Here is a 72,089-nt window from a genome sequence, read left to right on the forward strand (position 1 = left end):
TTGTAACATCCCAAAAATTTCAAACTTTTACACATGCATTGCATCCACGAGCATCATGCCACAATTGCATATTTGAATTCAAATTTGAATCTCAAAAAGGCTTTAAAAGATGTTATTTTAATTTAAACCCTAGGATTTCACCCATTTGAGCTTTGGATCTTCAAACCAATAGGGGTTTATTTATAAAAGGGGTTTATTGCATATATAAACTATCCCATAACTTTTGGATAATTATTTGGAGTTGAAATACTATTTTATTTAAATAGTTATATAGCCCTACAGGCATTTATAGGGCAAATGTATTTTTGCGCATTCTCTTTTGAAGGGAAACTACTCCCAAAAGTTGTATCACGATATAACATGTTTTTACAAATTTTCTGGAATTTATTTGTACCAACTTGGAGTTCAAAATCAAAAGATACCAAAGAAATAAGAAAAACAGAAAAGAAAAAAGGCTAAAAGAGAAAAAAAGGGCAAATGGACCGGCCCGGCTGTTTTGGGCCGAACCGGCCCAGTCCCGCGCGTGCCGCCCAGCCCGCTCCCCTGCAAGCCGCCGCCCGGCCCAGCGCGCCACGCGGAGTCACCGACAGCTGGGCCTCTCCTGTCGGGTTGTCTCCTACCTTGGGCAAGCGCCCGCGGATCGCGCCGCTCGTCCCGCCCGTGTCCGCCTCCGCCATCACCGGATTCCCGTCGATTCCGCGATCCCCGCAGCCGCCGGAGCACGCCCCTATAAAGCCTGGCTTTCCCTCTCTCTTTTCCCCCTCTTTCCCCTCTCTATTGCGCCCCCAGGCTCAAGAAATTTCTCGCCGGAGAAGCCCACGGCCGCCGCCGCCGCTCCGGTGAGGCTTACGCGCCGCCGGACCCCGCATCTTCCTCCTCTCCTCCGTGCGCACCAAGTGACGCGACCCATTTTGATTTTGGTTGCCCGAAGCAACCGCGCCGTCGCCGCCGGCCGCCGCCCGACCCCGTCCTTGGCGCCGCCCCGAGCTCCCTTGACCGCGCCGTCCGCCCCGACCCGAGCCTCTGCCCCCGCGGGATGCGCCTCGCCGAGCCACCGCCTCCCCTACTTCCCGAGCCGCCCGAGGACCAGCGCCGCCGCCGCTCAACCGCAGCCGCCGCGTCCTCCTCCAACTCCGGCAGCCCGCGCCGCCGGTAAGCCCCTCCCCTGCTCTCCACCGTTGGATCTAGATCCGACGGCCCAAAAAGAACCCCTAGATCGAACCGGTACGCACCAATCAGGGAGGGACACGTGGCACCAATTATAAATTGAAAATGTAATTTTAATCCCCCGGATTAATCAAATGGCATTTTTGCAAAATAGCCCCTGTAACTTCAAGTGATCATAACTTTTAAACCCTTTGGCCAAATTTGACAGACTTGACCTTTTTGGAAAGCTCTAAACCTGTAGAATCTTTTGGCACTGTCTAATTTCAAATTTGAACTTTTGAACCACAATCAGATTGAAGAATAGAGTTCAATACCATTTAAATTCTAACTAATTATTTAGAAGTCCTTTTTGAATGAAACCAGTGCCCAAAAATTTGTTTTATTATCCTATGCCCAATGGGACAGAGAAATAAATGTTTTGAATTAATTTATTTGACTGATGAAAATAAAACCTTATTTTAGGATCAGTAGATCACCCAAATAAAATAAACCAAGCTCATATCACATGTGTTACATTGCATCATGGCATACATTTTTGGTCGTGACGTGAATTGTGTGTTTATGTATGTGAATGTTTGTTTGTCTCGTATAGTTTTCTCGGAGAGCGAACCTTGCGAGGGTGACGAGTGTTTGAACTGAAACTACTGTGACAAAGGCAAGTTCACTTTGATCATATCCTATTACTGTTTGTTTTTAAACTACTTATGCATTAGAGTTGTTTCTAGAAATGCATTGATAGGACTATTACTCGTACTTATGCTAGCTATGATTGACCTACTAGCTATAGGGTTACCTTTGCCATGAATCCTCCACCAATAGCCGTCGTGATTAGTTTTTTCTTAGACCTGCTATGTTAGTAAACATGGGAGGGAATCTCAATTCACTGTGGAATGATGATGTGGAGTAATTTTGGAAACTTGGAAAAAACAACCCTAATGAACCATCCTGGGTGGCCTGCTTTCAGTATTCGGTTGTCGTGACGTTAGGTCCATTTCTATGGGTCCCTCTGAGTCGAGTTCCAGTGGATTCAGGAATGGATCGTCCATGGACGTCTCTTCCGTGGATTCGGGGAGCGCCTGCGTCACAATGTGGGCTGCCACCCGGGATAACCAGAGACTGGACTAGTTTCCTGTTTAGTAGCTTCCAGTACAACCACAAGCTAAATGCCCTCTGGCTGGATGGAGTAAGAAATGTGAACCCAGATCCGAGGGATTGTACTGAGGTAGTTGTGTAGGTGGGAGCGCGGGTCTCTCATGTGGTATAGGCAAACATGTTCTGAAAATTCTTGAAGTCGATGCCGTTGCTACTCCCCCGGGAGGACAGTAAGGGATTAACACGTCGATTTCTTGTGGAAAATGTGTACAACCTCTCGAGAGTGTCAAACTAAGTACTTAGCCGTGTCCCCGGTTACGGACATTTATGAGCAACTAGATATTGCGGCTGCAAGGAAGGTCTCACTCATTCCGATTTCTTAAATAAAATGAATGGTTTGAACAGGGTAGGGACACTTGATGTTTGTACTCAACGTGTTTTAGGTTAATAGGAGCATGGGTGTTTCTACCCCGTGTCCAATAGTGATAAAACTATTTAATAAAATGATAGGATGATATGTTGATGATTTTATGCAATTAGCCAAAACCCCACCTTGCCAAACACTGCATATACTTGACAGGATCTGTTATAACCCTTTTGTGAACTTGCCAATACATTCAATGTATTGACCCCTAGTGGCTGCAACGTTTAAATGTTGCAGGTGAACCAGGTGAAGAGTGAGGTACGAAGAGTGAGGTACGAATTGTTAGGGCTGCGAGTTTACATTCCAACATGTTTCGATTGTGGAGTTGTTATGGGACTGCTGCATCTACTACTTTCCGCTGCAAGATTTTATCTTCTTCTGAGCTAACCCAAGAGGTTATGCAATATGTAAGTTCTGGATCAATGCGATGTAATATACTTTTGACCTTTGTATCTTGATATTACATCTTGAAACTGTGTGTGCTAGCGAGTCGATCCAGGGACTAGCCCTGTAAGCACAGAGATCTAACCCTAGTAAGTCGGAGGATCGCTTCAGATGGTATCAGAGCATTGTGTTGCCTGTAGGTTCGTGACCCTTAGATTGGAATTAACTTATTAGGTACCTATTTACCAAGCTAAAATTAATTTTGAAAACTCTCATATTCTATCCTCGTCCAGTTCTTTCACTCCCTCGTCCAGTTTTGAAGGTTTTCAAACATCGAAACCAACATACTTAGTCACGGTAGACGTAATTTGTGAGCTGTCACTTTTGGATTTATTGATGGCCACAAATGATAATAGTAAATTATTTTGGATAACAAAAACTTTGTTCGTTTGCTTTTGAAACTCTTTTCTTGTGCTTGGATGCCTGAACTAAGTCATTTGCTTGTTGATCTTACTTGATTGGTGATTGTTGTACTTTAATTGCCTGTTGTTGGGTTAAGCTTCTTTTAGAACCCATCTGTCTACCTTCTCATCTATGCTATCCTAAACAGATGCCTCCAAGACGTACCCCCAGCAACAACAGATCACACACCACCAGCAACAGTGACAACCATGAGGAAGGGAACAACAGTTCAGTTGATGTGCAGACTCTGCTGGCAGCCCAGACTCAATTTTTCTAGTTGATAACCCAGCAGATGACCAACCACCAGAATATTGACCAGAATAACCAACACCCCAACCCACCACCTCAAGTTGATATGCTTACAAGATTTCTGAAGTTGCACCCACCTACTTTCACCACCTCCGCTAAACCCATGGTAGCAGATGACTGGCTGCGTTCAGTGAACAAGAACTTAGTGACTGTGGGCTGCACAGACGCTGAGAAAGTGAGGTTTGCAGCACACTTGTTGGAGGGACCAGCCGCATATTGGTGGGAGAACTACCTGATCACCAACCCGATTGAAGACGTCACTTGGGAGATGTTCCAGGATGCTTTTCGCACCGCCCATATCTCCGCGGGAGTGCTAAGCCTGAGGAAGAAGGAGTTCCACAAACTGAATCAAGGAACCCGCACCGTGATGGAATATATTGAGGAGTTCAACAAGCTGTCTCGCTATGCACCTGATGAAGTCAATACCGATGCCAAGCGCCGTGAGAAGTTTTTCGATGGACTGAACGACGTGCTTTCCTTTCAGCTGGTAGTTTCTTACACCCCCACCTATCAGTCCCTAGTAGACAAGGGCTTTATCTTGGAAGACAAGATAAACCAGATTGAGAGCCGCAAGAGAAGACATCGCCATGGAAGCTTTAACACTGGACCACACCAGAAGCCACGCACCTCTTATGAGGGTAGTGGTAGTTCATCTAGGATCAAACATGGAAGCCACCACCACCACCACATCCATGGAGGGAATGGACACCGACACCGGCACGAGAGCAATGACTGTGGCAGAGGTAACAACAACGAGCAGAACCAGAATGACGACTTCACCCAGTTTAACTTGAGTCAAGTAGAATGCTTTAAGTGCCACAAGATGGGGCACTACTCGAATGATTGCCCGGAGAGGTTCGAGGGAAATGGAGTCAAGCACACCCCGTTCCTGGAGGGTCATGTGAACCAAATCAGTATGGAAGAAATCACAGAGCCGGGCATTGTGATTGGAATGTTCCGCGTGAATTCTTTCCAGGCACTCGTACTCTTTGACACGGGTGCATCACATTCGTTCATATCAAGGATGTTCGTGAATGAGAACAAGATACCTACAAACACCCTAAGAAACCCTTTGAGAGTGAGTTCACCTGGAGGACAAATGGTAGCGACTCAGGGATGCCGCCAGTTACCCCTAGTAATTGGGAAACACAATTTTCCCTCCGACTTTATTGTGTTGTATTCCCGAGGTCTGGACATAATTCTGGGAATGGATTGGATGACCTTATATGAAGGACTGGTAGACTGCGCCAAGAGAATAATTACACTCACGACACCTGAGAAGAAGCGAATCCGCTTCAAATCTACAATGGAACTTAAGAGACCTAAGGTAAATTCTCTTAAGGGGGTTAGCATGGAGGATGTAGCCATAGTGAGGGAATACCCGGATGTTTTCCCCGAGGAGTTACCAGGCATGCCACCAGACCGAGACATGGAGTTTCTCATTGAACTGATGCCTGGAAGTGGACCCATAGACAAGAGACCATATAAGATGGCTGTGGATGAATTGAAGGAATTGAAAAAGCAGCTAGCTGAACAGTTAGCGAAAGGTTTCATCCGCCCTAGTTCATCACCCTGGGGAGCACCTGTCCTGTTTGTAGAAAAGAAGGACAGGTGCCAACGGATGTGCATTGACTATCGTTCACTAAACGAGGTGATGATAAAGAATAAGTATCCCTTGCCCATAATCAATGATCTGTTCGATCAATTGAAGGGAGCTCAAGTGTTCTCAAAGATCGATCTGCGATCAGGGTATTTTCAGTTGAAGATCCGAGAGATGGATATACCCAAGACGGCATTCACCACTAGGTATGGACTATATGAATATACCGTGATGCCATTTGGATTGACCAATGCACCTGCATACTTCATGAACATGATGAACAAGGTGTTCATGGAATTCTTGGACAAGTTTGTCGTAGTATTCATCGATGACATACTAATCTATTCCAAGAGCAAGGAAGAGCATGAGCAGCATCTGCGCATGATTTTGGAGAGGTTGAGGGCACACCAACTGTACGCCAAATTCAGCAAGTGTGAATTTTGGTTGTCAGAAGTCAGTTTCCTTGGACACATAGTGTTAGGAGCTGGAGTAGCCGTTGACCCAGCTAAGGTAGAAGCAGTTACAGAATGGGAGGCACCGAAGAACGTCGGAGAAGTCCGTAGTTTCCTTGGACTTGCTGGTTACTACCGGAGGTTCATTGAGAATTTCTCTAAAATAGAGAAAACCATGACTGAGCTCTTGAAGAAGGAAAAGAAGTTTGCCTGGAACGAGTTATGTGAAGAGAGCTTCCAGGAATTGAAGAAAAGACTAGTGTCTGCACCCATCCTCGTTTTACCTGACCTACAAGAGGATTTTCAAGTTTACTGTGACGCCTCACGTCAAGGTTTGGGAGGAGTGTTGATGCAAGGAGGAAGAGTTGTAGCGTACGCTTCGCGGTAGCTGAAGAGCCACGAAGGCAATTACCCCACTCATGATCTGGAATTAGCATCAGTAATGCATGCCTTGAAAACTTGGAGACACTATCTGATGGGTAAACACTGTGAACTGTTTACTGATCACAAGAGTTTGAAGTACATATTCACTCAGAAGGAGCTGAACCTGAGGTAGAGAAGATGGTTGGAACTGATAAAAGATTATGACCTGAATTTACAATATCATCCAGGCAAGGCTAATGTAGTAGCCGATGCTTTGAGCCGCAAGGGCTATTTGAATGGACTGACAGCAGGAGAATTACCGCCAGCATTGTGCGAACAGTTCAAAGACCTCAGACTGGAGATAGTACCGGAAGGATATCTAGCTACCCTGGAAGTGCAACCCACACTGCTAGATAAGATTAGAGAAGCATAGAAGGATGACTCAGAAATAAAGGAAATAAAAGAGAATATGCTTATCGGAAAGGCCAAAGATTTTCGTAAGGACGACCAGGGTACCATTATGTTCGGAAAACGCATTTGTGTACCGCAGGATCTGGAAATCAGGAAGCTGATTTTACAAGAGGCCCACGACTCACTGTACTCAATCCACCCTGGGAACACGAAGATGTACATGGACCTAAAGGAAACATTTTGGTGGCCCGGATTAAAGCGAGACATCGCAGAGTTCATTGCCTTGTGCGATGTGTGCAGCAGAGTTAAGGCAGAGCACCAGAAGCCAGCAGGATTGCTAAGACCACTGCCAATACCAGAATGGAAATGGGATAAAGTTGGCATGGATTTTATCACCGGTTTGCCAAGGACCAGATCAGAATATGATTCCATTTGGGTAGTAGTCGACCGATTGACAAAGGTTGCCCACTTCATACCGGTAAAGACCACTTACACCAGCGCACAGTTAGCGAAACGCTACATATCTAGAATAGTGTGTTTACACGGAGTACCCAAGGAAATAGTTTCAGACAGAGGTACTCAATTTACCTCAAGATTTTGGGGACAACTACATGAGTCTTTAGGGACGAGACTAGAGTAAGCACAGCTTTTCATCCACAGACTGATGGATAGACCGAGAGAGTAAATCAGATCCTTGAGGATATGTTGAGAGCATGCGCTCTAGATTATGGATCTAGTTGGGATGACAATCTGCCGTATGCAGAATTTTCATACAACAACAGTTTCCAAGCTAGCATAGGAATGTCACCGTTTGAAGCTTTGTATGGAAGGAAGTGCACAACACCATTGTTATGGGATGGTGTAGGAGACCGTAGCCTATTCGGCCCGGATATGATAAAGGACGCCAAAGAAAAGGTTAGACTTATCCGAGACCGGCTGAAAGTAGCTCAGTCAAGGCAGAAAAGCTATGCAGATTCCAAACGTAGGGAGGTTACCTACGAGGCTGAAGATAGAGCGTATCTCAGAGTTTCACCGATACGCGGTGTCAAGAGATTTGGAATCAAAGGAAAGCTAGCACCTCGTTTCATTGGACCTTTCAAGATCCTGTCACGCCAAGGAGAGGTAGCCTACAAATTGGATTTATCGGAAGCACTGTCGAATGTCCACAATGTCTTCCATGTGTCGCGACTGAAGAAGTGTCACCCAGAGATGGCCGACACACCACTGAGGGATACAATATTGCTAGAAGAAGTCCAGCTGCAGAGTGACCTCACCTATGAGGAGAAATGAAGCGATCCCCCCCTTCACCAAGGGTTCGATCTCTGTGCTTACTGTGCTAGTCCCTGGATCGACTCACTAGCACACACAGTTTCATGATGAAATATACAGAAACAAAGGTCAAAGTACTTTATTACATCGCATCATCCAGAATTTAATAGTACTTACAACCTCGCATGACCTCTGGGGCCATCATAAAACAAATACTGTTTCAACATCATAAAACAATATTTCAAAATACTGCAGCGGAAAAGGGTAGAACATAAGGGCCACACTACTCCAAGGTGAGAGCATGTTGGAATGTAAGCACATGACCTATGACAAAACGACGAACCTCACTCATCGTCGGATCCACCTGCATTGTTAATTGCAGCCACTACGTGGTCAATACATTTGAATGTATTGGCAAGCTCACTAGAGTTATAAAGGTTCTACCAAGTACATGCATAGTTTGGCTAGGTGGGGTTTGGCTATTTTGCATAAAAGCATCATTATTCAAATCCTATCATTTTTAGACAAATAGTTTTGAATTCTATTGGACACGGGGTAGAAACACCCATGCTCCTATTAACCTAGGCACATTGAGTAGAAACATCAATGCTCCTACCCAGTTCAAACCATTCATTTTATTAGGAAATTTGAATGAGTGAGACTTTCCTTACAGCTTCAATATCTAGTTGCTCATAATCGTCCGTAACCGGGGACACGGCTAAGTACTTAGTTTGACACTCTCGAGAGGTGGTACACTTTACCCACAAGAAATCGATGTGTTAATCCCTTGCTGTCCTCCAGATGGAGTAGCAACGGCATCGATTACAGGAATTTTCAGAACATATTTCCCCAAAACACCTGAGGGACGCGTTCCAACCTACACTGCTACATACCGATGTCACCTCGGATCCAGGTTCATATTTCTTACATCCATCCTGGCAGAGCCCATAATACCATGTGGTTGTACTGGAAGCTACTAAACAGGAAACTAGTCCAGTCTCTGGTTATCCCGGGTGGCATCCCACATTGTGACGCAGGCGCTCCCCGAATCGCACGAGGAGGCGACCATGGACGCTCCCGAATCACACGGAGAGACGACTCAGCGGGCCCCATAGAAATGGACCTAACGTCACGACATCCGAAAGCTCAAAGCAGCCCACCCAGGACGGTTCATTGAATTACTTGTTTTGCCATACACTTGGAAAACTATATTTGTAATTCAATAGTATCACATTGTAATAATACCACCCTCGTATATTATCATAGCATAGCATTTTACTACTACGATGGCAATTGGTGGTGAAGTCATGGCAAACGTATCCTATACTAGTAGGATAGATCATAGCTAGCATAGATACAATAATAATCCTGACAATGCAACTAATAAAATCTAGTGCATAATAAAATAATAGGGTAGATGATCAAAGTGAACTTGCCTTGATAGTAGTTGGAGTTCAAACACCCTTCACAGTCACACAGTTCGCTCTCCGAGAAAACTATACAATCAGGCAAACATACACATACATAAACACACCACACAAGCAAAAGAATATGTATGTCATGATGCAATGCAAAACATGTGACATGAGTTTGGTTTATTTTATTTGGGTGATCTGCTGATCCAATGTCTTGAGAATTAAACACATGTAATTAGGGTTTTTAAGCAAAAGCAAAATCTAGGATTTAAAACCTAAAATGAGGTTTTATTTGCATCTGCAAAACAATTTAATTCAAAATATTTATTTCTCTGCCCCATTGGACAGAGGACATCAAAACAAAATTTTGGGCACTGGTTTCATTCAAAAAGGACTTCTAAATAAGTAGTTATGATTTAAATGGCATAAAACCCTAATCTGTAATTTGAATGTGATTCAAATATTCAAATTTGAATTTGGACAGTGCCAAAAGATTCTACATTTCCGAAGGATTCCAAAAAGGTGTGGATCACTAAATTTGGCCAAACAGATTTAAAGTTGTGATCATTTGAAGTTACAGGGGCCTATCTGCAAAAGTGCCTTTTATTAATTCCGGGGAATTAAAATTACATTTTTATTTTATGAAACCGGGTGACATGTGGCAGCTTCTGATAGGCGCGTACCGGTTCACTTAAGGGAATTAACCCGATCTAATCCGAGCCGTTGATCAAAGATCGGACGGACGGGGGCTCTCGGGCTTACATAGGGTTCCGGCGACCTTCTCCGGCGACGGCGCGGCACGGGCGGCGGTGGCGCGGGGTGCTCTGGCGACGCGGGTGACGCGGGGATGGCCGGGGTCGGCGCAGCGCGGCACGGCGGAGACGGGGACGGGGTCGGTGCGGCTTCGGGAGGCCGGAGGGCTTGCCTAGGACGGCGGAGACGCGACGGCGCGGGCGGCGGACTCCGGCGAGGCTTCGAGTGGCGGTCGGCGGGCGCTGCAGTGGACCAAAAACGTCGGCACGCGCGTCAGAAGAAGCGCGAGAGAGAGGGAAACAGGGAGAGGGCGGCCGCTTCGAAGGTGTCTCACCGCGACGTCGTCGGAGAGAGGAAAAACGGCGGCGGACGGAGCTTCAACGGCGAGAAATCGGGGCGGCCTGGCGGCGTTCGAGCGGGGGCGAGCAGGGGGAAAAGAACGGCGGGGGCGAGGGCTTTATAGGGACGCGCTCGGGGCTGCGAGAACGGGACGGAGTGAGGGGATTGCGGCGGAGACGGCGCGCGGTGGCGAAAATGGCAAGCATGCGGGGATCGCGGCGCCTTCCATCGGGGAAGAAGGCCCTGACAGGCGGGCCCCGCCGGTCAGCGGCCCGGGCACGCGCGCGGGCAGACCGGGCGGGTCCGGCGCGGTCGGACGCGGTCGGTCCGGGCCGGTTCGGTCCAGTTTTCTTCTTTTCTTTTTCTGTTTTTCTCAAATCTTTGATATCTTTTGATTTTGAACTCCAAAATGGTCCAAATAAAATCCAGAAAATTTGTAAAATCATGTTCTATCAAGATACAACTTTTGGGAGTAGTTTTCCCTCAAAATAAAATATACAAAAATAAATTTGCCCTATAAATGCCTTTAGGGCTATATATTTATTGAATAAAAATTACTTTTTCCAACTCCAAATAATTAACCAAAAATTATGGGATAGCTTATATATGCATTAAACCCTTTTTATACATCAACCTTATTGGTTTGAAAATCCAAAGGTTACAGGGGTGTAATCAAAATCTCTTAAAGCCTTTTGTGATTCAAAATTTGAATTCAAACATGCAATTGTGGCATGATGCTCATGGATGCAATGCACATGTAAAAGTTTGAAATTTTGGGATGTTACAAGAAACCAATCAGAATCTTGGATACAGCTGAGCGACAAACCCGATCCAGGACCATCAGGTTTTGCAAAGTTCAGTGGGACCACCATACAGAAGAAGAAGCCACTTGGGAACGCGAAGATGATCTTCGAGAAGACCACCCACAGCTCTTTGCTAGCCACGCCGAATCTCGAGGACGAGATTCATCTTGAGAGGGTTAGGTTTGAAACATCCCAAAAATTTCAAACTTTTACACATGCATTGCATCCATGAGCATCATGCCACAATTGCATATTTGAATTCAAATTTGAATCTCAAAAAGGCTTTAAAAGATTTTATTTTAATTTAGACCCTAGGGTTTCACCCATTTGAGCTTTGGATCTTCAAACCAATAGGGGTTTATTTATAAAAGGGGTTTATTGCATATATAAGCTATCACATAAATTTTGGATAATTATTTGTAGTTGAAAAACTATTTTATTTAAATAGTTATATAGCCCTAGAGGCATTTATAGGGCAAATGTATTTTTGTGTATTCTCTTTTGAAGGGAAACTACTCTCAAAAGTTGTATCACGAAACAACATGTTTTTACAAATTTTCTGGAATTTATTTGGACCAATTTCGAGTTCAAAATCTAAAGATACCAAAGAAATAAGAAAAATAGAAAAGAAAAAAGGCTAAAAGAAAAAAAATAGGGGAAATGGACCGGCCCGGCCGTTTTGGGCCGAACCGGCCCAATCCCGCGCGCGCGCCCGCGCCCGAGGCGGGCTCGCTGCAGCCCAGCCCGCTCACCCGCAAGCCGCAGCCCCGCCCAGCGCGCCACGCGGAGTCACCGATAGGTGGGCCCCACCTGTCGGGTCGTCTCCTACCTTGGGCAAGCGCCCGCGGATCGCGCCGCTCATCCCGCCCGTGTCCGCCTCCGCCATCACCAGATTCCCGTCAATTCCGCGATCCCCACAGCCGCCCGAGCACGCCCCTATAAAGCCTGGCTTTCCCTCTCTCTTTACCCCCTCTTTCCTCTCCTCCGTGCGGACCTAGTGACGCGACCCATTTTGATTTTGGTTGACCGAAGCAACCGCGCCGTCGCCCGTGCTCGCTGTCGCCGCCGGCCGCCGCCCGACCCCGTCCTTGGCGCCGCCCCGAGCTCCCTTGACCGCGCCGTCCGCCCTGACCCGAGTTGCTGCCCCCACGGGACGCGCCTCGCCGAGCCACCGCCTCCCCTACTTCCCGAGCCGCCTGAGGACCAGCACTGCCGCCGCTCCACCGCAGCCGTCGCGTGCTCCTCCGACTCCGGCAGCCCGCGCCGCCGGTAAGCCCCTCCCCTGCTCTCCACTGTGGGATCTAGATCCGACGGCCCAAAAAGAAACCCTAGATCGAACCGGTACGCACCAATCAGGGAGCGACACGTGGCACCAATTATAAATTGAAAATGTAATTTTAATCCCCCGGATTAATCAAATGGCAGTTTGTAGAAAAGCCCCTGTAACTTCAAGTTGTTTGGTCCTAGAATTTTTTGGGTGTTTTTTAGGGTATTATCCACTCCAAATTGAAAAATACTAAAAATCTCAAATGATTGTTTGGTACGAAGGGTTTAGAGGGGATCGATTATCCCTAGTTTCCCCCTACAAAACACTCCATTTTTGTACTAAATCAAAACACTTCTCATGGTAGTGTTTTTTTTTTTATAAAACACTAGTGTTTTGGGTTTTTGAGAGTTTTGGCTGAACGCCCAAAACCCTCAAATACCAAACACAAGTGACTGAAAAAATACACTGACATCAAACAAGGCCTAAAGAGTAGTAGGGAATTTTTTTTTACATAAAAGGGGGTGCTAGTACCCCTGAGCCGGCCCATCTAATTATATTGTAATTTGCTCAGTTTTCAGTTTACCATGGGGGGAAACCTAATTTCAGTAAAATCTGATTGCCATGAACATCATCTCAGATGTACTCAACAAGAGCCACCGCGAGAAGTAGCCAATAGATAAAGTGAAATATACACAAACTCTGTCAACCAACAATGCATTAAGAAAAACTTCTTGAACGGAACTCTTGGATCTACGTAAGATGAATTTCCTGAGCACACAATATATATTCAGCACATAAACCCTATAAAACATTGCACAGAGTTGCCGTTGGATCTGCATAAGATTCAAAATATGTACAAGGTTGGAACTGCCGTTGGAAAAATTCCTTCTGCTCGAACTGCTATTAGATCCAAAGGGAGGTGGGAAGAAAAGAAGAAAGATCATGAACAGGGGCTTTCGTCGGAATTTTTTTCGGCCCCGACAAATACCCTGGTTTTGGACCTCAAAATGGGCTTCCAATCAGGCCTGGGAAACTTCACAAATTAACTCTGTTCCAAGGACAACCATTGTTTTTTTTTGACGAAATTAGCACAACGTGCTTTTTCATTGCCAAAGAGGTTGAGATCAACAGTCCAGCTAAATAGAAATCAAAGGCACATCATCACTTGAAGATAAAAGGGCACCTAGCCCTAGATGTTCTGCTTCCCTCCACAATCTGGCGTCATCATGTATAATGTCAATAACTGCCGTCGCCGAACGCTGATATGCTTTGAAAATTCTGTCGTTCCTAGTTTTCCAAATGTTCGAGAGGGTTAAAAGGAAGAAGGCCGTAGCCCCCTTAACCTTTGACGGCAATGGCACCAATTCTGGCACACCACCAAGCCTTGATCGAATAAGGTGCATGCCATGTGTTGGGATCCAAGCAGGTGATATGGAACCTCCTTCCAACGCCCATCCAAATCTGACGTGCGAAACCGCACTCGATGCAAAGATGGAAGGCAGTCTCAGGCACATTAGGGCAATGAGGGCACCATTTATCATTGACAACACATTGATTCGTTCGCAAAATTTGCATTTGTAACAAGTTCTTCATCAAGTAGAATCCACACACTTTTTTGGCCATGCTGCACTCCAACAACACGTGTCTCAATGAATTCACATCAGCTCGTTGCCTCGCTGTCATTTTTCTCTGTGTCCTTAATATTCCCATCCGTGATGCTCTAGCCAACCGCCATGGAAAGTTATGAACCTTAGAGGGAACTTTAACTTGCCACAATTTCTTCCAATTGTTCCTTACATCTACAATATTAGATGTTGGAGATATGCCCCAGAGGCAATCATGTGATGATGTTATTTCCTATGTATTCATGAGTTATTGTTATTGTCCTTGAACATCATCACTGATATGTATCAATAAATACGTGATTTGTTTGTGAGACTATGTATTCTATAATGTTGTTCTAATGGTCCCTGGTCATTGAGGTTATGCGGACACATAACCTAGACTAGCAATGTGAATCAGTATGATGACTATATTTCACAAGTCATAGGGCAAGGTGTTGCCGACTGGTAGCATGGACTCGACAATGAGATTGTTGAGTCGGACAGACCCGCACTGAGACACAACGAGATGATTGTCATTTGTTAGTCTCAAGTACGATGTATATGCCAGTCCTAGACCTGAGGTCATCGCATGAGCTTGGGATGTGCATCGGCCTACTTAGGGGTTGCCAAACGCTACTCCGTAACTGGGTGGTTATAAAGGTAGCTTTCGGGTTTGCTGAGAAGCATGCTGCGAGTCATGGTTGATCAAGATGGGATTTGCCCCTCCTATTCGGAGAGATATCTCTGGGCCCTCTCGAGTGACCAGATTCGGAAAGCATGGCCATGCGACTTGGGTTAAGTGTTAACCCGTTCGGGAATCTGTATGACAGGAACGAGAAGAGAGTCGAGCTATCCACAAGGATGACAAGCACTCGCCTTGAGCTCGACACACATATCGTGAGGCAAAAGGAATGTTGCATATGACACATTGTATGGTTCGTCAATATACCTTGTGGTCACTCGGGAGTTGGCACGTGCATCTAGGCGCCGCTACCAACTATCGACTTGAGTCGGTGCTAGTGGACGAGTAAGGTGTTACTTGGGCCCGCAGTCCGAGCTCGTAGTCATGTCCGACCGACCGCAAACCTGAAGGGTCACACGCTTAAGGGGTGGGGACCGAGTTGGATCGGATCCAACTCGTATCGGGCTTAGACTCCTAATGGGACTCAAGTGTTGAGCCCACTAGGGACGTCTATATAAGTGGAGGAGACCAACCCGGCTAGGGTTACACCAGTCCAGACGCGAGTTATACTCGGCCGTCACACCTCCACACCCAAAACCTTGTGATCGGATCTAGCAGTCCGCCGAACGGAGTTCCTCCCTGTATGTGTGGATACCTCGGAGGCGCTGCACCTGCGGCGCTTGGACGAACTGCTCGTGAGATCGGCGAGGAGGAGCAGGCCGAACGACTACTTGGCATCGACACGCATTATCGACTCTACTTCCGCTACGGGTCTGCGCGTCTAGTGGTAATCTCGTGATCCATTATCTACAGCATTGATTCGGACGGAATCGGTAGAATTTTTATTTTGTGCTAGCGTAGCCTACCGCGTTCCCCAACATTAGAACCTTCGGCTCGACCTTCTAGCCAATTATCTCAAATACATTTTATTTTGACAAGCATACGATGCGCCAAACCAACTTTGAACACACTCATCTTCTAGTTATGCCAAGCCTAGAAATCGTCGTGTGTCATCAAGCTAATGAGGAATTTGATTATATATAAAGGGTAGTATGTACATCCTTCATCTCAATGATTTGTGCCAAACCAACAAATGGTTAAAATAATACAAGTGATGTGGCTAAAAGATGATACAACATTACGAATTGAGTCTTTTGGATATATTCTTGAATCTCCATCCAATCTAGGCTTTGATGGATACAATCCAGGTGGCATTTTGGATATTGCACAATCGTTCTGTGTTTCATGTGTTGTGACCAAAGAGAATAGGGAACTAAATCTTGAGCGGCACCCCGTGCAACCAATGATCGCGTCAGAAATACACCTTACCATCCCCAACTGAATGATGGTGCTCGCCTTGAGGTGCGCCAAGGAGGTAGATGAAGGCTTCCAATGCGGCACCCTCTGTTCTCAAGATGGCCATAGAGAGGGTGTGGACGAGCAAATATCGTCCAGATTCATGCCTATATCTAGCTCCCTGTCGATCCATTGGCCGCTTGGGAAAGTATCCATGGTGCGCAATCCTTATCCATATCCATACTGTCGGATGCTAGAGTATCCGTTGAGACGCATGGAGCTATTACAACAGTAGCAACAAAAATGGCCTCACAGGACAACAATAGCAACAAGAAAATAAAAGGCAACACGGCAACAGCTACATAAATAACAAAAGTTAAGCTAAACAACATTGGGAGGAACAATTAGGGTTTCGGGAAAAAGAAGTTAGGGTTGCATTTTGGGCATAGAAGTTAGGGTTGCGACCATTCTATGACTGCCATCCACTATCTAGGCCCACATGTCAACATATTATTTACTTACTTAATTAATTGGATATCCATAGAGCAACCGTGTCCATACATTGTCGTACCAGTGGCCCACGGAGTCCCACTGATACGGGACGCGTGGGTCGCCAGTGACAAAGCCCCGTCAGGTTGGCCTCCCGGGAATGATAGGCCCGGGAAGCCTGCCTCAAGGAGACGGTCCTTGGTGAAGGCAGAGCTAAGGGCCAAAATAGAAGAAGCGCCCGGGAACCCCGGTCCCGGGAAGTAGAAGGAACGCCTCCCCGGCAACTGGCCTGGTGCACTAGCCGGGAAGGGGCACCCCAGCAACCCGCGCTCGGTTAAAGGGAAACCTTGCCCCTGAATGGGTTTTGATGAATGATGACAACATGGTTGAGAAACTAATGAGTTACACGGAGTGTTTCAGGTTTTAGTTCCTCAGAAGAGTTGGTTTAACCAGCATCGATGACCCCTAGAAATTGAAGTACAGGTCTTGGCTTGAAGTATGAAGAACTCAGTGAAGAACGGTGAAGAAACTAATGAGTTACACGGAGTGTTTCAGGTTTTAGTTCCTCAGAAGAGTTGGTTTAACCAGCATCGATGACCCCTAAAAATTGAAGTACAGGTCTTGGCTTGAAGTATGAAGAACTCAGTGAAGAACGGTGAAGAACATGAAGCGTAGCATTCTTCATAGGTCTTTCCGTAGCTTTTTCTTCACTTCAGTATAGGAACACCGTACTATTAAGGGGGGTTTGAAGTGTGGAGCTGGTTCAGGTGAAACCTATTCTTCATGTTCAGCTTAGGCGAAAACCTTTTTCTGTGTGTGTGTTTTTTGTCGGAGTGAAGAATGAAGCATATCAGGCTTCACAGGAACTTCCGCGTGAAGTCTTCACTCTGATTTCAAATGTGTTTGAAAATCTGTCGCTTTTGTGCTTGACCACCTAATCTAACCGTTGTGAGACAAAGTGATAAAGTGTGAGCTGGAGTCTCAGGGATCACTTTATCCAACGGGTCACAACGACTAGATCAGCCGTGGCCAAGGCTATATAAGACGACCCACCCCGAAGGAGTTCGGTGGTGATCCCCAGTGAGTTGTTTTGAAGAACACCTGATAAAACCCTTAGAGCTGAACTGAGCATGAAGAATGGGATCTCCTAGCTGAGCACTTGAAGCTTGTTATTCTTGGTGATTAGCATCACCTGGATGGCTAGGAGTCAGCGTTGAAGAGCAATCGAAAATTGTGATTTGCCATCAACCTCTCTATGAAGGTCCGGAGATCACCTCAAGATCTACCACGAGTAATTAGGAGAGACTTAGGTCTTAGCTCAGGAGGATTGGGTGGCCTTGTGTGTCCGCAAGTCTTGTGTGACTCAGCTCCCTCAACGGAGACGTAGGATTGTGCTCACAATCTGAACTTCGGAAAACAAATCCCTGTGTCTTCAGTCCTGGTGATTTCGTTCCTCAACTTTTACTCTCTGTTGAAGCATAACTGATTCATTATGTTTTGTCTTCATTGCTGCTGCTATAAACTTGTTCATCTTTCTTCTTTCTGCTCCTACTCTAAAATTGCTAAGTGTAATCACTGTTGTTGAAGTACTGTGACTGTCTTCAGTCTTCAGTCTCCATATTTCGAACAAAGAATTAAAACTCGTCACATTCACCCCCCACATTAAGACTCACATCATATCTACTGACCCTTGTGCTTGGGAAGGAGTCACAAACGGCTTTGTTGTTCCTCAGGGACCCATCTCTGGATATGATCATATTTCTCTGAAGAAGTATCAAGCAAATGCCAAAACTTGTGATATCATATTCTCAATTGTCAGTGATGCCGAGTTCAACAAAATCAGTAACCTTGTTGATGCAAAGAAGATTTAGGATCTTCTCACTGAAGTCCATGAAGGGACAACCACTGTGAAAGATTCTAGAATTACTCGCCTCATCAGTCAGTTTGACATACTTATGCTTGAGCCCAATGAGACTGTTTCTTCACTCTGCGACCGCATGAGCACCATTGTGCATGAGCTGAATACTCTTGATGATCACAATATCACTGACTTGATGCAAAACAGAAGGTTTCTTCGAGCACTCCCCATGGAGTACACCACCGTCTGTGAGTTGATCAAGCATAGGCCAGACTTTAAGGAGTTAACTCCCACCTGGGTGCTTGTAACATCCCAAAAATTCAAACCTTTACATGTGCATTGCATCCATGAGCATCCTGACACAATTGCATGTTTGAATTCAAATTTTGAATCACAAAAGACTTTAAGAGATTTTGTTTACATCCCTGTAACCTTTGGATTTTCAAACCAATAGGGTTGATGTATAAAAAGGGTTTAATGCATATATAAGCTATCCCATAATTTTTGGTTAATTATTTGGAGTTGAAAAAAAAAAGTATTTTTACTTAAATAGTTATATGGCCCTAAAGCATTTATAGGGCAAATGTATTTTTACATATTTTATTTTGAAGAGAAACTACTCCCAAAAGTTGTATCATGGTAGAACATGATTTTACAAATTTTCTGGAATTTATTTGGACCAATTTGGAGTTCAAACTCAAAAGATATCAAAGAAATGGGAAAAAAAAACAGAAAAAGAAAAGGTCTAAAAGAAAAAAAAAAGGGTAAACGGACCGGCCCGGCCGAATTGGGCCGAACCGGCCCAACTCTTCATGCGCACCCGCAGCCCAGCCAGCCCAGCGCCCGCGGCCACGCGCCCGCACCCGCTGACAGGTGGGGCCCACCTGTCAGGCCTTCGTCTTCCCGAAGGAAACCCCGCGCGATCTCCGCCGCCGACCCGCGCCGCGCCGTCGCCGCCGTGACACCCGCGCCCGCCGATTTCGGCTTTCCCAAAGTTGCCCGAGCACGTCCTCTTAAAGCCCCTGCCCTCCTCTCCTTTTCCCCCAACCCAGCTCGCCCGATTCGCCCCCAGGCTGCCCAAATTTTGCGCCGCCGCCGCGCCATTGCTGCCGCCGTCCGCCACCCGCCGTCGCGTCCCCGTCGACCTAGGCGTGGACTCCGACGTCCCCGAGGAGCGCCGCCGCCACCAGCGTCTCCGCCTCAACTCGCCGCGCACGCCCATCTCCTCCCCGACCCGAGACCTCGCCGGAAGAGCCCGCCGCCGCGCCCCGCGTCGCCGGAATCCTCGCCGGAAACCTAGCTCGCCGCCGGTAAGCCTCGAGCACCCCCGTCCGTCCGATCTTTGATCAACGGCTCGGATTAGATCGGGTTAATTCCCTTAAGTGAACCGGTACGCGCCTATCAGAAGCTGCCACGTGTCACCCGATTTTTATAAAATAAAAATGTAATTTTAATCCCCCGGAATTATTAAAAGGCACTTTTGCAGATAGGCCCCTGTAACTTCAAATGATCATAACTTTAAATCTGTTTGGCCAAATTTAGTGATCCACACCTTTTTGGAATCCTTAGGAAATTTAGAATCTTTTGGCACTGTCCAATTTCAAATTTGAATAATTGAATCACATTCAAATTACAGATTAGTGTTTTATGCCTTTTAAATCATAACTAATTATCTAGAAGTCCTTTTTGAATGAAACAAGTGCCCAAAATTTTGTTTTATTGTCCTCTGTCCAATGGGACAGAGGGACAAATATTTTGAACTAATCTATCTGGCTGATGCCAATAAAACCTCATTTTAGAGTTTAAACCCTAGCCATTGCAATTTATTTTAAAAACCCTAATTGCATGTGCTTAATTATCAACGCCTTGGACCAGTAGATCACCCAAATAAAACCAACCCACTCATGTCACATGTTTTTGCATCACATCATGGCATACATATTCTTTTGTCATGTTTGAATTGTGTGTTTATGTGTGTGTATATGTTTGTTGATTGTATAGTATTCTCGGAGAGCGAACCTTGCGATTGTGACGAGTGTTTGAACTCCAACTACTATCAAGGCAAGTACACTTTGATCATCTACCCTATTATCTTATTATGCACTAGATTTTATTAGTTGCATTGTCAGGATTATTATTGTATCTATGCTAGCTATGATCTATCCTAGTAGTATAGGATACCTTTGCCATGACTTCACCACCAATTGCCATCGTAGTAGTAAAATGCTATGCTATGATAATATACGAGGGTGGCATTATTACAATGTGATACTATTGAATTACAAATATAGTTTTCCTAGTGTATGGCAAAACAAGTAATTCAATGAACCGTCCTGGGTGGGCTGCTTTGAGTTTTCGGATGTCGTGACGTTAGGTCCATTTCTATGGGGCCCGCTGAGTCGTCTCTCCGTGTGATTCGGGAGCGTCCATGGTCGCCTCCCCGTGCGATTCGGGGAGCGCCTGCGTCACAATGTGGGATGCCACCCGGGGTAACCAGAGACTGGACTAGTTTCCTGTTTAGTAGCTTCCAGTACAACCACATGGTATTATGGGCTCTGCCAGGATGGATGTAAGAAATATGAACCTGGATCCGAGGTGACATCGGTATGTAGCAGTGTAGGTTGGAACGCGTCCCTCAGGTGGTTTGGGGGAATATGTTCTGAAAATTTCTGTAATCGATGCCGTTGCTACTCCATCTGGAGGACAGCAAGAGATTAACACGTCGATTTCTTGTGGGTAAAGTGTACCACCTCTCGAGAGTGTCAAACTAAGTACTTAGCCGTGTCCCCGGTTACGGATAACTATGAGCAACTAGATATTGGAACTTTAAGGAAAGTCTCACTCATTCAAATTTCCAAATAAAATGAATGGTTTGAACTGGGTAGGAGCATTGATGTTTCTACTCAATGTGCCTAGGTTAATAGGAGCATGGGTGTTTCTACCCCGTGTCCAATAGAATTCAAAACTATTTGTCTAAAAATAATAGGATTTGAATAATGATGCTTTTATGCAAAATAGCCAAACCCCACTTAGCCAAACTATGCATGTACTTGGTAGGTCCTTTATAACTCTAGTGAGCTTGCCAATACATTCAAATGTATTGACCACGTAGTGGCTGCAATTAACAATGCAGGTGGATCCGACGTTGAGTGAGGTTCGTCGTTTTGTCATGGGTCATGTGCTTACATTCCAACATGCTCTCACCTTGAAGTAGTGTGGCCCTTATGTTCTACCCTTTTCCGCTGCAGTATTTTGAAACATTGTTTTATGATGTTGAAACAATATTTGTTTTATGCTGGCCCCAGAGGTCATGCGAGGTTGTAAGTACTATTAAATTCTAGATGATGCGATGTAATAAAGTACTTTGACCTTTGCTTCTGTATATTTCATCATGAAACTGTGTGTGCTAGTGAGTCGATCCAGGGACTAGCACAGTAAGCACAGAGATCGAACCCTTGGTGAAGGGGGGGGATCGCTTCAGATGGTATCAGAGCGTAGTGTTGCCTGTAGGAACGTGACCCTAGTTTGGATTAAGATAAGACAATACCAAAGACCAAACCTTAGGAAATGTTCTCATCCCTTTCTGTTCTATATCTATATACATACATTTTATTCCTTATCCCTATTCATCTAAATCTTTGCATTTATAACTTACATGTGCATGACATGTTTATTGTTTTATTCCACATATACACCGAATACTATGTTTATTACTACATATGTATGCTTAATATATTTTACCACAGATGCATATTCGATTTTTACACCATACACCACTATAATCATGTTGCCATGTTGTTCACATGTTAGTATGCATCCAATTTTATATTTACATTTCCACCCTTGATATTAATGTTATCACTTGATTCCCACTCTACCACTTTTATTTTATTTTTACTTACATTCGACCATTTGATCATGTCACTGATACTCCCTTATCTCCTTCTTTATTTTCTATAGATGGGAAGCCCAACACCGTTCGGCAACGTCCCGCCGTTCACCCGCGTCTACTACCCCTCCACGGACGACGACCAGCTGTTCAGTGCCCCTTTGGCGGCACTGTGTGCTTTCCTCGACCTGCCTCCACCCAGGTTCAGAGGCCGAGTTGAGACCGCCGCACCCGAGGGATGGCAGTCACGGTGGGAGATCGAGGCGAAGATCCGGGGCCGTGAGATCGCGCCAGCTACGCCGGATATCACCTTCATCAGCCGCTACCCCACCTTCGAGCAGGGCCTTCAGTTCGCCATGCAGTGCGCCTTCGCACAGGTGTGCCGGGACTATCGGCACGAGTTCCCCGAGGATTCCCCCTTCCTCCTGTTTGGGAGGCGGAATCATGCATGCTCGGCGGTGGCTACGACCAACGACGAGGATGCGACCCCAGTGACGACCCACTTTGAGAACATGGAGATAAACACCGTGGACTTGGAGTCTTGTCTCGAGCACGAGATGACCAGGGCCGACCTCGCCGAGGAGCAGGTTGGTAACCTGATGGGAGAGAAGACCCAGTGGCTGGAGGACAAGGCCGTGTTGGAGAACACTGTCCTCAATATGGGAGACGCCATCGAGCAGCTGCAGTACGAGAGGGACCAGGCTCGCTACTACTGCGAGCAGTTCCAGGCGTTCATCGCAGCAGCAGCCGCAGCAGCACCAGCTGCCGCACCGGCGCCAGACCAGGTCCCACCTCCACCACAGGATCAGGAGATGGAGGCTCAGGAGGAGGAGCCGACTGAGGAGGAGGAGCCCCAGGAGGTCCACGAGATGGACACCCCTGCTACAAATACCCGCTCCAAGATGAAGGCGAACGGAACCACACCGACAGCCACACTCCCTTAGATCTGTTGATGCCTACCAGACTTTATCTTTTCTTCTAGCTATAGGTAGTGCGAGTTAGTCATTGACCATACAATCTATGTGTATGGCAATGTAGGTCGATTGCTTTCTCCTCGTACTCTTTCCTTTATGGGCAATGCCCCACCATAAACAAGTGTGTTTTGTTATGATTTTTCAAAACCTTTTATGTTGATGAGTGTATGATTGTTATATGCTTGAGTTACTACCTGGTTTTGAGGGTTTAGTTATCCTTAGCTCTATTCTATCTGTTTTCCTCATCTATGCTACCCTAAGCAGATGCCTCCGAGACGCCGGAACCCCGCCAACAACGCTGAGGCTAACAATGCCGAAGCTGACGGAAACGCTGCCACCATGCAACAGTTATTGGCCGCTCAGACCCAATTCTTCCAGATGATCACCCAGCAATTGGCCAACAACAATGCCAACCACCAGCAGAACCACAACAACCAGCAACACCACCCACCCCAAGTGGATATACTGACCAGATTCCTACGTTTGCGCCCGCCCACTTTTTCCAGCTCCACTGAGCCTATTATGGCTGACGATTGGCTCCGGTCAGTCAATAAGAACTTGGTCACCATCAACTGCACTGACGAAGAGAAAGTGCGATTCGCAGCTCATTTGCTAGAAGGACCCGCAGCGTCATGGTGGGAAAATTTTCAGATCACCACCCCCATCGAGGATGTCACCTGGGACATGTTCCAGGAAGCCTTCCGCACTGCCCACATCTCTGCGGGAGTGCTCAGCCTGAAAAAGAAAGAGTTTCACAGGCTACGACAAGGAAGCCGCTCAGTGTCGGAATACATAGATGTATTCAACCAGCTGTCCCGCTATGCACCGGACGATGTGAACACCGACACCAAGCGCAGAGAGAAGTTCTTGGATGGTCTGAACGACGAGCTGTCAGTTCAACTTGCTATTGCTTACACCCCCACCTACCAGTCCTTGATTGACAAGGCCATCATTCTGGAGAGTAAACTCACTCAGATGGAGAGTCGCAAGAAGAGATTTCACCGAGGGGTCTCTCATACTGGGCCGCACCAGAAGCAGCGCACCTCCTATGACGGAAGTGGCAGTTCCTCCTTGAGCAGGAACGGGAACCAGAACAGCCATCGCGGTGGGGAAAATAGTCACCACCACCGCCAGGGAAGCCAAAGACACCACCATCAGGGTGGCAATGTGAACCGACACCATCCGCAGCACCAGCATCAGCAACAACACCAGTTCGCTCGCCCAAGGCCCATCAATGGCAACGGGAACGGCAGGAACAACGGCAATGGCCAGAATAACAATGGTCAGAACCACAATGCCAATAAGGACATGAGCAAGGTGGAGTGCTACAAGTGTCACAAGATGGGACACTATGCCACCAACTACCCGGACAACCAGGATGGCACTGGGAACAAGCCCAATCCATTCCAGAAGGGCCACGTGAATCACGTGGATGTGGAAGAGATCACCGAGGAACCAGGTATCATACTTGGCACCTTTCACATTAATGCTTTTGAAGTACTAGTTCTGTTTGACACTGGAGCATCGCATTCATTCATTTCAAGAGTATGGGTAGAAAGAGGCAAATTACCCTCTGAGACCATGAGTAGACCTATGAAAGTAAACTCACCGGGTGGAATAATGCTAGCAACCCGACACTGTCACCAGCTACCCCTAAGTATTGGGAGGCACATTTTTCCCTCTGATCTCATAGTTATAGATTCCCGAGGACTGGACCTAATCCTGGGAATGGACTGGTTGACCTTATATGAAGGATTAGTAGACTGTGCCCAGAGAACTGTCACACTCACAACCCCAGACAAGAGACGCATCCGGTACAAGTCAACCCACGAGCTTAAGAAACCCAAGGTTAATGCTCTTAAGGGGGTTAGCATGGACGATGTACCAATAGTGAAGGAATACCCAGACGTGTTTCCAGAGGAATTACCAGGCATGCCACCGGACCGTGATGTGGAGTTTCTTATTGAGCTAATGCCAGGAAGTGGACCCATAGCCAAGAGACCATATAAGATGGCTGTGGATGAGTTAAAAGAATTGAAGAAGCAGCTAGCTGAACAGTTAGCGAAAGGGTTCATCCGCCCTAGTTCATCACCCTGGGGAGCACCTGTCCTGTTTGTGGAAAAGAAGGACAAGAGTCAACGAATGTGTATTGATTATCGGTCACTAAACGAGGTGACGATAAAGAATAAATACCCCTTGCCTATCATCAACGATCTTTTCGACCAGTTGGAAGGAGCCTGTGTATTCTCAAAGATCGATCTGCGATCAGGGTATTTTCAACTGAAAATCCGAGAGATGGATATACCCAAGACGGCATTCACCACTAGATATGGACTTTATGAGTATACTGTGATGCCCTTCGGTTTGACCAACGCACCAGCATACTTCATGAACATGATGAACAAGGTGTTCATGGAATTCTTGGACAAGTTTGTCGTAGTATTCATAGATGACATCTTGATTTACTCCAAGAGCAAGAAAGAGCATGATCAGCATCTGCGCATGATTTTGGAAAAGTTGAGAGCTCACCAGCTGTACGCCAAATTCAGCAAGTGTGAATTTTGGTTATCAGAAGTCAACTTTCTTGGACACATGGTGTCAGGAGCCGGAGTAGCCGTTGACCCAGCTAAAGTTGCAGCAGTTACGGAATGGGAGGCACCGAAGAATGTCGGAGAAGTCCGCAGCTTCCTTGGACTTGCCGGTTATTATCGGAGATTCATTGAGAATTTCTCCAAAATAGCGAAACCCATGACAGAGCTTTTAAAGAAAGAGAAGAAGTTTGCCTGGAATGAGTTTTGTGAAGAGAACTTCCAGGAATTGAAGAAAAGACTAGTGTCTGCGCCCATCCTTGTTTTACCTGACCTACAAGAGGATTTTCAAGTTTACTGTGACGCCTCGCGTCAAGGTTTGGGAGGAGTATTGATGCAGAATGGGAGAGTTGTAGCTTACGCTTCGAGGCAATTGAAGAGCCACGAGGGCAATTACCCCACTCACGACTTGGAATTAGCATCAGTAGTGCACGCCCTGAAGACTTGGAGACACTATCTAATGGGAAAGCGTTGTGAGCTGTTTACTGATCATAAGAGTCTGAAGTATATATTCACCCAGAAAGAGTTGAATCTGAGGCAGAGGAGATGGTTAGAACTGATAAAAGATTATGACCTGAATTTACAATACCATCCAGGCAAGGCTAACGTCGTAGCTGATGCATTGAGCCGCAAGGGCTATGTAAATGGACTAACAACTGGAGAGTTACCACCAGAGTTGTGCGAACAGTTCAAAGACCTCAGACTGGAAATAGTACCGGAAGGTTACTTAGCCACTTTGGAAGTGCAACCCACACTGCTAGATAAGATTAAAGAAGCACAAAAAGATGATTCGGAAATAAAGGAAATAAGAGGGAATATGATTAGTGGAAAGGCCAAAGATTTTCGAGAAGACGATCAGGGAACCATATGGTTCGGAAAACGCATTTGCGTACCGCAAGATCCGAAAATCAGAAAGATGATTTTGCAAGAAGCCCACGATTCACCATATTCAATCCACCCTGGAAACACAAAGATGTACATGGACCTCAAGGAAACATTTTGGTGGTCCGGATTGAAGCGTGACATCGCAGAGTTCATTGCCTTGTGCGATGTGTGCAGCAGAGTTAAGGCAGAACACCAGAAGCCAGCAGGGTTACTGAGACCATTGCCTATACCGGATTGGAAATGGGATAAAGTTGGCATGGACTTTATCACCGGGCTACCAAGGACTAGAGCGGGATATGATTCTATTTGGGTAGTGGTTGACCGTTTGACCAAGGTTGCCCACTTCATACCTGTGAAGACTACATACACCAGCGCACAGTTAGCTAAACGCTACGTGTCCAGAATAGTGTGTTTACACGGAGTACCCAAGGAAATAGTTTCAGACAGAGGTACTCAATTTACCTCAAGATTTTGGGGACAACTACATGAGTCTCTAGGAACGAGACTAGAATTCAGTACAGCCTTTCATCCGCAGACGGATGGACAGACCGAGAGAGTAAATCAGATCCTTGAAGATATGTTAAGAGCTTGCGCTCTAGATTATGGGTCTAGTTGGGATGACAATTTGCCGTATGCAGAATTCTCATACAACAACAGCTTCCAAGCCAGCATTGGGATGTCACCGTTTGAAGCCTTGTATGGAAGGAAATGCAGAACACCATTGTTATGGGATGGTGTAGGAGACCGTAGCCTATTCGGCCCAGACATGATAAAAGATGCCGAAGAAAAGGTTAGACTCATCCGAGACCGACTGAAGGTAGCTCAGTCAAGACAAAAGAGCTATGCGGATACAAAACGTAGGGAGGTTACCTATGAAGCTGAAGATAGAGCGTATCTCAGAGTTTCACCGATACGCGGTGTCAAGAGATTTGGTATAAGAGGGAAGTTAGCACCCCGATTCGTCGGACCTTTCAAGATATTGTCGCGACAAGGAGAGGTAGCCTACAAGTTGGATTTGCCGAAAGCACTGTCAAACGTCCACAATGTCTTCCATGTGTCGCAACTGAAGAAGTGTCACCCCGAGATGGCCGACACACCCCTGAGGGATACGATCCCACTTGAGGAAGTCCAATTGCAGAGTGACCTCACCTATGAGGAGAAACCGGTCAGGATCTTGGATACAGCTGAGAGACAGACCCGATCCAAGACCATCAAGTTTTGCAAGGTCCAGTGGGACCATCACACAGGAGAAGAAGCCACTTGGGAACGCGAGGATGATCTTCGAGAAGACCACCCACACCTCTTTGCTAACCACACCGAATCTCGAGGACGAGATTCATCTTAAGGGGGTTAGGTCTGTAACATCCCAAAAATTCAAACCTTTACATGTGCATTGCATCCATGAGCATCCTGACACAATTGCATGTTTGAATTCAAATTTTGAATCACAAAAGACTTTAAGAGATTTTGTTTACATCCCTGTAACCTTTGGATTTTCAAACCAATAGGGTTGATGTATAAAAAGGGTTTAATGCATATATAAGCTATCCCATAATTTTTGGTTAATTATTTGGAGTTGAAAAAAAAAAGTATTTTTACTTAAATAGTTATATGGCCCTAAAGCATTTATAGGGCAAATGTATTTTTACATATTTTATTTTGAAGAGAAACTACTCCCAAAAGTTGTATCATGGTAGAACATGATTTTACAAATTTTCTGGAATTTATTTGGACCAATTTGGAGTTCAAACTCAAAAGATATCAAAGAAATGGGAAAAAAAAAACAGAAAAAGAAAAGGTCTAAAAGAAAAAAAAAAGGGTAAACGGACCGGCCCGGCCGAATTGGGCCGAACCGGCCCAACTCTTCATGCGCACCCGCAGCCCAGCCAGCCCAGCGCCCGCGGCCGCGCGCCCGCACCCGCTGACAGGTGGGGCCCACCTGTCAGGCCTTCGTCTTCCCGAAGGAAACCCCGCGCGATCTCCGCCGCCGACCCGCGCCGCGCCGTCGCCGCCGTGACACCCGCGCCCGCCGATTTCGGCTTTCCCAAAGTTGCCCGAGCACGTCCTCTTAAAGCCCCTGCCCTCCTCTCCTTTTCCCCCAACCCAGCTCGCCCGATTCGCCCCCAGGCTGCCCAAATTTTGCGCCGCCGCCGCGCCATTGCTGCCGCCGTCCGCCACCCGCCGTCGCGTCCCCGTCGGCCTAGGCGTGGACTCCGACGTCCCCGAGGAGCGCCGCCGCCACCAGCGTCTCCGCCTCAACTCGCCGCGCACGCCCATCTCCTCCCCGACCCGAGACCTCGCCGGAAGAGCCCGCCGCCGCGCCCCGCGTCGCCGGAATCCTCGCCGGAAACCTAGCTCGCCGCCGGTAAGCCTCGAGCACCCCCGTCCGTCCGATCTTTGATCAACGGCTCGGATTAGATCGGGTTAATTCCCTTAAGTGAACCGGTACGCGCCTATCAGAAGCTGCCACGTGTCACCCGATTTTTATAAAATAAAAATGTAATTTTAATCCCCCGGAATTATTAAAAGGCACTTTTGCAGATAGGCCCCTGTAACTTCAAATGATCATAACTTTAAATCTGTTTGGCCAAATTTAGTGATCCACACCTTTTTGGAATCCTTAGGAAATTTAGAATCTTTTGGCACTGTCCAATTTCAAATTTGAATAATTGAATCACATTCAAATTACAGATTAGTGTTTTATGCCTTTTAAATCATAACTAATTATCTAGAAGTCCTTTTTGAATGAAACAAGTGACCAAAATTTTGTTTTATTGTCCTCTGTCCAATGGGACAGAGGGACAAATATTTTGAACTAATCTATCTGGCTGATGCCAATAAAACCTCATTTTAGAGTTTAAACCCTAGCCATTGCAATTTATTTTAAAAACCCTAATTGCATGTGCTTAATTATCAACGCCTTGGACCAGTAGATCACCCAAATAAAACCAACCCACTCATGTCACATGTTTTTGCATCACATCATGGCATACATATTCTTTTGTCATGTTTGAATTGTGTGTTTATGTGTGTGTATATGTTTGTTGATTGTATAGTATTCTCGGAGAGCGAACCTTGCGATTGTGACGAGTGTTTGAACTCCAACTACTATCAAGGCAAGTACACTTTGATCATCTACCCTATTATCTTATTATGCACTAGATTTTATTAGTTGCATTGTCAGGATTATTATTGTATCTATGCTAGCTATGATCTATCCTAGTAGTATAGGATACCTTTGCCATGACTTCACCACCAATTGCCATCGTAGTAGTAAAATGCTATGCTATGATAATATACGAGGGTGGTATTATTACAATGTGATACTATTGAATTACAAATATAGTTTTCCTAGTGTATGGCAAAACAAGTAATTCAATGAACCGTCCTGGGTGGGCTGCTTTGAGTTTTCGGATGTCGTGATGTTAGGTCCATTTCTATGGGGCCCGCTGAGTCGTCTCTCCGTGTGATTCGGGAGCGTCCATGGTCGCCTCCCCGTGCGATTCGGGGAGCGCCTGCGTCACAATGTGGGATGCCACCCGGGGTAACCAGAGACTGGACTAGTTTCCTGTTTAGTAGCTTCCAGTACAACCACATGGTATTATGGGCTCTGCCAGGATGGATGTAAGAAATATGAACCTGGATCCGAGGTGACATCGGTATGTAGCAGTGTAGGTTGGAACGCGTCCCTCAGGTGGTTTGGGGGAATATGTTCTGAAAATTTCTGTAATCGATGCCGTTGCTACTCCATCTGGAGGACAGCAAGGGATTAACACGTCGATTTCTTGTGGGTAAAGTGTACCACCTCTCGAGAGTGTCAAACTAAGTACTTAGCCGTGTCCCCGGTTACGGACAACTATGAGCAACTAGATATTGGAACTTTAAGGAAAGTCTCACTCATTCAAATTTCCAAATAAAATGAATGGTTTGAACTGGGTAGGAGCATTGATGTTTCTACTCAATGTGCCTAGGTTAATAGGAGCATGGGTGTTTCTACCCCGTGTCCAATAGAATTCAAAACTATTTGTCTAAAAATAATAGGATTTGAATAATGATGCTTTTATGCAAAATAGCCAAACCCCACTTAGCCAAACTATGCATGTACTTGGTAGGTCCTTTATAACTCTAGTGAGCTTGCCAATACATTCAAATGTATTGACCACGTAGTGGCTGCAATTAACAATGCAGGTGGATCCGACGTTGAGTGAGGTTCGTCGTTTTGTCATGGGTCATGTGCTTACATTCCAACATGCTCTCACCTTGGAGTAGTGTGGCCCTTATGTTCTACCCTTTTCCGCTGCAGTATTTTGAAACATTGTTTTATGATGTTGAAACAATATTTGTTTTATGCTGGCCCCAGAGGTCATGCGAGGTTGTAAGTACTATTAAATTCTAGATGATGCGATGTAATAAAGTACTTTGACCTTTGCTTCTGTATATTTCATCATGAAACTGTGTGTGCTAGTGAGTCGATCCAGGGACTAGCACAGTAAGCACAGAGATCGAACCCTTGGTGAAGGGGGGGGATCGCTTCAGTGCTTGGAAGAATTGTGTCCTATGAGCTTGACCAAGAAGAAAAGAGGTTGATCCATGGTTCGGGATCCAGTTCGAAGAAGAACAACATTGCACTCAAGGCCAAGAAATCATCCAAGAAGATTGTCAGCTCCAGTGAAGAATCTGAAGACTCATCTGAAATCATCCAAGAATCCAACTCCAATGACGAGTTTGCTCTATTTGTGAAGAGGTTCAATAAGAAGTTTGGAAACAAACTGAAGCATGAAGGTGAATCCAGCTCCTCCAAGTTTCAGAAATCTGCACATCGGAAGAAATCTGATATGGCCAAGAGAGCTTGCTTCAACTGTGGCAAGAAAGGTCATTTCATTGTTGAATGCCCCGAGAAAGTTGATGAAGACAAGGAGAAGAAAGGATTCAAGAAACACTCTCACAAGAAGAGCCATGACCGTCACAAGAAGAAGGATTGGAAAAAGGACTCTGCTCACAAGAAGAAGGGAAAGTATTACTCTAGAACACATGTTGGTGAATGGAACTCAGATTCTTCATCATCTGAAGAATCATCTGACTCTGAGTCTGAAGAAGGCATTGCCGGATTGGCCATAGCTATTACATCTTTGCCGGATTGGCCATAGCTATTACATCTGCCAGAGAGAAGACTTCACTGTTTGACTCTGCAGATTCATCTGAAGATGCCTCCGGAGACGATCGCACCTCACCGTCATGCTTCATGGCAAAATCCTCTAAGGTATCATCTCCTAGTGAAGAAGTAAATTCTAGTGATAATGATGAAACTGATAATGAAGAATCTGAACCCATGACATATGAAAGACTTCAGTTCATCGTTGAGAAGCAAGAAGACCTGCTTATCACTGAGATCAAGAAGAACACTAACATGGCTAATGAACTCAAAAGACTCAAGTCTAAGTTTCGGGCCATGCAAGAGGCTCATAAGGATCTGAAGAAAACTCATGCTGAGATTAGTCTTAACTATGTTTCGATCAAACTCGAGCATGATAATCTGAAGATTTCTCATGAGGACCTCAAAACTGACTAAATGCAATTCTTCATTGAACAACATTTCTCAAATCACTACTTCACATGCTGTGACTCAAACTGATTTTCTTGATTCACCTGATATTGCTTCTAGCTTTACTATTATTGGTGAATCTTGCACTGCTGTCACTAACCCTTCACCTAGTGATCTCTCACTGGCTGAAGAAAATGCTAAGTTGAAGAAGCAGATTGAGGCTGGTATCCTCAAGTGTAACCAAGGGACTGAAACCTTGAACCAGATTCTTGGTCTTCAAATTCCTCGTCGACGCAAGGATGGTATCGGTTTTGAGAGGAAGTACAATGTTAACGGTGATGCTTGGCTCCCTGAGCAATATCCCCCTACAAAGTTTGTCCAGGGAAGACGGAAGTATATTGAGGTTCCTCCATTCGTGGGAAATCTGAATCCTCGCAAGGATGCTTCAAAGCGTCCTAATACTTCACGCGCTTACCCGATATTTCATGTTAATGATTCTTACATTCTGAAGATGGGTAAGGATAATAAAGTGAGAGCTAATTTCACTGGAACAATAATGCGTGGAGAACATGCAAAACCTCAAATTTGGGTGCCAAAATCTGTCATTGCATTTTTTCTGAGTTCTTGTGATGCCTTGTGTTCTTTAAGTTCTACTAACGTGAAGGAACCCATGAAAACATGGGTGCCTAAACAAGCTTAACTTTCTTCGTAGGCATATGCATCCGGATGTACGAATCACATGACCGGTGAGAAGAAAAGGTTTAGCTCTTTAAAACTTGGTCCTCAACATCATGAGAACATCACTTTTGGTGACAATGGTAAGGAAAAGATAATTGGTCTCGACAAAGTTGCTATATTTAAGGAAAATGACTTGTCTATCAATGAAGTACTTCTTGTTGAATCACTTGGATATAATCTTCTATCTGTTGCTCAACTATGTGATCATGGACTAATCGTTTGCTTCACAAGACCATATGTGTATGTTACTTCAGAAAAGGATAACTCTTTTGTCTTCAGAGGGCGAAAAAAGGGTAACCTCTATCTTGTAAACTTTGAAAACTCCTCATACTCACCCCCTACGTGTCTAGTTGCAAAATCATCACTAGGGTTGCTCTGGCATAGAAGACTCGGTCATGTAGGCATGAAGAATTTGAGCAAACTTTTAAGAGGCGACCACATCCGAGGCTTGAAGAACGTTTCTTTTGAAAAGGATCGTTTATGCAGTGCGTGCCAAGCTAGGAAGCAAATCGGAGCGTCTCATCACGTGAAGAACGTCATGTCTACTTCAAGACCTCTCGAGCTGCTTCACATGGATCTTTTTGGTCCTACAACTTACATGAGTATAGGAGGTAACTCATATGGATTTGTGATTGTTGATGATTATTCACGTTTCACTTGGGTGTTCTTTTTGGATGATAAGAGCACAATAGTTGAGATCTTCAAGAAGTTTGCACGAAGAGCCCAAAATGAGTTTGAAGTATCCATCAAGGGCGTGCAAAGTGACAATGGAACAGAATTCAAGAACCTGATGATGGAAGAATTTCTCGATGAGTTCGACGTGAAGCATGACTTTTCTGCACCTCATGTTCCTCAACAAAATGGGGTGGTGGAGAGGAAGAACCGCACGTTGATTGAAATGGCCCGGACTATGCTGAACGAGTACAAGACTCCTGACCATTTTTGGGCTGAAGCCATCAACACCGCTTGCCATGCTTCAAATCGCTTGTATCTTCATCGACTTTTGAAGAAAACTCCATACGAGCTCATCTCCAACCGCAAGCCTGATGTGTCATACTTCAGGGTCTTCGGAAGCAAATGCTACATCCTCAACAAGAAGAATAGACGAGCTAAGTTTGATTCTTAATGTGCCGAAGGTTTCTTCTTGGGTTATCCCTCGAATGCACATGCTTATCGAGTCTTCAACAACACCACAAAAGTTGTTGAAATTGCTAAGGATGTGCAGTTCGATGAAGCTAACGGCTCCCAGTAATAGCAATTGCCAATGTCTGTAGATATTGAAGAAATTTTAGGAAATATCCAAAAGATGGCCATTGGTGATATTCATCCATAAGAAGTCAGGAAAAGTGAATCTAGAATCAATAATGTAGAAGGAGCTTCACAAGCGGAAGAACCTAACCAAACCGGAACTTCCACCCCAGCTGAAAAACAAACTGCTGCTTCAAATGAAGCACAACCTAGCACTGCTGGTGGTGAAGTACGTCATCCGAAGATCTGCAAAAGAATCCAGAAGGATCATCCTGTCGATCAAATTCTTGGAGACATCAGAAGAGGTACTCAAACTCGCTCACGTGTTTCAAATTTTTGTGAGCACTTCTCTTTTGTGTATTTAGTTTAGCCGAAGACGACGGATGAAGCATTATCGGATTTGGATTGCGTAATGGCTATGCATGAAGAACTGAACAATTTCAGGAGAAATCAAGTCTGGACCCTTGTGGAAAGGCCAAGGCAAAATGTCATCGGCACCAAGTGGGTTTTCAGAAATAAGCAAGATGGAGACGGAATCGTCATGAGGAACAAAGCACGACTAGTTGCACAGGGTTCACTAAGCTTGAAGGTTTGGATTTCGGTGATCCATTAGAATTCTTCTTGCATATGCTAATCATCATGACATACCTTTATATCAAATTGATGTGAAAAGTGCATTCTTAAATGGTGAAATTGAAAAACTTGTTTATGTTGAACAACCTCCTAGTTTTGAAGATCCAGAACATCCTAATCATGTCTATAAACTTGATAAGGCACTATATGGCTTGAAGCAAGCACCTCGAGTGAAGCGATCCCCTTCACCAAGGGTTCGATCTCTGTGCTTACTTGCGCTAGTCCCTGGATCGACTCACTAGCACACACAGTTCAAGATGTAATACCAAGATACAAAGGTCAAAAGTACTTTATTACATCGTATCATCCAGAACTTAAATTGTACTTACAAACTTGCATGACCTCTTAGGCCAGCATAAACAAATAATGTTCAAAACCATGACAACAATGTATCATGAAGCTGCAGCGGAAAGGTAGAGTAAAAGGGCCTCATCTACTCCCAGAGGAGAGAGCATGTTGGAATCTAAGCACATGACCCATGACAAAACGACGAACCTCACTCATCGTCGGATACACCTGCATTGTTAATTGCAGCCACTACGTGGTCGATACATTTGAATGTATTGGCAAGCTCACTAGAGTTATAAAGGACCTACCAAGTACATGCATAGTTTGGCTAAGTGGGGTTTGGCTATTTTGCATAAAAGCATCATTATTCAAATCCTATCATTTTTTAGACAAATAGTTTTGAATTCTATTGGACACGGGGTAGAAACACCCATGCTCCTATTAACCTAGGGACATTGAGTAGAAACGTCAATGCTCCTACCCAGTTCAAACCATTCATTTTATTAGGAAATTAGAATGAGTGCGACTTTCCTTACAGCTTCATTATCTAGTTGCTCATAATTGTCCGTAACCGGGGACACGGCTAAGTACTTAGTTTGACACTCTCGAGAGGTGGTACACTTTACCCACAAGAAATCGACGTGTTAATCCCTTGCTGTCCTCAGGGTAGAGTAGCAACGGCATCGATTACAGGAATTTTTAGAACATATTCCCCCAAACCACCTGAGGGACGCGTTCCAACCTACACTGCTACATACCGATGTCACCTCGGATCCAGGTTCATATTTCTTACATCCATCCTGGCAGAGCCCATAATACCATGTGGTTGTACTGGAAGCTACTAAACAGGGAACTAGTCCAGTCTCTGGTTATCCCGGGTGGCATCCCACATTGTGACGCAGGCGCTCCCCGAATCGCACGGGGAGACGACCATGGACGCTCCCGAATCACACGGAGAGACGACTCAGCGGGCCCCATAGAAATGGACCTAACGTCACGACATCCAAAAACTCAAAGCAGCCCACCCAGGACGATTCATTGAATTACTTGTTTTGCCATACACTAGGAAAATCATATTGTAATTCAATAGTATCATATTTGTAATAATACCACCCTCGTATATTATCATAGCATAGCATTTTACTACTACGATGGCAATTGGTGGTGAGGGTCATGACAAAGGTATCCAATACTAGTAGGACCGATCATAGCTAGCATAGATACAATAATAATCCTAACAATGCAACTAATAAAATCTAGTGCATAATAAAGTAATAGGTGAATGATCAAAGTGAACTTGCCTTGATAGTAGTTGGAGTTCAAACACTCGTCACAATCGCAAGGTTCGCTCTCCGAGAATACTATACAATCAACAAACCTATATACACACATAAACACAAAATACAAACATGACAAAAGAATATGTATGCCATGATGTGATGCAAAACATGTGACATGAGTGGGTTGGTTTTATTTGGGTGATCTACTGGTCCAAGGCGTTGATAATTAAGCACATGCAATTAGGGTTTTTAAATAAATTGCAATGGCTAGGGTTTAAACTCTAAAATGAGGTTTTATTGGCATCAGCCAGATAGATTAGTTCAAAATATTTGTTTCTCTGTCCCATTGGACAGAGGACAATAAAACAAAATTTTGGGCACTTGTTTCATTAAAAAAGGACTTCTAGATAATTAGTTATGATTTAAAAGGCATAAAACCCTAATCTGTAATTTGAATGTGATTCAATTATTCAAATTTGAAATTGGACAGTGCCAAAAGATTCTAAATTTCCTAAGGATTCCAAAAAGGTGTGGATCACTAAATTTGGCCAAACAGATTTAAAGTTATGATCATTTGAAATAACAGGGGCCTATCTGCAAAATGCCATTTAATTAATCCGGGAAATTAAGAATTAGATTTTCATTTTATTAACTAGGGCCACGTGGCGCGTTCTCATTGGTCCGTACCGGTTCGATTTAAGTGGATTAATCCGAGCCGTTAGATCTAACTTATAAAGATCGGACGCTCCACGGTGCGTACCGGTTCGTCTTATAAGTGATCTAATCCTAGCCATCGATCTAGATCGGACGGACGAGGGGCTAGGGTTTCTTACCCGGCGGCGCCGGCTGCCGGAGTTGGAGGAGACGGCGGCGCGGGCACGGGCGCGGCGGCGCGGGGGCGCTCCGGTGACGTGGGCGCGACGGGGAAGACACGGGGAGGCGCGGCGCGGCACGGCAGAGACGGGGGTGCGGTCGGCGGCGCTCGGGGATGGCGCGGTCGGCGCCTAGGACGAAGACGGGCGGCGGCGCGAGCGCGGCTCCGGCGAAGGATTCCGGCGGCCTGGCGGCGTGCGAGCGAGGGAAAACGGGGGGGAAAAGAAGAGGGGGTCGCGGGGGTTATATAGACGTGCTCGGGCGTGAAAATGGAAGGCCGGAGGAGGAGATTGCGGCGGCGGGCGTGCGGGGACGGCGGCCGGAAATCGCGCGCGTGACCGGCGGCGCTTTCCTTCGGGGAAGACGCAGCTGACAGGTGGACCCCACCTGTCAGCGACTGCGGGCGTGCGCGCGCGGACCGGGCGGTCTGGGCCGGTCGGGCGCGGTTGGACTGGGCCGGTTCGGCCCATTTTGGCCGGGCCGGTCCGGTTTACCTTTTTTTTTTCTTTTAGGCCTTTTCTCTTTCTGTTTTTTCCATTTCTTTGATATCTTTTGTGTTTGAACTCCAAATTGGTCCGAACAAATTCCAGAAAATTTGTAAAATCATGTTCTACCAAGATACAACTTTTAGAAGTAGTTTCTCTTCAAAATAAAATATGTAAAAATACATTTGCCCTATAAATGCCTTTAGGGCCATATATCTGTTTAAATAAAATACTTTTTCAACTCCAAACAATTATTCAAAAATTATGTGATAGCTCATATGTGCACTAAACCCCTTTTATATATAAACTTTAATGGTTTGAAGATCCAAAGCTCAAATGGGTGTAAACCCTAGGGTTTAAAATGAAATAAAGAATCTTTCTAAAGCCTTTTGAGATTGAAAATTTGAATTCAAACATGCAATTGTAGCATGATGTTTATGAATGCAATGCTCATGTAAAGGTTTGAAATTTTGGGATGTTACAGACCTAACCCCCTTAAGATGAATCTCGTCCTCGAGATTCGGTGTGGTTAGCAAAGAGGTGTGGGTGGTCTTCTCGAAGATCATCCTCGCGTTCCCAAGTGGCTTCTTCTTCTGTGTGATGGTACCACTGGACCTTGCAAAACTTGATGGTCTTGGATCGGGTGTGTCTCTCAGCTGTATCCAAGATCCTGACCGGTTTCTCCTCATAGGTGATGTCACTCTGTAATTGGACTTCCTCAAGTGGAATCGTATCCCTCAGGGGTGTGTCGGCCATCTCGGGGTGACACTTCTTCAGTTGCGATACATGGAAGACATTGTGGACGTTTGACAGTGCTTCTGGCAAATCCAACTTGTAGGCTACCTCTCCTTGTCGCGACAATATCTTGAAAGGTCCGACGAATCGGGTTGCTAACTTCCCTCTTATACCAAATCTCTTGACACCGCGTATCGGTGAAACTCTGAGATACGCTCTATCTTCAGCTTCATAGGTAACCTCCCTACATTTTGTATCCGCATAGCTCTTTTGTCTTGACTGAGCTACCTCCAGTCGGTCTCGGATGAGTCTAACCTTTTCTTCGGCATCTTTTATCATGTCTGGGCCGAATAGGCTACGGTCTCCTACATCATCCCATAACAATGGTGTTCTGCATTTCCTTCCATACAAGGCTTCAAACGGTGACATCCCAAATGCTGGCTTGGAAGCTGTTGTTGTATGAGAATTCTGCATACGGCAAATTGTCATCCCAACTAGACCCATAATCTAGAGCGCAAGCTCTCAACATATCTTCAAGGATCTGATTTACTTTCTCGGTCTGTCCATCCGTCTGCGGATGAAAGGCTGTACTGAATTCTAGTCTCGTTCCTAGAGACTCATGTAGTTGTCCCCAAAATCTTGAGGTAAATTGAGTACCTCTGTCTGAAACTATTTCCTTGGGTACTCCGTGTAAACACACTATTCTGGACATGTAGTGTTTCGCTAACTGTGCACTGGTGTATGTAGTCTTCACTGGTATGAAGTGGGCAACCTTGGTCAAACGGTCAACCACTACCCAAATAGAATCATATCCCGCTCTAGTCTTTGGTAGCCCGGTGATAAAGTCCATGCCGACTTTATCCCATTTCCAATCCGGTATAGGCAATGGTCTCAGTAACCCTGCTGGCTTCTGGTGTTCTGCCTTAACTCTGCTGCACACATCGCACAAGGCAATGAACTCTGCGATGTCACGCTTCAATCCGGACCACCAAAATGTTTCCTTGAGGTCCATGTACATCTTTGTGTTTCCAGGGTGGATTGAGTATGGTGAGTCGTGGGCCTCTTGTAAAATCAGCCTTCTAATTTCCGGATCCTGCGGTACACAAATGCGTTTACCGAACCATATGGTTCCTTGGTCATCCTGACGAAAATCTTCTGCTTTCCCCATAAGCTTATTCTCTTTTATCGCGTTTATTTCAGAGTCGCCCCTCTGTGCTTTTCTAATCCTGTCCAGTAAAGTGGGCCGTACTTCCAACGTGGTCAGATGTCCTTCGGGCACAATCTCAAGTCTCAAGTCCTTGAACTGTTTGCACAACTCTAGTGGTAACTCTCTAGTTGTTAGTCCATTTAAATAGCCCTTGCGGCTCAAAGCATCGGCTACGACGTTAGCCTTGCCGGGATGGTATTGTAAATTTAGGTTATAATCTTTTATCAGCTCTAACCATCTTCTCTGCCTCAGGTTCAGCTCCTTCTGGGTGAATATATACTTCAGGCTCTTATGATCAGTAAACAGCTCACAACGCTTTCCCATTAGATAGTGTCTCCAAGTCTTCAGGGCGTGCACTACTGATGCTAATTCCAATTCGTGAGTGGGGTAATTGCCCTCGTGGCTCTTCAATTGCCGCGAAGCGTAAGCTACAACTTTCCCATTCTGCATCAATACTCCTCCCAAACCTTGACGCGAGGCGTCACAGTAAACTTTAAAATCCTCTTGTAGGTCAGGTAAAACAAGGATGGGCGCAGACACTAGTCTTTTCTTCAATTCCTGGAAGCTCTCTTCACAAAACTCATTCCAGGCAAACTTCTTCTCTTTCTTTAAAAGCTTTGTCATGGGTTTCGCTATTTTGGAGAAATTCTCAATGAATCTCCGATAATAACTGGCAAGTCCAAGGAAGCTGCGGACTTCTCCGACATTCTTCGGTGCCTCCCATTCCATAACTGCTGCAACTTTAGCTGGGTCAACGGCTACTCCGGCTCCTGACACTATGTGTCCAAGAAAGTTGACTTCTGATAACCAAAATTCACACTTGCTGAATTTGGCGTACAGCTGGTGAGCTCTCAACTTTTCCAAAATCATGCGCAGATGCTGCTCATGGTCTTTCTTGCTCTTGGAGTAAATCAAGATGTCATCTATGAATACTACGACAAACTTGTCCAAGAATTCCATGAACACCTTGTTCATCATGTTCATGAAGTATGCTGGTGCGTTGCTCAAACCGAAGGGCATCACGGTATACTCATAAAGTCCATATCTAGTGGTGAATGCCGTCTTGGGTATATCCATCTCTCGGATTTTCAGTTGAAAATACCCTGATCGCAGATCGATCTTTGAGAATACACAGGCTCCTTCGAACTGGTCGAAAAGATCGTTGATGATAGGCAAGGGGTATTTATTCTTTATCGTCACCTCGTTTAGTGACCGATAATCAATACACATTCGTTGACTCTTGTCCTTCTTTTCCACAAACAGGACAGGTGCTCCCCAGGGTGATGAACTAGGGCGGATGAACCCTTTCGCTAACTGTTCAGCTAGCTGCTTCTTCAATTCTTTTAACTCATCCACAGCCATCTTATATGGTCTCTTGGCTATGGGTCCACTTCCTGGCATTAGCTCAATAAGAAACTCCACATCACGATCTGGTGGCATGCCTGGTAATTCCTCTGGAAACACGTCTGGGTATTCCTTCACTATGGGTACATCGTCCATGCTAACCCCCTTAAGAGCATTAACCTTGGGTTTCTTAAGCTCGTGGGTTGACTTGTACCGGATGCGTCTCTTGTCTGGGGTTGTGAGTGTGACAGTTCTCTGGGCACAGTCTACTAATCCTTCATATAAGGTCAACCAGTCCATTCCCAGGATTAGGTCCAGTCCTCGGGAATCTATAACTATGAGATCAGAGGGAAAAATGTGTCTCCCAATACTTAGGGGTAGCTGGCGACAGTGTCGGGTTCCTAGCATTATTCCACCCGGTGAGTTTACTTTCATAGGTCTACTCATGGTCTAAGAGGGTAATTTGCCTCTTTCTACCAATACTCTTGAAATGAATGAATGCGATGCTCCAGTGTCAAACAGAACTAGTACTTCAAAAGCATTAATGTGGAAGGTGCCAAGTATGATACCTGGTTCCTCGGTGATCTCTTCCACATCCACGTGATTCACGTGGCCCTTCTGGAATGGATTGGGCTTGTTCCCAGTGCCATCCTAGTTGTCCGGGCAGTTGGTGGCATAGTGTCCCATCTTGTGACACTTGTAGCACTCCACCTTGCTCATGTCCTTATTGGCATTGTGGTTCTGACCATTGTTGTTCTGGCCATTGCCGTTGTTCCTGCCGTTCCCGTTGCCATTGATGGGCCTTGGGCGAGCCAACTGGTGTTGTTGCTGATGCTGGTGCTGCTGATGGTGTCGGTTCACATTGCCACCCTGATGGTGGTGTCTTTGGCTTCCCTGGCGGTGGTGGTGACCATCGCGATGGCTCTTCTGGTTCCCGTTCCTGCTCAAGGAGGAACTGCCACTTCCGTCATAGGAGGTGCGCTGCTTCTGGTGCGGCCCAGTATGAGAGACCCCTTGGTGAAATCTCTTCTTGCGACTCTCCATCTGAGTGAGCTTACTCTCCAGAATGATTGCCTTGTCAATCAAGGACTCGTAGGTGGTGGTGTAAGCAATAGCAATTTGAACTGACAGCTCGTCGTTCAGACCATCCAAGAACTTCTCTCTGCGCTTGGCGTCAGTGTTCACATCGTCTGGTGCATAGCGGGACAGCTGGTTGAATACTTCTATGTATTCCGACACTGAGCGGCTTCCTTGTCGTAGCCTGTGAAACTCTTTCTTTTTCAGGCTGAGCACTCCCGCAAAGATGTGGGCGGTGCGGAAGGCTTCCTGGAACATGTCCCAGGTGACATCTTCGATGGGGGTGGTAATCTGGAAATTTTCCCACCACGACGCTGCGGGTCCTTCTAGCAAATGAGCTGCAAACCGCACCTTCTCTTCGTCAGTGCAGTTGATAGTGACCAAGTTCTTGTTGACTGACCGGAGCCAATCGTCAACCATAATGGGTTCAGTGGAGCTGGAAAAAGTGGGCGGGCGCAAACGCAGAAACCTTGTCAACATGTCCACTTGAGGTGGGTGGTGCTGCTGGTTGTTGTTGGGGTTCTGCTGGTTGTTGTTGTTGGCCAATTGTTGGGTGATCATCTGGAAGAATTGGGTCTGGGCGGCCAATAACTGTTGCATGGTGGCAGCATTCCCTTCTGCGTTGGCATTGTTACCCTCGGCGTTGTTGGCGGGGTTCCGGCGTCTCGGAAGCATCTGTTTAGGGTAGTATAGATGAGGAAACAGATAGAATAGAGCTAAGGATAACTAAACCCCCAAACAAGATATTACTCAAGCATATATCAATCATACACTCATCAATCATGAAAGGTTTTGGAAATCATAGCAAAACACACTTGTTTATGGTGGGGCATTGCCCATAAGGAAAAGAGTACGAAGAAAAAGCAATCGACCTACATTGCCATACACATAGATTGTATGGTCAATGACTAACTCGCAAAGCTGATAACGATAAAAACTAATATAAGCTGGTAGGCATCAATAGATCTAGGGGAGTGTGGCTGTCGGTGTGGTCCCGTTCGCCTTCATCTTGGAGCAGGTGTTGGTAGCAGGGGTGTCCATCTCGTGGACCTCCTGGGGCTCCTCCTCCTCAGTCGGCTCCTCCTCCTGAGGCTCCATCTCCTGATCCTGTGGTGGAGGTGGGACCTGGTCTGGCGCCGGTGCGGCAGCTGGTGCGGCGGCGGCTGCTGCTGCGATGAACGCCTGGAACTGCTCGCAGTAGTAGCGAGCCTGGTCCCTCTCCTACTGCAGCTGCTCGATGGCGTCTCCCATGTTGAGGACAGTGTTCTCCAACACGGCCTTGTCCTCCAGCCACTGGGTCTTCTCTCCCATCAGGTTACCAACCTGCTCCTCGACGAGGTCGGCCCTGGTCATCTCGTGCTCGAGACAAGACTCCAAGTCCACGGTGTTTATCTCCATGTTCTCGAAGTGGGTCGCCACTGGGGTCGCATCCTCGTCGTTGGTCGTAGCCACCGCCGAGCATGCATGATTCCGCCTCCCAAAAAGGAGGAAGGGGGAATCCTCGGGGAACTCGTGCCGATAGTCCCGGCACACCTATGCGAAGGCGCAATGCATGGCGAACTGAAGGCCCTGCTGAAAGGTGGGGTAGCGGCCGATGAAGGTGATATTCGGCGTAGCTGGCGCGATCTCACGGCCCCGGATCTTCGCCTCGATCTCCCACCGTGGCTGCCATCCCTCGGGTGCGGCGGTCTCGACTCGGCCTCTGAACTTGGGTGGTGGCAGGTCGAGGAACGCACAAAGTGCCGCCAATGGGGTACTGAACAACTGGTCGTCATCCGTGGAGGGGTAGTAGACGCGGGTGAACGGCGGTACATTGCCGAACGGTGTTGGGCTTCCCATCTATAGAAAAATAAAGAAGGAGATAAGGGAGTATCAGTGACATGATCATATGGTCGAATGTAAGTAAAAATAAAATAAATGTGGTAGAGTGGGTATCAAGTGATAAACATTAATATCAAGGATGGAAATGTAAATATAAAATTGGATGCATAGTAATATGTGAATAACAAGGCAACATGATTATAGTGGTGTATGGTGTAAAAATCGAATATGCATCTGTGGTATAATATATTAAGCATGCATATGTGGTAATAAACATAGTATTCGATGTATATGTGGAATAAAACAATAAACATGTCATGCATATGTAGATATAAATGCAAAGATTTAGATGAATAGGGATAAGGAATAAAATGTATGTATATAGATATAGATCAGATAGGGATGAGAAATATTCCTAAGGTTTGGTCTTTGGTCTGTCTTATCCTAATCCAAACTAGGGTCACGTTCCTACAGGCAACACGTTCCTAAGGGTTCGATCTCTGTGCTTACTTACGATGTTACATCGAGCATGGTATAAATGCCTTAGAAAGTTCTTAGTCAAAAAGGGTTTCAAAATTGGTAAAACTGATCCAACACTTTTTACAAAAAAATTAATGATGATCTCTTTGTGTGTCAAATATATGTGGACGATATTGTGTTTGGTTCCACTAACCCTGATTTCGGCGAAGAATTTGGAAAAATGATGACGGAGAAGTTTTAGATGTCTATGATGGGAGAATTGAAGTTTTTCCTCGGTCTTCAAATCAAGCAAATGAAGAATGGAACCTTCATCTCTCAAACGAAGTACATCAGGGACATGTTGAAGAAATTTGGGATGGAATCTGCTAAGCAAATTGAAACTCCAATGCCCACAAATGGTCATCTAGACCTCAACTCAATCGGTAAACCTGTAGATCAAAAGGTTTTTCGTTTCATGATTGGCTCTTTACTTTATTTTTGTGCATCTAGGCCAGATATCATGTTGAGTGTTTGCATGTGTGCAAAGGTTCAAGCAGATCCCCGAGAATGTCATCTCAGGGCTGTGAAAAGAATCCTCAGATATTTAGTTCACACCCCATTCTTCGGTCTCTGGTATCCCAAAGGAGCTTCTATCGATCTTGTTGGCTATTCTGACAGATTATGCCGGTTGCAAGGTTGACAGAAAATCCACTTCCGGCACTTGCCAATTCCTCGGAAGGTCCTTGGTGAGTTGGTCTTCAAAGAAGCAGAATTCTGTTGCTTTGTCAACAACTGAAGCAGAATATGTTTCAGCAGGCAGCTGTTGTGCCCAAGTTCTTTGGATGAGACAAACTCTCAAAGACTTCGATATCTCAGTGGATGCCGTTCTTCTTCTGTGTGACAATGAGAGCGCCATAAAGATTGCCAACAATTCCGTCTAACATTCTCGCACGAAGCACATTGATATTCGACACCATTTTCTCAGAGATCATGTGTCCAAAGGAGAAATTTGTCTAAACAATGTGAGGACAGACAAACAACTCACAGATATCTTCACCAAACCACTCGACAAAATCTGATTCTGTGAGCTGAGGAGTGAACTAAACATCTTGGATTCCCGGAATGTCTCTTGAAGACTTGCATACTTGTGAATACTCTTGCATCCATGTTTACTTCACCTGCATTGTCTTCAGTTTTTCTATTCCTCAGTTTGTGTTATCTGTTCTTCGTTTTCCTTTGTCTTCAGTAGGTTTAGAAGCCCGCTGTTTGCTTCTTTCTTCAAATTCATCTGCGCAGCTGTTCTTCACTGCTTTTGCCTCTTACTGCCAGATGAAAATGAAACTTAAGGACACCTTAGAACCCATCTATCTTATCTATTTCTTATCTGTAGACAAAGTCTGTTCATCGTAATTCGGGTATCATCAAAATCTTTGTCGGTGATGTAAGAATTTTCATTCTTCAAAAATGAGTTTTGTTTTCGGTAAAACCGTCAGTCTTCAAAGTTCTAAAAAATATAACTTTAATGGAATCTCCGTTTTAGCCGTAGTCTTCACGAATCTTTCCGAACGGTAAAACCTTATCCCTAAGGAAATTTAAACCGTACGGGGAAATCCTAACGGAAATTTTGGGATAAAAAGATACCGGTAAGATCCACCTTTTTCACCTCCCTATATAAGGACAGCTACCCCCTCCTCGGAAAAATCACTTCCACCCAAAATCCACCGCTTTCGCACCCGGAAGCTCTCACGACTTCTCCTCTTCGCCGCGAACGCTCGGACGCATTCCTCAAGCCCGGATCTTCAGCGCCGCCGCTGATCTACGTTGATTCAAGTCGGGAATTGCAGGCAAGCGTCGTTTTTCCCTTCTTAGATCGATTCCGCGTAGCAAACTCATCTAAATATCCCCGTTTGCTGCAGTAGATTGACTGCTCTCGTCAAGTTAGGGCTTTGCGGTTAGGGTTTTGGTGATTCCTCTGTTCTGCACCGAGCTCATCCTAGGTACACTTCAAATCTTCATTAGATTAATACTCACTGTTCTGTAGATTGCTATGTTTGCGTAGATAGATTTACTCTGAGTTTCCGAAGCTCTAGCTAAATCAGATTGTAACATCCCAATTTTTAAAACCCTCCATATGCATTTTATTTCATAAGCATCATGTCACCTTTGCATTTAGTCACATTTAAAACACTAAAGTTTAACTCAGAAAAACCCATTAACAATGTTGTTTTTATTTGCATCTGGCTTTTTACCCATCTTTTGTTAATTGCATTTTAACCCATGAGGGTTTTGGCATGAAAAGGGGTTTAATGCAATAAAGATGCTACCCCATATATTGGTATTTGAATTGGATTTGAAACTCTAAATATTTTAATAGCTAAAAAGCTCTAAAGGCAAGTTTATAGGAAAAAGTATTTTTAAATATTTTATTTTGAGGGAATTCTTGTCCCAAAAGTTTAATCATATGAAGATATGATTTTACAATTTTTGTTGCATTTTATTTGACTCGATTTGAAGCTTTAAATCAAAAGATAGAATCAAAAACAGAAAATAAGAAAAAAAAAAGAAAAAAAAAGGGGGTAATGGACTGACTCCAATCGGGCCGGCCCACTTACCTGAGCGCTGCGGCCCATCTCCACAGCCCGTGCCCCGTGTGCTGCCGCTGCCCCCGACAGGTAGGACCCACCGGTCGGGCTCATCTTCAACCTCCAATGACTGCCCCTATTTCTCTGGCACGAACCCGAGCGTGCGTCTACGATCCCCACACCCGATTTCTCCTCGCCCACTCCACCATACTCGAAGCTATCCGCGTCACTTTAAAGCACCTCGACCCCGCATCCTTTCCCCTCTCTTGCTCGACCATTTCCACGCTGCCAGGCCGCCCAAAAAGCTCGCCGGAGAAGCCACTGCCGCCGCCGACCCGGTGAGACAAAATCGCGACTACCTACCTCTCCTTTTTCCCCTCATCTTTGCTGACTTTGTGAGGTGCTCCGTTTAATTTTTGGAGCCCCGTAGCTCGCCGTCGACTCCAACCCAAAGTAACCGCTGATGCCGTTGAGTTCTCGAGGACGAAGCGCACACCTCCGCCCGAACCGAGGATCGCCAGCGCCGCCATCTTCTTCGCCTCTTCGCTCCGCCCCTCCCCAACTTCTTCTCGAGCTCGAACGATCATCGGAACACCCGCGCTTCCACCGCCCGAGCCGCTGCCACCGCTCGAGCTCACCGGAGCCAACCCTAGCCGGAGTTGAGGTAGGTGCATTCCTGTCCATTGGATCTTCATCGAAGGGCCCAAATTAAATCACTTAAGTGAAAGGGTATGGGCTCATCTCATCCGTCCATCCCTCTTTAAATCCAATGGCTCACTTTTATTCTTGAACCAAACCGGTACCGGTCAATCACGTGCTGCCACGTGTCCCTTATTTTATTAAAACGTTTCCCGGACCGATTTAAAAAGGAACTTTTGGAGAAAAGCCCTCGGATATTAAAACCATCATAACTTTTAAATCGTTTGGCCAAAAATTATGATCCGCACCTTTCCGGAATCCTCACAACATGTAGAATCTTTTGGCATAGTTTAATTTTGAATTTGACCAACTTTAACATAACTGAATTACAGAATGCTTAGTTATGGTTTAAAATTCATATGAATTGTTTCAAAAAGATTTTGAACATGTTAGCATGTTGAAAAATATTTTGAGTATACTCTCTGTCCATTAGGACCAGAAGGGAAATTATTTTTGTAAATAATATTGCTACACAAATGTCGCACAAGTGGCACCCGGGGTACCACCGTTGCACGACGCGTGGGTCGCATCGCTGAGTTCCCGGGAGGATCTCACCCTGGGCAGCAACGTGCAGGCTGCCCGGCAAGGCTAGCGGGGCTTCGGGGAATAATCGCGCCTGGGCACTTCCTGAGAAGGCACTTGTCGGGAGGAGGTGTTCCCGGGCGCAGGGTCCCGCCGTGAGGGCGGGGCCGAGCGAGCAGAGCAGCGGGGCCATGTGGGCGCATGCCAGGCGCCCAGTGTGCAGTTTCACCAGGGCAAGGAGTGAAGCGCAGGGCGCATTTAACGAGCCGACAAGAGGGGCGTTATCCGTCTAGTCGGGCGAACAATGGCTGTCCAGTCCTATTTTTTAGGCCCTAGACCCCTAGCCGCGGGGTTGGCGCTCAGGTATGCATGCCAGTGCACCGAGAAGGAGTTGCCCAAGCTCCTTGCTCGCCACTTGTAAACCATGCACCGGGGCACCTGTGGTTTCCCCTTGGCTATAAAAGGAGGACCCCCGCCAACGGTCAAAGGGTTCGTTTTCTGGTTGGATTTTTCTTGGTTGGTTCGTTGGCTCAATTGTTGAGCCAACTCATAGTGCAACACTGGCAGTAGCCCGAAGTAGCAAAGAACACTTAGCCAAAAAGAGACCACCCAGGGGCTCCCCTCGGCAACCTGTAAAACAGCTGATCCCACAGCAATACAAGCTCAGACAAGCAGGACGTAGGGTTTTACACCGCAAGGTGGCCCGAACCTGGGTAAAAAGCATGTGCATGCATTCTTGGTACGTTCTTACGCCTCGCATTGGCCCCGCTGGCGATCGCCGAAGTGATCCCCATAGCCCACTACCGAACCTAAAGAGGGGGTGCCCGCGCATCCCCGGTGTCGAAGTCCCGTGCGACGACATCTGGCGCGCCAGGTAGGCGGCGCGTGAGGAGAGCTCGCCGGTGACTGCCAGCGACAGCGTCTACGCTAACATCGGCCTCGGCCTCCTCGACGACGGAGCCAACCCCCATGCCTCCCAAGCGGGCTGGTGACCCTCGGATCGACCCGCGTGAAGCTCCAGCGGCACACACGCGGTCGCATGACGCGCTGCCCGCGTCGCGGGTTCAGGAGAATCCTGAACCCTCACGGGCGCAGCAATCGCAGTTGCCACCCCCACCTCCTCGGCCGTCGGCAGATAACCGGCCGAGGGGGCCGACGGCCCCCGGTGCCGGGGCCACTCGTGCGAGCGGCCATGGTGCCGCCTGCACCGGCCAGCGATTCGATTCGCGGGCCGAAGGTGCGCAGCATCAGCTGCGCCACGAGCACACCGCGTCGTGCGCGACGCCGACGGGGTCGCCCCCCGCGCACCCAGGTGCGTCCGGGGATAGAGCGGAGGGCAGCCGCTCGGGAAACCGGCTGCCTCCCGTGCGAACCTCGGCGGAGGCCATCATCGCCGCACGGGTCATGGTGCGGTACGAGCCGCAGCAGGGCACGCGGGCGCACGAGGCATGGAGCGAGGAGCTGGACGCGCTCCTCGCGCTCGCCGCCCAACAGTCGCAGGGCGAGGGCGCCCCGGCAGGCTTCGGCCACAGGCAGAACCCGGAGCGCGGAGACGCTCCCCGCGTCTCGCGGCAAGTGGAAAACCTTCCCCCACAGGGAGGCGGGGAACCGGAGGGGTCTTCGGACTCGTCACCCACCGTCACGCGAGGTGACACACGCGGCATCTTGAATGCCCGCCAGCAGGAAGACCTGCGTCAGCGCCTGGAGCGCCGGCGCCGGCGCGATGTAGAGCGCCAACACCCACAGGAGCAGGAGGATGCTCCTATGGGCCCCGAGGACGGCTGCATCGCGTTTACGCGGGAGCTGCGGCGGGTGACATGGCCCTGCAAGTTCCGAGCGCCCGCGCTCGGTACGTACGACGGGACGGTGAATCCCAAGGATTTCCTCCTGACCTACACGTTGGGGATGCATGCCCCGGCAAAGGCCAGAAGCTCCGGGAGGAGGCGACCAAGGTGAAGAAGCTGCCCCTCCTAGCCGGCAACAAGGAGCACACCGTCACCGTCGGTGCGAACCTTACTGCCGAATAGGAAAGTGCCCTCATCACTTTCCTCCGGGAGAACGCCGACGTGTTCGCTTGGGAGCCGTCGGATCTTCCCGGAGTCCCTAGGGAGGTGATTGAGCATCGACTCGCGGTGCGCCCGGACGCCCGCTCCGTCAAGCAGAAGATTCGACGGCAAGCGCAGGAGCGCAAAGATTTCATCAAGCAAGAGGTGGACAAGCTCAAGGCTGCCGGGGCTACCAGGGAAGTTTTGTACCCAACTTGGTTACCTAACCCTGTAGTAGTACGCAAGGCGGGAAATAAGCTTCGCATGTGCGTAGATTTTACTGATCTAAACCGTGCATGTCCCAAGTATCCTTTCCCTGTACCCCGCATCGATCAAATAGTTGACTCCACTGCTGGTTGCGACTTGCTGAGCTTTTTGGATGCTTTTTCCGGCTACCATCAAATCAAGATGGCAGTCGAAGACGAGGTGAAAACAACGTTCATCACCCCTGTTGGCTGCTACTGTTACACGTGCATGCCTTTTGGGTTGAAGAACGCGGGCTCAACGTTCTAGCGCGCGTTGCGCGAGTGCTTGGGGGGAACGTGGAGGCCTACATGGACGACATCGTCATCAAGTCGAAGCATGGGGACTCGCTGATTGATGACCTGCGGGAGACGTTTGATAGCCTCCGCAGGATCAAACTCAAGCTGAACCCATAAAACTGCACCTTTGGTGTGGACTGAGGCTAGTTGCCGAGAGGGAGGAAGACGTTCTGGGGACTGAGGCTGCAGGGCAGTGGGATGAACGGCCCCCGGCAACCGCCTCGGACCCAGGGACCACTCCCGAGCTGGCAACTTTAGCACCGCGCAAGTGGCTCGTGCAGCACCCAGTGTACTTCGTCAGCGCGGTGCTGCGCGACGCCCGTACGAGGTACCCACAGGTGCAGAAGCTCCTTCTGGGGATACTGCTCGCGTCCCGGAAGATGCGCCACTACTTTCAGGCGCACCGCGTCACGGTGGTGTCGGGGTTCTGCCTCGAGCGAGCACTCACCAACCATGAAACCACCGGAAGGGTGGCCGAGTGGAGGATGGAGCTGTCAGAGTTCGATCTGCACTTCACCAACTCCAAGAGCATCAAGAGTACGGCCCTGGCGGACTTCGTCGCAGAGTGGACGTCGACGAGTGTAGAGGAGGAGGAGGCGGAGACCAGCCTGCCAGGCAAGCTGGACGAAGGCCACTGGGTCCTCTACTTCGACGGCGCGTTCAGTCTCCCGGGAGCCGGAGCCGGGGTCGTCATTGAGTCACTGATGGGGGATTAGTTGAGGTTCGCTGTCCAACTCGATTTCCCAAACTCCATCAACAACACGGCAGAGTATGAGGGTTTGCTCGCCGGGTTGCGGGCAGCGATCGCCCTGGACATCAAGCGCCTGGTCGTTCACGGGGACATCGAAGCTCGTGATCAACCAGGTTAACAAGGACTATGACTGCCCGCAGATGGCACCGTACGTGGAGGAAGTCCGCAAGTTAGAACGCAAGTTCAAAGGCTTGCAATTCGAGCACGTCAAACGCAAGGACAACTTCACAGCTGACGAGCTGTCCAAGATGGCAGCGGAACGCCGGAAGCCTCCGACGGGGGTGTTCTGGCACAGGCAAGCTGCGCCCTCAGTCGCCCCCGAGCCGGCTGCCGGGGAAGACCCTCCGGCAACATCAGGGGTCCATGCCGCTGACGTAGCGGCATGCGTTGGCTGGGAGACCCCTCCCTGGGCGGTGGAAATCGCCCGCTACTTGAAGGGAGAGGCCCTCCCGAAGACGACGTCGCCGCGGAGCGAGTGGCCCGGCAAGCCAAAATGTACGCTGTGGTGGATGGAACCTCTACCGCAGGCGTGCAAATGGAGTCAAGCTCATCTGCGTGCCACAAGACGAAGGGCGCACTGTTGGAGGAGATACATCGAGGCACATGCTCTCACCATGTGGCCTCCAGGGCGCTGGCCGGCAAGGCGTTTCGGCACGGTTTTTACTGGCCCACGGCCCTGGCTAACGCGGAGCAGCTGGTGAAGACGTGTGAGGCGTGCCAGTTCCACTTGAAGAAGTGCAACCAGCCGGCGCAGACCCTGCAGGTCATCCCGTCCTCGTGGCCATTCGCGGTCTGCGGGCTGGACATCGTCGGCAAGTTGCCGAGAGCAGTCGGCAGCTACGAGTACATGCTCGTGGCGATCAACAAATATTCCAAGTGGGTGGAAGTGGAACCGGTGCGGAAGGTGACCGCCCAGGCGGCCATCAAGTTCTTCAAAAGCATTGTGTGCCGGTTTGGTGTGCCTAATGGCATCATCACCGACAATGTCACGCAATTCACGAGCGGGGCGTTCCAGGCCTACTGCGAGGGCATGGGCGCCAAGATACACTTCGCGTCCGTTGCTCACCCAAGGAGTAACGGGCAGGCGGAGTGAGCCAATGCGGAAGTGCTGTGGGGGCTCAAGACGAGAACCTTTGACAAGCTCAAAGGCCACGGGAAACACCGGGTCGAGGAACTCCAGCCCGTGCTGTGGTCAATCAGGACCACACCTAGTCGGGCAACGATCGATCTCCTTTTGCCCTTGTCTACGGGGCAGAAGCGGTGCTGCCCCTCGAGCTCAAGCACGGATCTCCCCGAGTACGTGCGTACGACAACTCCAGCCAACACGAGCAAAGGGTTGACGATCTGAACTTCATCGAAGAGCTTCGATGCTGGGCTGCTGTGCGAGCCGCACGCTACCAGCAGGGACTCCGTCGTTATCACGACAGGCGAGTCCGTCCCTTGGGGCTCGAGAACGGAGACCTTGTCCTGCCAACGATACAAGGAACGAAGGCCGGGAACAAGTTGACTCCGAAATGGGAGTGCCCCTTCCGGGTAGTGCAGGTGACCAGACCAGGGGCTGTCCGGCTGGAAACAGAAGAAGGCTTGCCAGTGCAAAATAGCTGGAATATTGAGCACTTGCGCAAGTTCTACCCGTGAAGCGGCGGAGCCCGACCCTCAGGTGATGCCGCCGATGCATACCTCTCGAACTAGTGTAGCCGGGCAGCCCCCGCATGTAAACCACTAGTTATTGTGAATAAAGATAACTGATGTTTCATGAATGTTTAATTGCCTCATTTTATCTGCATGTTCCTTTCACTTCTGTCTCCTGCTCTAGGTGCACAGAAGTCTCTTTCCATACTTGGTTGTGAGCAGGGGGCTGCCGGAGCCTCGAAAACGTAAAACCCGTCGCCGGATCACTCCGGCACGGGGCATGCAATTGCCGGGCTTCCCGCGACGTGCATCTTGTCGTGCAATCGCCGCGCTTCCCGTGACATGCATCTTGGCGTGCAGTTGCCGGCATCACGTAGTCGCTGCGTCTAGGAAATAAAAATGCTCACAGCCAAGTTTGGTATCAACCCTTCTGTGCCCAGGGGCTGGGAGGCAAGAGAGTTTTGTGTGTTTTTCGTGAATTTCGAAAAAAAATTTGCAGCATCTCGGGCTTGGTAAGAATCTAATGTGCAGGGTAAAGGTGGAATCTTGCGCACTGTAATGCCCGTGGACTACCCACGAGTCGTGGCGTGCAGCAACGCCTTGTGGTGCGGAGCGACCGCACCGCAAGGGATTCGCCGCACTTCGAGGCTCCTGATTCAGGAGGAAGCCGCCACGTGTGCCACAACAGCTTGGGCAACTCCTCCTCGGTGCGCTGGCATGCATGCATGAGCGCCAACCTCGCAGCTAGGGGTCTACGGCCTAAGACTAGCCCTAGGCAGCCACTGTTTGCCTGACTAGACGGATAACGCCCCTCCTGTCAGCTCATTAAATGCGCCGTGTGCCTCACTCCTCGTCCTGGCGAAACTGCGCACCAGGCGCCTGCCGCACGCCGTGGTGCTGCTGCTCTGTTCGCTCGGCCCCGCCCTCGCGGCGGAAACCTGTGCCCGGGAACGCCTCCTCCCGGCAAGCGCTTTCCCGGGAGGTGCCCAGGCAGGATTATTCCCCAAAGCCCAGCTAGGTTGCTTGCCGGGCATCCTGCACGCCGCCGCCCGGGGTGAGATCTTTCCGAGAACCCAACGATGTGACCCGCGCGTCGTGCAGCGGTGACACTCCGGGTGCCACAGGTGCGGCAGTAGCCCCCAGGCGTGGGCCGGCAACACCTGTTCCCGGGCGGACTCTTCACTGGTCGGTTGCCGGGCTACGCCCCAACCGACGCGTGGGTCCTGATTCATCTCGGGCCCGTGTCTCTTCGTCTCCCAACGACCCCGTCGTTACGGGCGGAGTACAGGCTGCGAGATTTCCGCTGTAACCTCCCCTTAAACAGGAAAGTTAAGGTCACTCTTCGCATTATCCCTTTGATTAGATATTATCCCAGCGCACCCGTAGGGTGTGGAACCGGCCGTTACCAAACGGCAGAGTTTTATAAAGCTTTTACTGCTGCGGTGAGGGGGAAACATTTAGCCCCTTAGCCCTCTTCCTCCAGCTTTTTGCATCTTGCGCCCAAGAGCCTTGCTAGTTTCCGCCCTCGGTCCCCATGGCACCCCCACCACTAGGAAGGGAAAGGAGGCGAAGGGCCCAAAGAAACCAGCGGCCAGCTAAAGCGAGGCAGCCGCCAAGGCCGCCGCCGACAAAGATCAGAAGAAGCGGGCGATGAGGGCCACACTCGCCTTCTACCGGCCTGACTACAATGGCGAGGCGCTGGCCAAGATCTGGCACAACGCGGGCGATGAGGGTTCAATGAGCACGGGGAGACCCTGATCTTCCCTGCCGGCGCAGACCACCAGGACAACGACTTCCGGGTGTTCGGGCGCTTCATTCTCACCGGACTGGTGCCGCCGTTCTCCCTGTTCCTCCATGTGCTCATGGAGTCATACCAGCTGTGGGTGGCGCGGCTCCACCACATGTCTCTCTATCTCCTCGCCACCTTCCAGTTCCTCTGCGAAGCGTTCGTTGGGGTAATGCCGTTGGTTGCACTGTTCCGGCATTACTTCTACCCCCGGATTGACAACGCGAATGCGATTTTTTCGGGGGTGGTGTTCCGCGCTGAAGTCTGAGTTCATCGTCCGGTCGGAAAAGTAGATCGAGAAGGAATCGCGGGGCGACTGGTGTTGGGTCCGGGTAGAAAACCCCGAGGAGTTCATCCTCTCGCCCACCGAGCTGCCGCAACCCCACGGCGGCTGGCGGGACCGATACCACCGCGACGCCGATGTCCTCCGCATTGTGGAGAAGATCAAGGCCTTGGGGCTAGTGGGGCTCATCGACGTTGACGTGGTGCGCACCTTCATCAGCCGGCGCGTCGCGCCACTCCAACTGCGCTACCGGCCCGCGTGGATGTACACGGGGTCCGAGGACAGGACACGCCTCCACCGCGAGGGTGTGGACCGGGAATCTCTCCAGGTGTGGGTGAAGGGGATCTCCGGCGAGAATGTTCCTGCTACGGGGTTCCCGCCGGGGGTTATCTCCCTCCGTGCCGGCGTTCAGGGGCTGAACGACATCGTCGCCTCCTTCCCGCCCAGCAACGAGTGGGGACTGATGGATGATACCCCACTCAGTCCCCGCGCTCTCCTCCGCCCGCACCCCGCGGGAAGCAGGTGCTTGAAGAGAGCGGGCGCGAATCGGAAGTCAGCTGGCCCTCCCTTTCGTCCTCAGACGACGAGGCGGGCCAGCCTGCCGCGACCCGGATAATCGTTCCTGTGGACGAGGAGGAGGACAGCGATGACGCGCCCCTGATCGTGCGCAGATCAAGGTCCGCCCCTCTGGTGGTGACCAGCTCCGCGGCGGCGGCCGCCTCGGGGGGGTCCGCCGGCACCTCGGCGGCGACCAACCCCGCCGCGGTTGCCGGAGCCACGGCGGTGACCCCCTCGGCGGCGACCGCCCGGGACACGGAGTTGCGGCGGCAGCCCCGGTAGCGACGGCCCCTGCCGCCGTAGCGGCTCCTCTGACGGTTCCCGCGGTGCCCCGGGCCGCGGCTCCCCCACGGGCACCTACGGCCCCGCCCGCTATGGGGGTCTTCCGGGGCTTCGCGCTCCGGCGGAACCCCCTGAAGGCCGATTCGTCGGCAAGCGCCAGCAAGAGGGGGAGGGGCGACTCCCCACCTGCCGCGCCGAGCAAGAACGCGCGTGCGTGCGGACCCGGCCGACACAGGGGCCAGCGGCGCTGCCACCGCCCCTGCCGGCGCAAGGTAACCATCTTGAGCCCCCGCGTCTGCCTCCGGTCGATTCGATTAGCTTCCTGCTCCTCATCCTTCTCACTGTTGCAGGCCGTAGCGCGCCCGCACCGGAAGCGGGCGCTACGATGGTTGACCTCGACCCCGACGTCGTGGTTACGGGGACGACGGAGGGGCCGGAGGCAGCCCCCGTGCCAAGCGCTACTGCGCCGGCTGCAGCGGCTATGGCGACCACCGCCGCTATCGGGGCGGCGTCCGGCGACGCGCCAGCGGCCGCGGACGCCGCTGGCGCAGATTCTTCTGCCGCCCAGCAGGGGGCAGTCCATGCTGGAGGCGCGGCAACCTCACCAGCCCCATCAAGGATCAGCAGCTGGCCTTCGTCACCTCCTTCAACGAGGTGAGGGAGCACCACGCGATCGCCAAAATCCAGCTTGGTGAGCTGTGGCTGGCCGTGGAACAGGAGCGGCAAGAGCTTTCTTGGCTGCGAGAGGAGACGCGTTTCACCAGGGAGGAGGCGCGCCTTGCCCGAGAAGCCTTGGAGGATGCCGACGTACCGGTCGTGCCAGAAGAGGAGCTCTACCGGCGACTGGAGGCTCAGCGCGCCGAGCTCCAGGGAGCTCTGGACTCGCTGGTGGCGGCCCAGCGGAAACCAAGAAGGAGCACGCTGAGGTGCTTACTGCGGCTCAGGCTCGAATCGATGAGAATAGCGATCTGATCGCCAACTATCTTGGCGAGATCCAAGGCCTGCACGTCAAGCTTGAGGTGCAGGTCAAGGCCACCGAGAGTGCGGTGGGCGCGTCAGCCCGGCACGAGATCCAGCTCAACACTGCCAAGGACAATGCGGCCCGGCTCGAGACCGAGCTGGCCACTATCCGGGGGGAGTTCGCCAAGGCCGGCGAGGACAATGGGGCCAAGGCCGCGGAGCTCGCGATGCTGGCGAGCCGCCTCCGCAAGGCCAAGAAGGTTGCGCACGATGCCCGGCTCCACCACGGTACGCTGATAGCGGCAGCTGGAGACCGAGAAATTGCTCAAGATCGCCCAGGCGCTGCGCGACCTGCTGCCTAGGTTCGAGCTGCAAGCTGCGGAGGTGGACGGCACGGACGTCTCCACGCTTATCCCGTTCTTCTCCGACTTTGTGGGGAAGTTCAGGTTGCTCGACGTCTGGATCGCCAAGTTTGGCGCCGACGAGGTTGCCAACTGCGCCCGGGAGGTTGCCGGGACGATCCTTCGGAGGGTACACCTCCGGGACCCGGAGTTCCCCTTTGAGACGCTGCTGGACGCCTGGTCGGACAGCGAGGACGAACCCACCCACACTCAGGCGGTGAGTGGGTTTGTCGATGAGGTGGTCGAACGGATGCAGCGGAAGCCGGACCCCGAGCCGTCCCCGAAGCCCCCGGCGAAGGACGCCGGCAACTAGCTGCCACATCCCCCTGCCGGCCCTTTTTTTTTCCTTGTTTATCTTCTTTTGTTTTCGTCCTGCAAGTATGGCGCTTCGCGCCGTTCGAACAATTACAGTTTCATTAGTTCATGTAATCGTTTGCTACTTTTTTAATCCAGCTCTTTAGTTCTGCTTAATCCTTGTTCCTTGTTCCCGGGGCTGCCTCGTGGGGTGGATCCTTTCGCCCTTGTGTGTTGTGCTTTGTGTTGCCAAGGACTCGCGCGCCTCACTCTTGACCGGACCAGGGACCTAGGACGGACCCGCGGTGCCGACTTGGGGTCAAGCAGCAACGGCAAGCCACTCCGCTTGCGGGGTAACTACTCCAAGCCATGCCCTCTCGGGACGGAACCGAAAGCCGCAAGGGGAGCGCACTCCCCCCGCAAGCGTCCTTCTAACACCCCGGCCACATGCAGGTTTCGGGGCCACAATTAGCAAGGCAGCGTTCAGTTACATTTAGTTCTCAGAGAGTCTATCGTTTAGGTTCAAGCACTTAGCTTTTTGATTGGTCTCGTGCTCGGTACGCTTGCCGCAGGTGTGTGCCTGGTACGTCGCCCTTGAGAGATCCTGTTTGAGGGATGCGGCAGGAACGCTGCCGGCGACAGGCGCCGACGACGATGCTACCGTCGCGTCTCCGTGGCTACCCTCGCCTTTGGAAGAGCCGTTGCTTTCGGAGGAACCCGTTCCAAGGGGTGCAGTAGGGACGCCGTGGCATCCTCGCCACCACCGACAGACGCGGGTGGCGAGGACATCACGGCGTCCCCGCAGCAGCCCTCGCTGCTTGGGGAAAGTCTACCTGAGGGACGTAGCAGGGACGCTGTGGTGGGCCGGAGCGAACGGCAAACGCCGGCACCGGCGCCATCACAGCATCCTCGCGACGACCCTCGCCTCTGGAGGGGTGCGGCCGGGACACTACGGCAGTGCACCCGTCGGCGCTGAGCGCTAATGGCATGCACTATCATAGTGTCTCCGCGGCAACCCTCGCCCCTTGTGGAGATACCCTCTGGAGGGATGCGGCAGGGGCACTGCGGTCGTGCACCCGTCAGCGCTGAGCGCTAATGGAATGCACCACCCCAGTGTCTCCGCGGCAACCCTCGCCCCGAAGCCGGCCGCTAGAGGAGGTGTGGCAAGGACACGACGGCCGTGCACCCGCCGGCGCCGAGCACTGGTGGGATGCACCACCACCGTGTCTCCGCGGCACCCCTCGGAGTGGGCTCGGTGGAGGGATGCGGCAATGGCACGATGGCCGTGCACCCGTCGGTGCTGGGCGCCGATGGAATGCACCACCATCGCGCCTCTGCGGCTCCACTCAGCTTCGCAACCTTTTCACTGGCTCCGCTCTGAGCCGTTCCATGGCCGGGGCGCCCCTTTTATAGATGTGGGGGGGGGGGGGGTGCTTGCCACCACTCGCCGGGCCAGCGCAGCACCCGTGGCACCCCGCCCCTTGAAGTGCGGTACGGTCTTCGTCATTCCGCATGCCAAGTTGCTGTGGCACATGTGGCTGGTTCTTCCTGAGTCAAGGGCCTCGGAGTGCGGCGAGTCCCCCGTGGTGCGGTCGCTCCACACCACAAGGCGCCGCTACGTGCCACGGCCTGTGGGCGGTCCACGAGCATTACAGTGTGCAAGATTCCACCTTTACCCTGCACATTAGATTCTTACCAAGCCCGAGATGTTGCAAATTTCTTTCGAAATTCACGAAAATACAGAGCAGTATGGACAAGTCTCCTCTCCTGCCTCCTAGCCCTTGGGCACAGAAGGGTCGATGCCAAACTTGGATGTGAGCACTTCTATTTCCCAGACGCAGCGACTGCGTGACGCACGTTGCGGGAAGCCCGGTAACTGCATTGCCCGTGCCGGAGTGGTCCGGCAACGGGTTTACGTTTTCGAGGCTCCAGCAGCCCCCTGCTCACAACCAAGTATGGAAAGATACTTCTGTGCACCTAGAGCAGGAGACAGAAGGAGGAACATGCAAATAAACGAGGCAACTAAAAATCTCGAAGAAAATCACTTATCTTTGTTCACATTAAGTAGTGGTTTACACACGGGGGTTGCCCGGCTACACTAGTTCGAGAGGTATGCATCGGCGGCATCACCTGAGGGTCGGGCTCCGCCGCTTCACAGGTAGAACTTGCGCACATGCTCAATATTCCAGCTACTTTGCACCGGCAAGCCTTCTTTGGTTTCCAGCCGGATAGCTCCCGGCCTGGTCACCTGCACTACCCGGAAGGGCCCCTCCCATTTCGAAGTCAACTTGTTCCCGGCCTTCGTTCCTTGTATCCGGCGCAGGACAAGGTCTCCGTTCTCGAGCCCCCGGGGACGGACTCGCCTGTCGTGATAACGACGGAGTCCCTGCTGGTAGCGCGCGGCTTGCACAGCAGCCCGGCATCGAAGCTCTTCGATGAAGTTCAGATCGTCAACCCTTTGCTCGTGTTGGCTGGAGTTGCCGTACGCGCGTACTCGGGGAGATCCATGCTTGAGCTCGAGGGGCGGCACCGCTTCTGCCCCGTAGACAAGGGCGAAAGAAGTTTCGCCCATTGCTCGACTAGGTGTGGTCCTGATTGACCACAGCACGGGCTGGAGTTCTTTGACCCAGTGTTTCCAGTGGCCCTCGCAACACTTCTGCGTTGGCTCGCTCCGCCTGCCCGTTACTCCTTGGGTGAGCAACAGATGCGAAGTGTATCTTGGTGCCCATGCCCTCGCAGTAGGCCTGGAACACCGCGCTCGTGAATTGTGTGCCGTTGTCGATGATGATGCCGTTAGGCACACCAAGCCGGCACACAATGCCCTTGAAGAATTTAATGGCCGCCTGGGCGGTCACCTTCCGTACCGGTTCCACTTCCACCCACTTGGAGAACTTGTCGATGGCCACGACTAAGTACTCGTAGCCGCCAACTGCTCTCGGCAGCTTACCGACGATGTCGAGCCCCCAGATCGCAAATGCCCACGAGGACGGGATGACCCTCAGGGCCTGCGCTGGCTGGATGCTCTTCTTTGCGTGGAACTGGCACACCTCACACGTCTTCACCAGCTGCTCCGCGTCGGCCTGGGCCATGGGCCAGCAGAAACTGTGCCGAAACGCCGTGCCAGCCAACGCCCGGGAGGCCACATGGTGGGAGCATGTGCCTCGATGTATCTCCTCCAATAGTGCGCGCCCTTCGTCTCGGGGCACGCAGAGGAGCTTGACTCCATTTGCATGCCTGCGATAGAGGTTCCCGTCCACCATGGCGTATATTTTGGCTTGCCAGGCACTCGCTCCGTGGCAACGTCGTCTTCCGGGAGTGCCTCTCTCTTCAGGTATCGGGCGATTTCCACCGCCCAGGGAGGGGTCTCCCTGCCAACGCATGCCGCTACGTCAGTGGCATGGACCCCTGCTGTTGCGGGGTTTCCTTCGGTGCCGGAGGGGCTTCGCCGGCAGCCGGCTCGGGGGCGACTCAGGGCGCAGCTTGCCTGTGCCAGAACACCCCCGCCGGAGGCTTCCGGCGTTCCGCTGCCATCTTGGACAGCTCGTCAGCCACGAAGTTGTCCTTCCGCTTGACGTGCTCAAATCGCAATCCCTTGAACTTGCGTTCTAGCTTGCGGACTTCCTCCACGTACAGTGCCATCTGCGGGCAGTCGTAGTCCTTGTTAACCTGGTTGATCACGAGCTGGGAGTCCCCGTGAACGACCAGGCGCTTGATGTCTAGGGCGATTGCTGCCCGCAACCCGGCGAGCAAACCCTCGTACTCTGCCGTGTTGTTAGTGGAGTTTGGGAAATCGAGTTGGATGGCAAACCTCAACTGATCTCCCATCGGTGACTCGATGACGACCCCAACGCCAGCTCCTTGGAGGCTGAACACGCCGTCGAAGTACAGGATCCAGTTGCCTTCGTCCAGCCTGCCGGGCAGGCTGGTCTCCGGTTCATCCTCTTCTACACCCATCGATGTCCACTCCACGACGAAGTCCGCCAGGGCCGCACTCTTGATGCTCTTGGAGTTGGTGAAGTGCAGATCGAACTCCAATAGCTCCATCCTCCACTCGACCACCCTCCCGGTGGCTTCACGGTTGGTGAGGGATCGCTCAAGGCAGAATCCTTAAATTGTACTTACAAAGTTGCATGACCTCTTAGGCCAGCATAAACAAATATTGTTTCAAAACCATGATAACATTGTATGACAAAACTGCAGCGGAAAGGTAGAGCAAAAGGGCCTCATCTACTCGCAGAGGAGAGAGCATGTTGGAATGTAAGCACATGACCCAAATAACATCGACGAACCTCACTCTTCGTCAGTTTCACCGGCATTATTAATTGCAGCCACTACGTGGTCAATACATTTGAATGTATTGGCAAGTTCACCTGAAAGTTATAACAGATCCTACCAAGTATATGCAGTTGAGGTATAGTGGGGTTCAGGCTTCATGGCGTGGTAGCAAAACATAGTTTATCTTACTACAAGTGAATGTTACAATATTGTTAACTAATGGACACGGGGTAGAAACACACATGCTCCTATTAACCTAGAGCACATTGAGTAGAAACATCAAGTGCCCCTACCCTGTTCAAACCATTCATTTCATTTAAGAAGTTGGAGTGAGTGAGACTTTCCTTACAGCCCCAATATCTAGTTGCTCATAATTGTCCGTAACTGGGGACACGGCTAAGTACTTAGTTTGACACTCTCAAGAGGTTGTACACATTCCCCAGAAGAAATCGACGTGTTAATCCCTTGCTGTCCTCCCGGGGGAGTAGTAACGGCATCGACTTCAAGAATTTTAAGAACATGTTTGTCCAGACCACCTGAGGGACCCGCGCTCCCACCTACACAACTACCTCAGTACAATCCCTCGGATCTGGGTTCACATTTCTTACTCCATCCAGCCAGATCCCATTTAGCTTGTGGTTGTACTGGAAGCTACTAAACAGGAAACTAGTCCAGTCTCTGATACCCCAGGTGGCTCCCTGAATCCACGGAAGAGACGTCCATGGACGATCCATCTCCGAATACACGGAGACTCGACTCAGAGGGACCCATAGAAATGGACCTGAGGTCGCATAACATCTCAAAATCTCAAAGCAGTCCACCCAGAATGTTTCATTAGGGTTGTTTTTGCCAAGTTTCTAAAATCACTCCACATCATTATTTCACATTTGATTGAGATTCCCTCCCACGTATACTAACATAGCAGGGCTAAGCAATACTAATCCCGTTGGCTATTGGTGGAGGATTCATGGCAAAGGTAACCCTAGAGCTAGTAGGTCAATCATAGCTAGCATAAGTACGAGTAATAGTCCTATCAATGCATTTCTACAAACAACTATAATGCATAAGTATTTTAAAAACAAATAGTAATAGGATATGATCAAAGTGAACTTGCCTTGATAGTAGTTGGAGTTCAAACACTCGTCACAATCGCAAGGTTCGCTCTCCGAGAACACTATACAATCAAACAAACATGCACACACATAAACACACAATTCAAACATGACAAAAGAATGTATGCCATGATGTGATGCAAACATGTGACATGATTGGCTTTATTTTATTCGCGTGATCTACTGATTTTAAGCATAAGTAATTAAAACAAGGACATTAGGGTTTTAAATAAAGGCAAAGGCTAGGGTTCAAACCCTAAAATGAGGTTTTATTGGCATCAGCCAAACAAACTAATTCAAAATATTTATTTCTCTGTCCCAATGGACAGAGGATATTAAAACAAAATTTTGGGCACTGGTTTCATTCAAAAAGAACTTCTAAATAATTAATTATGATTTAAATGGTATTAAAGCCTATTCTGTAGTTTGAATGTGATTCAAAAATTCAAATTTGAAAATGGACAGTGCCAAAAGATTCTATATTTCCTAAGGATTCCAAAAAGGTGTGGATCATTAAATTTGGCCAAACAGATTTAAAGTTATGATCTTTTGAAGTTACAGGGGCTTTTCTGTAAAAAGGACATTTAATTATCCCGGGGAATTAAAATTAGATTTTCATTTTATAAAATAGGTGCCACGTTTCGTGTTCTTATTCGTCGGTACCGGTTTGTTTAATAAGGAATAAAATGTTATAATCTCGACCGTTGATCAAGATCCAACGGCTGAGATTGGAGATTGAGCTCACCGCCGAGTTCTAGGGTTCCAGCGGCGGTGCGGGCTCTGGCGGGCGGCGGCGGGCGAGCTCCGGCGAGGCCGGCAGCGTGGGGATGTCACGGGGAGGCGCGGCGCGGCACAGCGAGGTCGGGGACGCGGTCGGCGTGCCGCAGGGCGGTCGGAGGCGACGCCTAGGTCGAAGATGGGCGCGGCGGCGCGGGCGGCGAACTCCGGCGAAGCTTCGGGCGCGACGGGGGCGGTGCTACTGTGCACGGAGGAAGAAACGATGCACGTCAAACGAAGCGCAAGGACGAGTAGAAGAAGAGGGGAAAGAAAATGGCGGCGCTGACCCTTAGGGTTCACCGGCGACGAAGGAGAACGGCGGCGGCGCGGGCGAACTCCGGTGACGAATTGGGCGGCGTGGGCGCAGTGATTCGGGCGAGCAAGAGAGGGGAAGAAGAGAGGGGGAGCTAGGCTTTAAAGGGACGCGCTTCGGGCGTTCTGGGAAGGTCAGAATCGCCGGGCGCGGCGATTGCGGTGGCGGTAATCCGGCGCGGATTCGGCGCGGGCGGCGCTTTCCTAACGAGGACGCAGACTGACGCGTGGGCCCCACACGTCAGTGGCAGCGGGCGCGTGCGCGGACCGGTCCGGTTCCGGCGCGGTCGGGCGTGGTCGGCCGGGCGGTTCGGCCGGTTCGCGGTTTAGCGGGCCGGCCCAGTGGGTCGGCCCGTTCTATTTTTTTTTTCTTTAGCCTTTTCTTTTTCTGTTTTTCTTATTTCTTTGATATCTTTTGATTTTGCACTCCAAATTGGTTCAAATAAATTCCAATTTTTTTTGTAAAATCATGTTTTACCATGATTCAACTTTTGGGAGTAGTTTCCCCTCAAAATAAAATATATAAAAATACATTTGCCCTATAAATGCCTTTAGGGCTATATATCTATTTAAATAAAATACATTTTCAACTCCAAATAATTATCCAAAAATTATGGGATAGCTTATATATGCAATATGCCCCGTTTATAAATAAACCCTATTGGTTTGAAGATCCAAAGCTTAAATGGGTGTAAACAAAGTCTTTTAAAGCCTTTTGAGATTCAAATTTGAATTCAAGTATGCAATTGTGGCATGATGCTCATGGATGCAATGCACATGTAAAAGTTTGAAATTTTGGGATGTTACAGAAGACTTCACGCTGAAGTTTCTGTGAAGCCTGAAATGCTTCATTCTTCACTCCGATGGAGAACACACACAGAAAATGATTTTCACCTAAGCTGAACATGAAGAATAAGGTTTCACCTAAACCAGCTCCACACTTCAAACCCCCCTTAATAGTACGGCGTTCCTATACTCAAGTGAAGAAAAAGTTACGGAAAGATCTTCAGGCTTCAGAACGTCGGGGTAGTGCTTGGAGAGGAAGTCTTGAAGTAAGCTACTGGTTTTCTCTTCGCGTGACACCAGCTTCTTCAGGAGTACTTGCTGATTCTTCACAACGAGATTCTTCAGGAACCATCCGTGCCGGAGCTGGTCTCATACTGAGAATCAGATGGACGAAGTGCTTGCTTTAGCTGCGGTTGCGACGGGATGGACGGTGAAGACTCCGGGCGATCAGAAACTGAGGTAGGAGGAAGCACAGACGGCTCTGGATCTTGAGGCTTCAGCGAAAAGTACTTGTGCTGATGCTCCAACTCAAAACGCTTCTCAGACAACTGCAGGATGATCTTCATAATGTGGGGTGCATAGGGCAGAGCACGCACACGGTCTGCTGAGGCATGGGTGATGGTCTGAAGAATGTAGTCTCCAAAATCTTTCTTCTCACCCTTGAAAATGGCAAGCAGCAAATTGCGGTGAAGACCGGCTATCTCACTAGAACTGCCTTGCTTTGGGGAGAGAGTGAAACGGAGAATGTCATTGAGAACCTTCACTTCAGGCTTCAACCCAGCCAGTCCTCCATAGGCGCCAGAGAATCCTTCTTCATATAGAATGGCAATGTCTTCATCTGAGGCAGCCTGTTCTTCATGGATCTTGGGTTGGCCATCGAACTCAGCGAGACCATGGAAATCCTTGAAGTGCCTGGAGGTGCAGCTGTGCCTGTCACCATCTGTCATCCAGTAGATGTTGTAGCCCTTTGAGTTGTCTTCAAATCTGCAGACCTTTCTGCCGAAAGTAGCATAGAACTGAAGAATCAGCTCATCATTCCAATTCTGGCAGGTCTGAACAAACTTGAGCAGATGCATATTATTAAGAGCATTCGCAGCAGTCATGACTCCACTCTGACGATTGATGGCAAACCATTCATCATTGATGTACTTCATCTTGGCAAAGTGGGTCTGTGGCAGAAGAATCTGCGCATAGTAGTCCTGCTGCTCGAAAGACCAAAACCTCCGGTCTTCAGCTGATCTCTCCTCCTTGTACTTCAGCCCATTCTCCAACCTCACGAGGCGAAGCTCAGTGTTCTTCAGGGCCTTGAAGTAAACCTTCTCTCGGTCAGAGGATATAGGCATCTTTGGCTTGGGAGACAACAGCTCGCGGTTGTCTTCAGACATATTTTGAGATCTCACAAGCATCCGTGAGAGTCTCCTGTCTTCACGATCCTTAGCGAGTCCGGATCGTCTTTTCTTCGGCGCAGGCTTGAGCAGATCTTCCGGCAGACGGTCAATCTCCATTAGATCATCAGAGGCCTGCGTGGGGTCTCTCTCTTCTTCCTTCTTCTCTTCTTCTTTCTCCTCATCACTTGAGGAATTTTGGTCGGACGGGTTTGACGGGTCGGACGGGGCAACAAACTTCTTCTTCTTAACAACATTCTTCACACGGACTTCTGGCGTTGGCACTAGAGCATCTGCATCAGTTTCTGCGTCATTGGCATGCAAATCACGAGTGGCTTCAGCTTCGAAGTCACAGGTTCTTCCTTCTTCAGCAGAGGCATCCACTGATTCAGTGCGAGGTAACGAGCTGCTGGTGGGGGGTTCCTCAGGACGGATGATGTCTTCGTGGGTTTTCTCCAACACCTCATCTCCTTCTTCCTATTGAGCGGTGTGCTCAGACAGTACTGTGGGGAATGAAGCAGCTTGTTCCTGTTCCTCAGCAAGTGAAGTAAGCTTGACTGTTGATGTATCTGGCACAAGTGTGTCAATAGCTTTCTTCAGAGGAACTGCTGCAGATGATGAAGTGGAGGAACTTCTTCCGGCAGGAACTTTGATCTTCAGACCAAACTCCTTGGCAGTCTTCTTCACTTCAGCGATCTGAGACGCCTGACGAGTCATAGTAAACTTCTTTGGACCGGTCTGAGGTAAATCCTGACTTTCTTCAGTGTGAGAGGGGGCAGCTGAATCATGTCTGGCCTTGAGACCAATCTCACGACAGGTCTCACAAGCTGCATCCCTCGTCTTCTCATATTCTGTCTTCTCTCGATCAACTTCTTCATTTCTGCCCTGTACTTCAGGCGTTTTCTCGGCGGTTTTCTTCCTTGCTTCACTCTTAGCCTTATCATCCTTCAGGCTTTCGGCTGCTTGTTTCATCTGCTCAGCGAGCAGAGCTTTCTTCTTCTTCTTCTCAAGCTCAGCTTGAGTTTTCAACGCAAGTTCCTTTTCTTTCTTCAGGGCGATGAGGTCAGCCCTTTTTTCTCTTCGGCTTCCTTCTCAGCCTTCTTCTTCTGCAGTTCAGCAGCTTTCTTCTCCTTCAAGGCAGCTTCTGCCTTCTCCTCAACACGGTTCTTCTCAGCACGGTCTTCTTCTTCTAACCTCCTGGCAAGACGCAAGCTGCGGTTCTGCTCCCATTCTTCAGCCCGAGTGTTGGCAACAATCAGGCCTTCAACATGGCTCATGAGGGAATCCGGTAGTGTTCCTTCATTGAAAGCAGCAAGCAGAACTGGATCAATGTGAACAACTTGAGGAGGATATGGAATCTCTCTAGAGGCCATGGCGGCGGCGGCAGCAGCAGCAGCATCCTTGGATGAGGAACCGGGTCCAACAACACCTTGAACTGTTTCTTTGCGTCTTCAGCGGCTTTCCTCTTCTCAGGCACCTTGTCCTTGCCCTTGGAGTCTTCACTGGGCTTGTTGCGAGGCGCAAGAGGAGGCAGTGAAGAACCTCTGATCCTGGATCCTCTGGCAGGACCGCGCAATTCAACGGCAGGTTCAGACAGGAATACATCGCTGTCTTCAGTGTCTAAAGCCTTCTTGGACTTGGGCTTCTTAGATAGGTCAACATAGTTGATATCTCTGATGATCTGCAGAGCTCTTCTGTTGAATTCTTCACGATGAGGTCCCCCTTCCTTGCGGGCAATCTTGAAGTTTCCCAGCTTGGGAGCCGGAAAATACAGGTTGGCACTCTCCGCTTCCTTCGTTCTTCTCCGAATCTCAGCGGCTAACACACGAAAGTGCTTGCAGATAATGTGCTGGAGACGGTGCTTTCTCTTCATTCTAGTCTCCTCTTCCACATCTTCTTCTGAAGAATAGAAGAAAAGAATTTCTTCAGTAGTGGGAGCAGGCATGTCCTTGAACTTCTTCACCTTCTCCTTCTTCTCTGCCTTGGGCTTGGTACCACTTTCTTTCCACGACTGGGCAAAACTTCACCGGGCCGTGAGGAGTTGATGGCATACTTCAGGCGTACACCAGGAGAGGGTGTCACTCTCAGAGGCACAGGGTCTTCAATTTCTTCATCTGAGTATTCAATGTTTACTCTGGGAGAAACCGGCGGTGAGGGCTCAGGCGTTGAGTCAAACTGGTACCGTTCTTCTCTGTTAGAGTCATTGCTGGAGCGGGTAGAATCAGACATGGTGACACTTGTGAAGTAGAGGATACGAAGAATAGGCAAGAAGTACACAATTTCTCAGCAACAAAACGATTTTTTAACAAAAGTTTTTAGTTGAAGCAGATTTACTACGTTTGTGAAGAATGCCAGCTCTGTTCTTTAACGAAGACAGCTACACAGATCTAAACAGTAAAACTACTAAAGCTTCAATCTAGATCTGTTTAGCTAGAACTTCGGAAATACGGAGCACATCAGCTTACGCAAACATAGCGATCTACTGGAGTGAGAATTTATCTAATGAAAATTTGAAGTGTACCTAGGATGAGCTTGGTGAAGAACAGAGGAATCACCAAAACCCTAACCACAAAGCCCTAACTCGGCGAGAGCGATCAATCTACTCCAGCAAACGAGGATTTTAGATGCATTTGCTATGCGGAATCGATCTAAGAGGGGGAAAACGACGCTTGCCTGGAATTCTCGACTTGAATCGATGTAGAACAGCGATGGCGCTGAAGATCCAAGCTTGAAGAATGCGTTCGGGCATTCGCGGTGAGGAGGAGGTCGCGAAAGCTTCGAGCACGAGAGCGGTGGATTTTGGGGGCTGAGGTGATTTTTCCGAGGAGGGGTGGAAATCCTTATATAGGGAGGTGAAAAAGGAGGATCTTACCGGTATCTTTTTATCCCAAAATTTCCGTTAGGATTTCCCCGTACGGTTTAAATTTCCTTAGGGATAAGATTTTACCGTTCGGAAAGATGCGTGAAGACTATGGCAAAAACGGAGATTCCGTTAAAGTTGTATTCTTCAGAACTTTGAAGACTGACGGTTTTGCTGAAAACAAAAACTCATTTTTGAAGAATGAAAATTCTTGCATCACCGACAAAGATTTCGATGATACTTGAATTTAAGATAAACAGACTTTGTGTACAGACAAGAAATAGATAAGATAGATAGGTTCTAAGGTGTCCTTAAGTTTCATTTTCATCTGTCAGCAAGAGGCAACAGCAGTGAAGAACAATTGTGCAGATGAATTTGAAGAAAGAGACAAATAACAGGCTTCTAAACCTACTGAAGACAAACGAAAAACGAAGAACAGATAGCACAAACTGAGGAATAGAAAAACTGAAGACAATGCAGGTGAAGTAAACATGAATGCGAGAGTATTCACAAGTATGCAAGTCTTCAAGAGACATTCCGGGAATCCAAGATGTTTAATTCACTCCTTAGCTCACAGAATCTGATTTTGTCAAGTGGTTTGGTGAAGATATCTGTGAGTTGTTTGTCTGTCCTCACATTGTTTAGGATAATTTCTCCTTTGGACACATGATCTCTGAGAAAATGGTGTCGAATGTCAATGTGCTTCGTGCGAGAATGTTGGACAGGATTGTTGGCAATCTTTATGGCGCTCTCATTCTCACACAGAAGAGGAACGACATCCATTGAGATACCAAAGTCTTTGAGAATTTGTCTCATCCAGAGAAGTTGGGCACAACAACTGCCTGCTGAAACATATTCTGCTTCAGCCGTCGACAAAGCAACAGAGTTCTGCTTCTTTGAAGACCAACTTACTAAGAATCTTCCGAGGAATTGGCAAGTGCCGGAAGTGGATTTTCTGTCAACTTTGCAACCGGCATAATCTGAGTCAGAATAGCCAACAAGATCAAAATAAGCTCCTTTGGGATACCAGAGACCGAAGAATGGGGTGTGAACTAAATATCTGAGGATTCTCTTCACAGCGATAAGATGATAGTCTCGGTGATCTGCTTGAAACCTTGCACACATGCAAACACTCAACATGATATCTGGCCTAGATGCACAAAGATAAAGCAATGAGCCGATGATGGAACGAAAAACCTTTTGATCTCCAGGTTTACCGGTGGTGTTGAGGTCTAGATGACCATTTGTGGGCATTGGAGTTTCAATTTCCTTAGCATATTCCATCCCAAATTTCTTCAGCATGTCTCTGATGTACTTCGTTTGAGAGATGAATATTCAATTCTTAACTGCTTGATTTGAAGGCTGAGGAAAAACTTCAATTCTCCCATCATAGACATCTCAAACTTCTCCGTCATCATCTTTCCAAATTCTTTGCTGAAATCAAGGTTAGTGGAACCAAACACAATATCATCCACATATATTTGACACACAAAGAGATCATCATTCAATTTCTTTGTAAAAAGTGTTTGGTCAATTTTACCAATTTTGAAACCCTTTTTGACTAAGAACTTTCTGAGGCATTCATACCAGGCTCGAGGTGCTTGCTTCAAGCCGTAGAGTGCCTTATCAAGTTTATAGACATGATTGGGATGTTCTGGATCTTCAAAACCAGGAGGTTGTTCAACATAGACAAGTTCTTCAATTTTACCATTTAAGAATGCACTTTTCACATCCATTTGATATAAAGTTATGTCATGATGATTTGCATATGCAAGAAGAATTCTAATGGATTCAAGACGTGCAACAGGGGCATAGGTTTCACCGAAATCCAAACCTTCAACCCGAGTGAAGCCCTGTGCAACCAATCGTACTTTGTTCCTCACAACGATTCCATTTTCATCTTGCTTATTCCAGAAGACCCATTTGGTGCCGATGACATTTTGTCTTGGCCTTTCCACAAGGGTCCAGACTTCATTTCTCTTGAAGTTGTTCAGTTCTTCATGCATAGCCATTACCCAATCCGGATCCGACAATGCTTCATCCGTCGTCTTCACCTCAACTGAAAACACAAAAGAGAAGTGCTCACAAAAATTTGCAACACGTGAGCGAGTTTGAGTACCTCTTCTGATGTCTCCAAGAATTTGATCGACGGGATGATCCTTCTGGATTCTTTTGCAGATCTTCGGATGAGGTACTTCACCACCAGCAGTGCTAGGTTTTCCTTCATTTGAAGCAGCTGGTCGTTCTTCAGCTGGGGTGGAAGTTCCGGTTTGGTTAGGTTCTTCAGCTTGTGAAGCGCTTTTTCCATTGTTGTTTCCGGATTCACTTTGCTTGATCTCTTCTGGACGAATATCACCAATGGCCATCTTTTGGATATTTCCTGAAATTTCTTCAATATCTACAGACATTGGCAATTGCTCTTCTTAGGAGCCGTTAGCTTCATCGAACTGCACATCCTTAGCAATTTCAACAACTTTGGTAGTGTTGTTGAAGACTCGATAAGCATGTGCATTCGAGGGATAACCTAAGAAGAAACCTTCGTCACACTTAGAATCAAACTTAGCTCATCTATTCTTCTTGTTGAGGATGTAGCATTTGCTTCCGAAGACTCTGAAGTATGATACATCGGGCTTGCGGTTGGAGATGAGCTCATATGGAGTTTTTTTCAAAAGTCGATGAAGATACAGGTGATTTGAAGCATGACAAGCGGTGTTAATGGCTTCAGCCCAGAAGCGGTCAG

The 72,089-nt window shown here is 48.6% G+C and overlaps 1 protein-coding gene across 1 annotated transcript; it reads left to right on the plus strand.

The window, feature by feature from the left end:
• Positions 1-3,821: 3,821 nt before the first annotated feature.
• On the plus strand, positions 3,822-34,181 carry LOC112271676. Its single transcript, XM_024461421.1, has 7 exons — positions 3,822-4,864; positions 23,776-24,310; positions 24,728-28,075; positions 31,338-31,789; positions 32,438-32,846; positions 33,030-33,272; positions 33,738-34,181. The coding sequence occupies exons 1-7, from the start codon at positions 3,822-3,824 to the stop codon at positions 34,179-34,181; spliced, it is 6,474 nt and encodes a 2,157-aa protein (XP_024317189.1).
• The last annotated feature ends 37,908 nt before the right edge of the window (positions 34,182-72,089 follow it).

The sequence above is a fragment of the Brachypodium distachyon genome, chromosome 3 (genome assembly GCF_000005505.3).
Source record: "Brachypodium distachyon strain Bd21 chromosome 3, Brachypodium_distachyon_v3.0, whole genome shotgun sequence".
NCBI lineage: Eukaryota > Viridiplantae > Streptophyta > Magnoliopsida > Poales > Poaceae > Brachypodium > Brachypodium distachyon.

Bases quoted from the DNA above. Each gene is read 5' to 3' on its own strand.
- LOC112271676 (XM_024461421.1), top strand. From the start codon at position 3,822: ATGACCAACCACCAGAATATTGACCAGAATAACCAACACCCCAACCCA. The intron at 32,847-33,029 runs GTGAGAGCTAAT...CTTTCTTCGTAG, and splicing joins AGATGGGTAAGGATAATAAA to GCATATGCATCCGGATGTAC. The intron at 33,273-33,737 runs GTTTGCTTCACA...TTGGATGATAAG, and splicing joins TATGTGATCATGGACTAATC to AGCACAATAGTTGAGATCTT.